Here is a 72089-nt window from a genome sequence, read left to right on the forward strand (position 1 = left end):
TCCCTCCAGCTCCCCCTCAATTTGCTTTTAACGATTATCTTTTCAGGTTTCCTAGGTGGCTGTCATTTTGTGTCTGTTGCATGTTTTTTAGCTACATAAACTTTCAAAGGCTGTTACATTTGGTCTACTAAGAGGCCCAACATATGGACCAGCGGCTGCGTGTCAGATGGGGATTATAGTTAATTGTAATTTATGACAACACTGCTGACTTCATTAAGACTAATTAGAGGGGTAGAATTGGGAATCAACTTTCATATATACCCTTCTAATTGTTTTAGATGTTTTTATTTTACATAAAATATAGGACCTTTTTAGTAGCTGTAAAAAGGAATACGAATGGAATTATATCATAGTACAGTCTTGTATCCTCCTTTTTTCATTCAGTGGTATATCATGAGCATTCTCTCTTGTTACATTTATTTAAAACCCTTTTTTAATGGCCACATAATACTCATATCATGTGGCTGTATCATAACCTATTTGGCAATTTCTATAAATATGAATATTCAGGCTGTTTCCATTTTGTCATTATTCTAAACAACATTGCAACTAATATGTTTATATAAATCTGACTCCTCAAATTATTTTCTTGTCGGTATATCTCCATCAGTATAATCATCTGACCAAAGGTTATGAATCTTTAAAGCTCTTGGTATATACTGCTGAATCTCTTTCCGGAAAAGTTATACTATCAAAGTATAGTTTGCAAATATCTGGACATTTAGATTTAACTTAAAATGTCAAGAATCTCCATGTTTTTATATTTTTCTCTATGTAAATATTGGTGGCATTAGTAATATTTGAAAAATTGTCCTATGGCTTAGCACTTCTATCATTTATTCATTTGACAAACATATTGGGCTCTGTGTTCTAGGCACCATGCCATACCCCAAGGAGTACTTTTGGCTACTTTCAGATATTTCTTTTTTTTTTTTTAATTAATTTATTTATTTATTTTGGCTGCACTGGATCTTAGTTGCGGCACCCGGGATCTTTAGTCACGGCATGCAGACTTCTTAGTTGCAGCCTGCGAACTCTTAGCTGCGGCACGCATGAGGTATCTCGTTCCCCAACCAGGGATCAAACCCGGGCCCCCTGCATTGGGAGCGTGGAGCCTTACCCACTAGACTACCAGGGAAGTCCCTCAAATATTTATTCTTCTTTTTTTCTTTTCTTTTCTTTTTTCTTTAAACATTTTTTTTAACATCTTTGTTGGGGTATAATTGCTTTACCATGGTGTGTTAGTTGTTGCTGTATAACAAAGTGAATCAGTTATACATATACATATATCCCCATATCCCTTCCCTCTTGCGTCTCCCTCCCCCCCTCCCTATCCCACCCCTCTAGGTGGTCACAAAGCACCGAGCTGATCTCCCTGTGCTATGCAGCTGCTTCCCACTAGCTATTTTACATTGGGTAGTGTATATATGTCCATGCCACTCTCTCACTTCGCCCCAGCTCACCCTTCCCCCTCCCGTGTCCTCAAGTCCATTCTCTATGTGTGCATCTTTATTCCTGTCCTGCCCCTAGGTTCATCAGAACCTTTTTTTTTTAGATTCCATGTATATGTGTTAGCATACAGTGTTTGTTTTTCTCTTTCTGACTTACTTCACTCTGTGTGACAAACTCTAGGTCCATCCACCTCACTACAAATAACTCAATTTCGTTTCTTCTTATGGCTGAATAATATTCCATTGTATGTATGTGCCACATCTTCTTTATCCATTCATCTGTCGATGGGCACTTAGGTTGCTTCCATGTCCTGGCTATTGTAAATAGTGCTGCAGTGAACATTGTGGTACATGACTCTTTTTGAATTATGGTTTTCTCAGGGTATATGCCCAGGAGTGGGATTGCTGTGTCATATGGTAGTTCTATTTGTAGTTTTTTAAGGAACCTCATACTGTTCTCCATAGTGGCTGTATCAGTTTACATTCCCACCAACAGTGCAAGAGGGTTCCCTTTTCTCCACACCCTCTCCAGCATTTATTGTTTGTAGATTTTTTGATGATGGCCATTCCATCTGGTATGAGGTGATACCTCACTGTGGGTTTGATTTGCATTTCTCTAATGATTAGTGATGTTGAGCATCCTTTCATGTGTCTGTTGGCAGTCTGTATATCTTCTTTGGAGAAATGTCTATTTAGGTCTTCTGCCCATTTTTGGATTGGGTTGTTTGTTTTTTTGATATTGAGCTGCATGAGCTGCTTGTATATTTTGGAGATTAATCCTTTGTCTGTTGCTTCATTTGCAAATATTTTCTCCCTTTCTGAGGTTTGTCTTTTCATCTTATTTATGGTTTCCTTTGCTGTGCAAAAGCTTTGAAGTTTCATTAGGTCCCATTTATTTATTTTTGTCTTTATTTCCATTTCTCTAGGAGGTGGGTCAAAAAGGATCTTGCTATGATTTATGTCATAGAGTGTTCTGCCTATGTCTTCCTCTAATAGTTTTCTTTGTTGCTGCGTGCAGGCTTTCTCCATTTGTGGAGAAGTAGCAGGGGCTACTCTTCATTGCAGTGTACAGGCTTCTCATTGCCGTGGCTTCTCTTGTTGCAGAGTACGGGGTTTAAGTGCATGGACTTCAGTAGTTGTGGCACGTGGGCTCAGTAGTTGTGGCTTGCAGGCTCTGGAGCACAGGCTCAGTAGTTGTGGCTCACAGGCTTAGTTGTCCATGGCATGTGGGATCTTCCCAGACCAGGGATCGAACCCATGTCCCCTGCACTGGCAGGCAGATTCTTATCCACTGCGCCACCAGGGAAGTCCCAAATATTTATACTTAAAACAATCTTCCAGGCTGTTTCTTTGAACAATCATGACTTATATCAATAGGTTCAAACCATCTACATTAAGAATGCACCTTGCCATGACCATCCATTCATGTTTTAATTCAGACTATGATCAGAATCCAGTTTGGTAAGAGCAATAACATAAAGGCCAACAAATAATTGATACACAAAGATGACAGTACTGACCCATTTTCAGTAGAATGTAGAATTCTGAGTTGATTTTCTGGTATCGGGTATTGCACTGGCATTTACTCATCCACACTCTTGGTGGTGGTTTCCTTTTCCAGGCACAATATTCCTCCATAACTGGAATTAGGGACACAACCTACGGCCACAGACCCAAGCCAGCCTAAGGGACCCCTGTGGTCCTTGGCCTTGCTGCCCCCCTTCTTTGCTAATCTCAGAGGCAGATTGCCTGTTACCTGGTGATCAACCCAAGCCATATATTCAGATGCCATTCCTGTGAACGTTCCACAGCCATGGTACATTTCCTTAGCCAGGGGACGATGGGGGAAGACAGTATTTCAAGTGCAGATTTAATCTAAAAGGTGGGCATCTAATTAAGTAAATCATTTGCTTCCCAAACTTGGCAGCACATTGGAATCACCTGAAGATCTTTAAAACCTAGCTTGCTGGCTCCCATGCCAGTATTCTGATTTAACTGGTGTGAGGTGCGACCTGGCCATCAGGATTTTTTATTGTTCCCCATTCTAATATTCAGAAAAGTTTGAGGACCACTGAGGGAAGGCTTTTGTGGGGCATATTATAATGACCTGCCGTCAGTGTGTTCCATTCACTGATGCCCTTGCCTGGGCTTTTGCATTGATGTCCACACCAAGTCATAGACATCCATCTTCTTTACCTACTGTGATGAAAAGCTCGCCTTCATTCTTCTTAGTTATTTCTTTGGGGGCAGGAAAAGGGGAGAAAAGTGAGGAGGAAATTCATAGTCTAAAAGGAAGCAGAATAATGCAGGCATATTTTGGGGAGTAATATGTGAGTCCTAAGCAGAATTGCAGATTATAAAGGAGGCGGTTCTGGGAATCGTGACCTCTCTGCCCTCTCTACACTGAAGTATAGCACACAATTGGGTGTGCCTTGTCTGCAACTAAGGTAGTTCATATTCTCCACGCCCAGCTCTCCTCTTTGTTGTAGAGTTTGAGTATTGGTCCAATGCAAGAGGGGAAGAGCAGGGGGGAAGCAGAGAGATGGAACAATTCCCTCTTCTTTCCCACAGTCAGTCCCACAGTGAGTCTTTTCTCTGTAACCCAGTTCTAATGAAACTCAAGGCCGGATAACCACATTTCAGTGTGTCCTATTTGGAAGCCTCTGCCCAGATGTGCGTGCAGCTTCTCCTGCCGTCTGCAGTGCTGTCTGCAGTGCCGTCTGCACCGGGGAGCTTCGGGACAACCTTCTAACCATTTATGTCATGAGCCCTGAGTAAACGAGAGCAGAAACATGGTGGGGCAGATTTAGCTCTTCCCTGGAAATGGGATGGTTTCAATACTCTTATCCCAGACAAGACTTCCAGGGTATGCTTTGAAGGGAACCTTATGCCAACAGGCCTTTGAGCTTGCCCGGAAGACTGGGCTTGTGTTGTGTGCAGATTTGACTCCAGTGGGCCGGGGAAGGGGAAGCAGGGATGGCACAAGGGTGTAGAGGAAGGGAGGAGAACTGGCTGCTGGCTGTTCTCTTCACCATGAGTCAACCAGGAGTAGGCACGTAGAATCCCAGTGGTCAGTGAATTAGTGCGTCTGTGTGCATGTGTATCATTCTAAACCCACCGTATCTCTCAGTATCCTTTGGATTGCGTATATTAAGGGCAATATTATAGCCTAGCATATGATCTACTTCAGTCTAAAAAATTGATGAGGCCATTTTATTGTCCCTGTCTTCAAATCAGCTGAACAGTATTAAGGAACTACTATTTTCATTTATTGTTCTGCCTAGATAACGTGTGGCTACGTATCTTACTATTGTTTAAAAATTATTTGTGACTTTTAAGTTTGTATAAGAAGAGAAGAGATTAAAACTTTGTAACTCATTTCAGCCAGTATCTTTGTTTTCTTTTAATTTTTAATTTTTTAATTTTTTAATTTTTTTTTTTTTTTTTTTTTTGGCTGTGTTGGGTCTTGGTTGCTGTGCACGGACCTCCTCTAGTTGCGGCGAGTGGGGGCTGCTCTTCGTTGCGGTGCACGGGCTTCTCATTGTGGTGGCTTCTCTTGTTGTGGAGCACGGGCTCTAGGCGCACGGGCTCAGTAGTTGTGGCTCGGGTCCTAGAGCACAGGCTCAGTAGTTGTGGCACACGGACTTGGTTGCTCTGAGGCATGTGGGATCTTCCCGGATCAGGGATAAAACCCGTGTCCCCTGCATTAGCGGGAGGATTCTTAATCACTGTGCCTCCAGGGAGGTCCCTCAACCAGTATCTTTGTTAGGCCACCGTCAATCATTGTATACGGAGTCGCAGCCCCAGTGACCAATTGAGAAACGTGACCTGGCTCTTGAATTGACCCTGATGCAGGTCCTACTTCTTTGTCTGCATCCCTCAGGGCCAGGTGTGACTTAGACTTTGGAACTTCTGAGAATTTAGGGTGGTAATATTGATGCATATCCACCCAGTGAGGTGTTCTTATTCAAACATTAGTGTTTCTGCAGCAGAAAACAGCATGACATTTCACTAATTGAGGCAAAGACAACAGGCTGTCTTGGGTCAGCAGGGGTGGGGACCATGCAAGGGTTCGAGGGAGGGAAGGGCCATGGGCAGGCTGTGATTCAGAGCGATAATTCCAGTAGCAGTGATGTTGATGAAATCCTGGTGGAACCGGAAATGGAGAAAACAATGCAAAGACCATTGTAGTATCTTGGTGATGAGAGTGGATGCATGGTGGTAGGAATAAAAAAGTGAAACAACTTTCAATTTTCAGAGCTTTTTGGATTGGGGGCTGGCAGATAAGATACTGTAGGCCTTATACCAGTAACTAGACCAAAAGAAAATTACCCTCTCTGTCTGTGTCAGCCTTTTTCCCCTATGAAATTAAAAAGTTAGATAAGATCTCTAGGGACTGTAACTTTTCATGGACCAAATGCTCCTAAACTTCAGACTCAAATTACTAATTGCCCACAGCATTCTGTATAATAGTTTAAAAATATATTAGTGATGTAAGTTTGTTGATTAATAAAGCATGGTATGATATATGCACTTTGGAATACTTTATAGCAATTTAAAATGATGCAGACATGGGCAGATGTTTGCAGTAATAGGTGAAAAAAAGTGGGTTATAAGACTATTTACAATAGGATGTTATTTTAAAAATGATACTTGGATAAACTCAATCATCTACACCATAATGGTTAACAATAATTGTTTTGTTAGGGTTCACTTGGTAGCAAGGAATAATAAACCCACTTAAACTATCTCAGGTATAAAGCCTTTTGTTGAAGATTTACGATCGGGGCACAGCAGATAATCTCATGGCCATCTATCAGAAGCAAATGCAATAAAGCTGCTGTGATAGTGTATAAAATATTCATTTCTTTTTTTAATTTAGCCATGAGTACTGATTCCTTGTGTATTAAAATAAATGGGTAATTTATTTTTAAATGTAAGTTTTTTTAAATTTCTGAATACTTCCTTTATCACTTCTCAAATAGAACCTTAAGAAACATGTTGCTTCTGCTTTGAGTTCTGCTAGGAACGATTTGTTGTTAAATTCAATGAAGGCATCTCATAACTCTACCTCTACCTATGAAAAAAAGGACATATTTTTGTATGATACTCTCTTAACTAAGCATAGGTTGTTTTGTTTTGTTTTGTTTTGTTCGCGGTACACGGGCCTCTCACTGTTGTGGCCTCTCCCGTTGCGGAGCACAGGCTCTGGATGCGCAGGCTCAGCAGCCATGGCTCACGGGCCCAGCCACTCCACGGCATGTGGGATCTTCCCAGACCGGGGCACGAACCCATGTCCCCTGCATCGGCAGGCAGACTCTCAACCACTGCGCCACCAGGGAAGCCCGCTCAGCATAGGTTTTATAGTTTTGTATTATATAATAAATATCCTTTTACCTTTTAGATCAGAATGCTTATTTTATGGAGTCAATATTTCCAGTTTACTAATTATTAAAAATTATTTTTCATAGTTCAGAAGAAATGTGGACAATAAGAAAAAAATGAATAACGTTTTTAAATCGCAGCATCTTCTTGGTTATACTTTTCAGTATCAGCTGCTTCAAAACAATTTATTATCCCAAGTGCGGTGATTTAGAAGAATTCAGTTATGGGCTGATCACCCAGAAATGCTATTAACTCATCTCACTAAATAACTTGCTGGGTGTTTTTGTATTCTCTGTGCCCTCTGTAAACACACTGACTTTTTACTCTCATGCTTCTCTCATCAACCCCTCTCTAACATTCCTTGAGCATTTCTGCTCTGTATTTTCTGATTTGTATGCTTACCAAGAGATGCTTGTATGTGTTCCCAAACTTGATGATGCTAGTTGTAATTATGTAATTTAATTAAATATTATATAAACCAATGAAATATAAGTATTAAGACTTGGTTCCATTAAAACCAAGTAGAAATCTTTGGAAAGACTTGATAAATACTAGTTGAAAAAATTCCTATAATTGAAATAGATGTGGGTGAAACAATTATAAAATACTGGGGAGGGGGGATAAATCTAGGAGGATTTTTGCCCTCAGGTTTCTTGGACAGAAAGGCATTGAAGTATGAGAGGGTTTATGCAGGAAAGACACTGGGGACTTCAGAAGGAAGAGGTTCATTCTCAGACAGAGGCCTTGGCCCTGCATCAAAGACAGTAAAATTGACATTCATTGATCTATTATCAAATACAATGTTTAAGGTTAGTATTTATTGTTTTTTGTGAGTCTCTGGTTTAACTCTTTACATAATTTTTAAAAATTGGGGAGGCGCAAGATAGAGGTAGGAGGTTAAGGGGAACAAACTACTACGTATAAAATAAATAAGCTACAAGGATATATTGTGCAGTACAGGGAATATAACCAATATTTTATAATAACTATAAATGGAGTATAATCTTTAAAAATTGTGAGTCACTATGTTGCACACCTAAAACTTTTATAATATTGTAAATCAACCATACCTCAATTTTTAAAAATTGATAGAAAAAAATCTGATCCTAGTTGCATTGAATAAGAAACATCAGCTGTATTAACTAGCAACTAAATTGGGGAAAAAAAGTAATTTTGACCATCATAACAGAACTTGGTTTGAATTATCAATATCTCTTACTATATCAACAGATCTCATTTGCAAAATTTGTATAAAACAAAATTTTTATAAATTGAGCCATATTTTTAATGCAAGAACAATTTACAATTTAGAGGAGTCCTTCAGTGGCTTCCTTTCTCAAGCAAACTAATTTTCAAACACTCTTCACTTCCTACACTAAATTAGATTTCTAGAAGCTAAAGTAATATTCTAGCCATTCTTTTAGCTCTAGCTCTTCACCAGTTCTATATATTTTGAGACAATTGGATTTTTATTTCCAGTGATCTGTTTCTTTCAGAATAAAGACATAATACTTAGCAACAATGACTTCTTGGGAAATCCAAGAGACAAAAAAATCTTTATAAACCCTTATATTAACTATTAAATGTCCCTGGTTCTGATAAGTCTCTTCCTTGGCCCTCAGAGGCTATTGTGTTTGTTTTCCTGTAGGATTATCCCTGTTTTAAGACACTGAGAATTCTGTTACTGTCAGATGCTCATGCAGACTTCTAGTGGAAAGAAGACTATACTTTTAATCAAGTGTAGGCTTTCCCTTTTCAGGTGTAGTTGCAGAAAGCTTCTTTTTCCTTCATCGCCATGCTCCTATTCCAAAAGTCAAGGGAGTTGGTATAAGACTATGATAAAAATCACTAGGGGTAAAATCAAATTAAAGTATATAGAACTCCCGGGCTTCCCTGGTGGCGCAGTGGTTGAGAGTCCGCCTGCCGATGCAGAGGACACGGGTTCGTGCCCCGGTCCGGGAGGATCCCACATGCCGCGGAGCGGCTGGGCCCGTGAGCCATGGCCGCGCAGCCTGTGCGTCCGGAGCCTGTGCGTCCGGAGCCTGTGCTCCGCAACTGGAGAGGCCACAACAGTGAGAGGCCCGTGTACTGCAAAAAAAAAAAAAAAAAAAAAAAGTATATAGAACTCCAAATGTATGCTTGAAATCTTATGTGACACTAGTATTGAATAATAAGCAAAACATTGAAATTGTGCCACGTTTTTGGTGTACAGAGAAAAGATTTTACAACGATAGTGACAAAAAAATTAGAAATCGTAGTATTTTGTGTAATTTGGAAGTAATATTGACAGGACCTGGTGAGGTTGAGTGGTAAAGGAATGAAAGGTTCTAGGTGGTAGTGTTGTTTAGTGGACCTAGCTTGCGTGACTAGGTCGAAGGCAAAATCATAATTTCAACTTGAAATAGTCTACCCCTCACTGATCCCTTTTAAATTAAGATGGCACACAAGTATTTTGTGTAGAAGCATTCAGGAAATTGGATGGTGTTGAGTATGTTTACATCAATCTTCCTTTTAAAAAACACATAAGATGGGACTTCCCTGATGGCGCAGTGGTTAAGAATCTGCCTGCCAATGCAGGCGACATGGGTTCTAGCCCTGGTCCGGGAAGATCCCACATGCCACAGAGCAACTAAACCCGTGCGCCACAGCTACTGAGCCTGCACTCTAGAGCCCGGAAGCCACAACTAGTGAGCCCGCGAGCCATAACTACTGAAGCCCGTGCGCCTAGAGCCCGTGCTCCACAACAGGAGAAGCCACCACAATGAGAAGCCCGCGCACCTCAACGAAGAGTAGTCCCTGCTCGCTGCAGCTTAAGTCCACGCACAGCAAAGACCCAACACAGCCAAAAATAAATAAATAAAATTTTTAAAAAACCACACACAGAGAAGGGCTATTTACTTATTAGTAGGAAAAAACGAGGCCTTTGTGTCAGAAGCATTTAAAACTCTGTAACGCTGGAAAAACTAATCCTAATTAGATCCTTTAGGTCTAAATTAATATTATTTGAAGAAGGCATAATGCTTAATAAACTATAGTTGAAATGTAATGGTAATTTTAGACTGCATGTTTAAGACGTGGCAGTGTGTTTCCTACACACAATTGATTATATGCAAAATGGCTGCATAACTTATTTATCTTTGTTTTAAACTGCTTGCACATCCTAAAACAATTTTGCAATCAGGATTATCAGCCCACTAAGCAGCAAGGAGTTTGTTTTGTTAATTGCTCTTGTTAAACCTAATTACCATGGGGTGGAATGGCTGTGCAGGGGAGGAAGGCCCAGGGACTGGCAGGGGAGGATTTTAGGGAGACGTCCAGTGCTGTGTGAGTGCACAAAAGCAGACCCCACAAGGACTGGGTAAATCACTTAGGCCTGGGAAACTGTTACGTTTGTCTTTAGCTGGTGAAGTTATTTTCAAGCTCTGTTGTCAGAGGTAGGTTCCTCCCTTCTCCCATAAATATGCACATTTCCATGCCTGTGGCTTCTATCCAGAAACATTCTTTAAAGTTCCAGGAACAAGGGCTGAGCAGCAGTATATACCTTCTCTAGAAAAAGAGAAAGTATCTCCAGAGCCTATGGCAATGCCTCATTCACAGGTGGGACCCGAGAGCCATTTTTTATCCATTCATGCAGCGCACATTAGTCAACCATCCAACACACGCCAGGCACCATGCTGCGTGTTGGGTGCGCAAAGATGCCTGGGATTGCTCGCAGGCCAGTAGGTAGCAGACTGCAGAGACAGGTCCTCACTCAGTGCATAGATTCATTGGTAGAGCATGAGCAAAAAAGTGGTACTCACGAGGAAATGGAGCCTGGAGGCACAGCCCGGCCTGGAAGCCAGGTGTCCTGGCCATGCCTGGCACGGTTACCATCTTCCAGCAACTCTTTAGCAAAGCGTGTACTTCAATAACCCAATATCGTGTATTGACTCTCGTGCTGGCCTTTGCTGGTTGGGGCTTCTGAAATGAAAAATGTTTCACAGAACGTCTAAAATTATATGAATGAATGTGTATGTTTAATATGCATCACAATTTGAAGAATAGAAAAACACTGTGTTTTTATTTCTGATGGTATTTTGGAAAAAGTTCTCTCCTAAGGAACAGAGGGACATTATCACTGGAGAAATCTTTAGTCTGGCAGAACCTTTTTATATTAGTGTAAACTAGATGTTAATGAAATAGAGGTCAATAAGGAGATAAACCTTTGATTTGTTTAAATATATTCTGAGTAGAACATCAAGACGAATTGGTGTCACTTGTCTGATGAGTGAAAAGCTTCGGGAGAACATTGAGTTAAGCAGTGAGGTACTTGTGATTAGTCCTTTCTTGCTGGGTAAATGTGTTTACTTTTTCCACTGGTATTTATACTAGTTAATGTGTTGCACCAGATAAATCTACTTCCTGAGTCCATCTTTCAGCTTGTTCTCCTCCCTTTGGAGCTAACAAATGATTTGACTTTGACACAGTTTATCAGTTGAGCCCCTGCTGGGTGCTGCCAGCTGCTGGCTCAGAATACTGCAGAGAAAAAGTGAGTTATCTGCCATATTTTATTCCTGGTCCCTCTATCTGGAGGAGGGTGCATGACTCAGGGACCGATTCTGATGGCTATGAGTTGTTTTACCGCCTGTAGCATATATGTTTTCAGCCCAAGACGGGCTCTTAATCATTTCCTAGTGGGGTCACTGTAAAACAGCATCCAGTGAGGCACAATTTTCAATTTTATCAGAAGGGCGAAATTAAACATATTTGGTGACTGTTATACCTCTCATGCTGAAGGGCACTAAAGATGCCTTACATTTGCCAAACACTAAAAAAACTTGTCCCCCAAAATGACTGCAATCCCAGAGACTGCTTCTTTTCACAGGGGCAGGATAGCAAGTAGGTGCCTCCTTCATTTTGTATCAGTGCTTCTCAACGTGCATTCCCACTAACAAAAGGTGATAAACTTGAGTTCAACAGCATGGGTCAGTCAGGCAGAACTTTAAAGTTTTTTTTTCACCTTTTTAATATAAAATTTTGTTTACAATACTGAAGAACATGATATAATGCACCCTATGACCCAGTTCAACAATTATCAATTCAATACCTGGATTGTTTCATCTGTACCCCAACCTGAGGGGCTTTGAAGCAAATCCCAGAAAGCATGATTTCACCCATAAGTATTTCAGTACGTATATCTGAAATACAAGGATTTATTTTTAAAACAACCAAAAAATTATTGTATTTTTTAAGGACTGATCACAATGTACTCTTTTTTTTTTTTTTTTTTTGCTGTACGCGGGCCTCTCACTGTTGTGGCCTCTCCCGTTGCGGAGCACAGGCTCCGGACGCGCAGGCTCAGCGGCCATGGCTCACGGGCCCAGCCGCTTCACGACATGTGGGATCTTCCCGGACCGGGGCACAAACCCGTGTCCCCTGCATCGGCAGGCGGACTCTCAACCACTGCGCCACCAGGGAAGCCCACAACGTACTCTTTAGGACACTGACTGGGGAAGGAATAGATGGCTCTAATAAAGATTTTTCAACATAAAAAATAAACCGTAAGGCCAAAATTGTATTGCAAAGATAGTTTTGCTCCTTTCCTAAGTTTCTGGAAGGAGAGCACACACATGCAGGCAGGCACCAAACTGGCATTTGAAGCTCTGTTGCTGAGATAGAATTATGTGCTTTGGAGCGCTGGGTGAGAAATGAATGCTTTGCTCTGAGTAGCTGGTGGTGGCAGCATAATTAGTGAGATGTCAGCTACAAATAGAATCACCGAGGCATATGCTCAGCACACATGAGCACTTGCAGATTTGGCAGCCAGCAGTGATCTAACAGTTGGATCATCCGTGTGCCCCGTGCCACTCATTGAGTCTAATGCGAAGCGCAGTCTAGTCACTGGTGTGTCGGTGAGCATGATTAGCTGTTACTGATTAGTGAACTGTCTGAGGCCCCAGGGGTATTGATTTGGAGGCAGCCTTCTGTTCCGACACCCCCTCCCCACCAACACCCTTCCTTCTCCTCTCCTCAAGCTATGAGGAAGAGGAGAAAAATAGAAGAGAAAAAGGGGTCCAGATGGGGAGACAAGAATGCTGAAAAGATCCTGTAGGAAGTAGGTCAGGTACTTTGGAGATTAGAGTGACGTGCTTCATCCCTGAATGCTGGAACCAGGGACAAGTAGCATACAATTAGGAGGCATTAGAACAGCAACAAGTAGCTTGGATTTATCAGCTTTAATTGTCTATTGTCAGGACAGAGCTCTCCTCCCGAGGATCATGGTGGCAGTCTACATCCTAATACTTTTAATGGACCTCCATTGTGGGATTATCTCTCCTAAAGACGGTGCCTGTTCTTTTAAAAGGAGCTGCTGGGAAGCCAGCCTGACGAACACGAAGCCCTGGCTTTCCCTGTGATTGGTCCCATTCTAGGGTAATGCTGGGTTGCCCTTCTGTCCCCAGGGGCACACCTTAAGGGGGAAGATGCCTATTGAACATTAACCCCTCAGCCCCAGCTTCCCCTGTGTATTTGCAGGAAACAATGGGCTGTAGATGGAGATCAGATAAGCCAGGGCTGCCGGCTTCACAATTTTCACACTGTCTTCTTGTTGAAAGGTCTCCTGGCCTATTCTTAGTATTCTTCTGTCAACATCAGAGAGTTTTTCAAAAGATAAGATGTCTATTAAATTAGGTTTGTCATTGTATTGCCTTCCCTTTCCTCCATCACCTCTCAACTCAGGTGGAGAAGAAAGCATTTAAAGGACCAGTCACCAGTCTCCAAACCCAGGCACCGAATTAGGCAGGTTTAATTTTATTCCTGTCACCACCAGTTTAGCATTTAAAAGATTCTACAATAGGTGAGTCTCCTCCCTCCCCCTTTCCTAGCCCACCTGTACTTTAGGCCTCACAGGTGCTTAAGCATCCACGAGGATGAGGATTCGACACTCAACAGTGAGCCAAGTTCTGGTTTTGCCCTCTGCGGGAGCTGAGGCCTGCCCGGGGGCTGGCATCTGCCAGGTTCCCAGCTGTCTGTAAGATCCAAGTATGGAAGGAGGGCCGGGAGAGATGAGCTTTCTGCTTCCTGACCTCCGGCCCTCAGCTTCCTCCGCAGGAAAATAAGATGTTGGGCTGGGTCTATGGTCCTCATCGCCGTTGGCATATGAAATCCCCTTTGGAGCAGAACTGGGGGATGGGGGACATCTTTCTGTCTTGAAACAAATTACAAAGGTCCTACTTTCCCCCGCGCCCCCCCGCCCCCGCCCTGCTCTCTGTTTGGCGGGGAGTTCAAAGGATTTCACTATTATTTGTCTCTTCTCTCCTAACTCACCCTGGCACATAAAAATCAAGCCTCCGCAACCTGGAATCTTTGCTTAGAAAGGATGGGAAGAAACCGTCAGTCCCATTTTTAATAAGAAATCATTCTTCCCCGATCCTTTGTTGAACACTCTGGGGTTTCAGGGAAGCAGAGTGTGGCAGGCCCAGCCATGGGGCATTTTTCCTGGTCCGTGGGGACGGCCCCTGCCTGTGCGGGCTCTCCTGGCCTCACGGCTGCGCTTCCGGCTGCTGCTGCTTCTCCTGGCTCACCTTTGTGTTAAGACAACTCGCCCCTCTTTCATCTCTCTCTGCTAAAACATCCTCTCTACAGCCATCCTTTGTATTTCCACCTTGGATCCCTACTCCCCTCCATCCCTTCGGTGCGGTTTCTTCCTCCCACTGGAAGGTGCGAGAAGCAAACTTCTGCCCTGAGGTGTTCCTTCTCCTATGTGGCAGCTGCTCTTCCTCTTCCGTAAAGGAAGAGAAGAGGTAAGAGGAAGCCAAGTTTCAGGATGGGCACCTTTCCCGTTGCTCTCTTTCTCCCTTATTTACAGCCCATATTTTGTCTCCTGTTAGTTTGTTTTATTCCTTTGTCCCACCAAATGCAAGACTAGAAAATGTTTTCTGGATTCAGAAATGATCTTCCTTCCCGTGTCCTTGCCCATAGCCTTTTCAGACATTTAAATCCCTCTCTTGTCTGAATGTTGGATAAAATAGATACGTGATTAGGAAGAAACACCAACATTGGAAACCCACCTTGGTTTCCCCACAAATCACCTAGAAATGATTATAGTTGCTGCTGTTGTTTATTAAGTGGGTGGATGTCAAACTCAATGAATAAGTTTAAAATATGTAAATGATTCAATAAGAACATAAGTGTCTGTCTGAGGGGAAGGCTGACAAGACACTTAGGTATGATGAGACACAGGTGGTTCTGTAAATACTGAGACCTTGGACATTGTGTGGGTTTTATAAAGTCCTTTGGATGGCGCTTACCAGTTCTTTATTCCTAGGAAGGGGAGGGAGCTCGGCTTTGGTTTTTCAATTTACTTAATTTTTGTTTCCCTTATTTAAGAATTCAAAATACTGACCTCATTTCAAAACACCCACAGCCCCCTAGGATCACTGTCCCGAGGTTTAGGCCCTGAATACGTTTGTCCAAAGTGTTGGAGCCGTGAGCTGTGTCACGGGAAGGAAGCCTTGTGCTATTTTTAAACTGATGCAACCCATCATTGAAACATATCATACACATATCATACCAGTGACACACACGCTGCATTGTAACATGGCATGTGTCATACATACATTCTCTCTCACTCACACACATCCCTGCCCTTGTCCGGCTTTAAAAAAGGAAGGCAGCCAGCACACCGAGCACAGTGATTTGAGTTGAAAAGGCTGTTAAAGTGTAAAAACCAAGTGCCCCTCTAGTGCTCAGCATGGCTTTGAGACATGTGGGAGGGCTTCAAAGCCGCAGTGCCCCTCTTTTAGAGCTCAGGCTTGCAGTTGGTCCCCAAATGTTTACCAGCATGAAGATCCCTGACTTACAGGAAGTGGGAAGTGGGTGTTGGGGTGAGGGTGGGGAGTGGGGAGAGGAGGGTGGGGTGTTCTCTTGATGTGGTTAGTCTGTCATTGACCTTGTCTGGGTAGAGCAGGAGTTGAATTAGAAAATGAAAACACGTTTCCTCCTAGGCGCATTTCATCCCATTTTTTACTTTCCTCAGGAAAAAAAAAATTTTTTTTTTCCCAAGTGGAGTCAGGTCTCCAGATTTGGTACTCAATTTCCCTTCGTTCTGTAGTAGTCTTCGCCCACACTCATCTGACCACCTACATTGCAACTCCCGGGCCACCGAGGACTGGGCCGGCCCGGTAGCTGAGACTGTGTATTATAGGCTTGTCAAGCCGTTGTGATGACACCATCAAAGGGAATAGATGGGAGTTTCTGAGAGCTGAGCTGTTGGGATCATTCATAATTTGCTGCCATTGTGAACACTTGTAAGGAGAGAACTCTGCCTGAGAAATGCTGATTAATAAAGGTAACTGATGGGCTTCCCTGGTGGCGCAGTGGTTGAGAGTCCGCCTGCCGATGCAGGGGACACGGGTTCGTGCCCCAGTCCGGGAAGATCCCACATGCCGCGGAGTGGCTGGGCCCGTGAGCCATGGCCACTGAGCCTGCGCATCCGGAGCCTGTGCTCCACGACGGGAGAGGCCACAGCAGTGAGAGGCCCGCGTGCCGCAAAAAAAAAAAAAAAGGTAACTGAGGTTGGCTTTTTTTTTTTTTTTTTTTGGTGTTCTAACAGGGAAGGAAATAATATAGTGACTAAAAACGCACCAAGGTACTACTTAGAAACAAGCATTTTGAGACTTAAGATTCCAGACGGTGGTAGCCTCAGATAGCTCTGCACAGCTGTACCAGTACTGACATCTGCCTGCTTGTCAGCATTCTAAATGCCAAGCTCTGGCCTTCTAGAAGCGGGGAGTGAAGTTTGGAAGACCCCTTCTTCTTCCCCCTTAACACTTGTATGCTGGACGCACCTAGATATGACTGTGTGAACACGCTTTTCCTTACGATGGGGCCTGCTTCCTTCCTTTATTCCCTCCTTTTTTTGCAGCTTTCATGTTAAGTTATATTACGGCCTACCCTTGACTGCTATGATTGCAATAAAAATGGTTGGGTTTGGTGCTTTTGGTATCATTGGCAGGATCTTCTAGTCCAATTCTCTGTGTGTCTTTTTTCCTTAAAGCTCCACTCCTGGCCTTCTCCAGCTCAGCTGGAGCACCTGGAACTAATTTTAGGGCTGCCTGGCTGAGTCCCACACTGGTATTTGAAGTTTGCATCCTCCTTAGACTCAAGCCCATTTCACCACCTCTGAAGGTGAGTGAGTGCAGGCTGATATCAATTAACAGAGAGTTGATTCACTGGCATCTTCCAGTCATTAAAGTAAATATTTGGTTTAAAATAGCCTCTTCCCACCTCAACTCTCCAACTTTTCGCCCCTTCCCTTGCTCCACTGTGGTTGACTCACCAGCGCTTGCAGGGTGTATGTGGCCTAAGAACAGCGTTTGATTCTAAAAGGGAAGTGAAATACTCTTTAACATCTGCAGGCGAGACTGTTTGAACAGCAGGCCAGCCTTCAGTATGACTACATTGTTTTTTTGTCCATTGTGGCGCTGACTCAGCATCGGTTAATAAGCCCTCTCCAGAAGGCTGGATTTCTCTTGTTTAATTATCATCTTGGAGCTTTCTGAGAACACTTTAAGGAATTGTTCATTCAGTTTTATACCCCTAGCACATCTACCAACTCAAAGTCCTGTTTCCTCTGGGTGCTAGCGTCCCCTCTGGCATAACATGTAACCACAGGTCACCAGGCAGTGAGCGGGGAGTGTGTTACTTATGTCCCCTAGTGGGAATTTAATTGTTCTGTACTACAGAGATTGAGGAAGGACTTTAGACATAAATACCATTTCCTGGCAAGTAGTCTTTTACTTCCCACCTACCCCCCCAAAAAAAAAATTCTAGAAAAGTTTCCTAAAAGAGAGAAAAGAAATTTTAAAGATAAACAGACATATTTTTATGATCGAGTTGGGCTTTTTTTTTGCTTTGTTTTCTTTCTTCCTATAAACAAATACTCACATGTCCACTTCACTGTATGACTAAGTTGGTATCATTAGGTGGGGACTGGGTGTGTGTATGTCGGGGTGTGCATGTCTGTCGGGATGTGGGTGTGTAGGCACACGTGTATTTGAAATGTTAGAGAAAACATTGCAGCCTAAGGTTGAAGGAGAGAGATGATTTTAAAAACCACCACGTATAGAAGGCAAGCAGGAATAGTGGGAGACTTGTGTTACAGTGACCTAAACAGTCCTTGTAATGGGGTGTCTGCTCTAAATGGACCCTTTACATCATTGTTTCTCTGAATTAGACGATTCCTTGCTGAAGGCACAAGACCATTGAAGGAAGTAAAGCATCTGGTTTGTTTTGTAATGAGAAGCAGGAATGCAAGGTCCACGCTCTTAATAATAAACAAACAGGACATTGTATGCCATCATCACAGGATGTCCTTCCTTCAACAGAGGGCTGACTGGGGCTGGAGGAAAAGCCGGGCAGGGCTCCCAGCGTAGAGCGCCACTAATTACTGCCTTCGTCTGCCTTCCACTTGCAGCGATCAGTTCCACATTCCCTCTAACTAGGAAACAATTAATGCTCTACACTTTGCAAACACACTCCTCGGAAGTCTGCCTGTGGGTTTTGGGGAGGAGAGAAAAGGCAAAGAAATTTTAATCTGTAGGACTATACCTTTTCCTATTTCCGTATTTACTAAATAATTGAAAGAGGGAAGTCAGTTCTACCAAAGATGAGTTCCCTTTAGTTAGCAGGAGACATGGAAGCTTTCAAGTTTGCGGGGAGAAAACGTGTATTTCACAGGCAGTAGCTTGGGGACTAGACAGCTACATCTTATTCCATTCCATGCAAAAATAATTGCTCTTTTCACGTGATCTTTTCAAGTAAGTTTTGTATGTTCTGTAACTGGATCTGAGCCGAGGAACTCAAACGATTTTAGGTCATTTTTAGGTTTCCCTGAATTTAAGGAATGTGCGCCCCCTTATAAAGCCGCAGCAGGAAAGAGGGCGGTCTGGAGTCTTTAGAATACAATACAGCCCGAGTAAACGCTGAGGTTGTGCCCTCAAAGGGAAGTCAGAAGATTCCAAGTAAATGTTGAAATTCACATACGGAGGGAGGAAGCTCTGGGCGCTCGCGGGCTGGGGGAAAGCCCTGGGGTGAGCTCTGCACGGCTCGGCCAGGTGTGGCCACGCCCCCACTTCGGGCGGCTGGTAGGAGTGAATCACGAATGGGAAATCTGCGGCAGGGAGGAGGAAAGGGCCGAGCCGCCGGCCGGGTTAACACAGACTGAGCGTGCTGCCGTGACACTCGGCCCTCCAGTGTTGTGGAGAGGCAGGGCAGCACGGCACCTGTCTGCGCCGGGAGTCGGGACACGGGCGCCGGCCGCCGGAGCAGAGGGGCACCGCCGCGGTGCGCGCCAGCCCTCGGCCGGGAGGGGACGCGGAGCACATGCGGACTGTGTAGGCATGAGCGACACTTATCTCAGATGTTGGATATTTGCTTGGAAAAACGTGTGGGTACGACCTTGGTAAGGAACTTGATCTTGTTTTTCATTCTGAAATTGATCTGAAAACTTTTTTTTTTTTCTCTCTTGGCTAACGTAGTCGTAGTAGAAACCAGAAGGGCTTCTGCTTTAGGGCGCTTAGTACTGTCAAACATTTATAAGACTTTTTCCTTATGAATCATTAACCCTTTCAGTTCTAGGCATAATTGTCAGTTCACTGAAATTTCGGTAGTGGCTCCCGCCCACACCCGTCCAACAAAGTAACTATTCCGCGTTGGCTTAAGTTTAAATTTTGGTTTTATTTTAACACTTATTTGGCATCGTGACTGTACACGTTGCAGCTACGTAGAAATAAGCACGTTTGTTTAAATCGTGGCCGAGGGAAAGACAACTTAGCATCCGACTTTTTTTTTTTTTTTAAGAGCATCATATTTAGGGAAGAAATAAAAGAATGGAAAAGCCACCCTGAAGGACTTGGACGGTGTTATGTTTACATTCTAACAAGGACATGTTCTTACATGGAAATGATACCCACGTTCCTGCTGCTTCCCCAACCCGTCTGTATGCGAAAACACTGCAGACGTTGTTTACCTTTTTTTTTCCCCTCTCTCTTTGGAAAGCACTTTTCCTGCGTGTGAGGGGGGATTTGCGGGAATACCCTTATCAGTTTATAAGTGGAAGCAGAGCTTGTCTTCTGAGTCTTCTATATTTGTTATAACTTTAGTTACAGTAACTGCAGCCCATCAGTGACTTCTGGGAATTCGTACACTTTCAGATTTAAATGGAAAGTGCTATTTGTAGCTGAGGGCTCCTAAAGGAATTCTCCCCAGGGAATTCTATTGAACAGTTTTATGCTTTGTTTTTACTTTTTCAATTTGGCGTGAGATGCCCACGGTCAAAAGAAACTGCGGGGAGTTGCCCCCACTTCCGCCCCCGTCTTTCCTTCTCTTTTCCTATGGTCCAAAAGATCTCGGAAAAGCTGCAGCTCAGGGATGCTGGCAGGATGCAGCAGCCCTTCTCGGCCTTCCCTGTGAGAGGATGAAAGAGATCGCGCTGCAGAGGGCGGGGGGGAGCGAGTTGTTTTGAAAGTTGTTTTGAGTTGGGAGCTGGTGGGAAAGTTCAGTCTTCCCCATTTGGAAAAGGCAGGCTGGGTTCCGCTCCTGCACCACACGCGCTTTCCATTTTTAGCTTCATTCAGAGGCAGACAGAGCTCCTTCCTCTTCCTCTCCTTGTTTGTGACACTTTTCTGAGGCAGCTTTTCCACAGCGCTGAGGGTCTGGCGGCCATGACCCCAGGCGTCCTGGGACAGAGGACTAGGCGCCCCCAACATTTTTCTGCCGTGAGAGGTAAAGACAGGGATTGGAGGTGGTTCTTTTCCTTTTTTCTTTTTTTTAACTTTGTCCCCCAATGTGGTTGCCACACTTTTTTTTTTTTTTTTTTTTTGACTAAGGATAGCATTTAAAAACCTTGCTTCTCCAAGGCAATCTTTATACGGCTTTCTGGCTCTTACTCAACTGTACCAAGCACGCTGCATCTGCTTTTAAAGTCTTCAGACGACTGTATTAGTCATAGCCTCTCTCGGAGGAGCCACAGGACAATGGGGATTAAAGGCCTTTCCTTTCTCTTCCAGGCTGCCCCTAAGTGTAACTCCAGTGCTGTGAAGGTTCCAGGGTTGGCAGAGGGGACTGAGGGGACCATGAAAATGGACATGGAGGACGCGGACATGACTCTGTGGACAGAGGCTGAGTTTGAGGAGAAGTGTACATACATTGTGAACGACCACCCCTGGGATTCTGGCACCGAAGGAGGCACTTCGGTTCAGGCAGAGGCATCCTTACCGAGGAATCTGCTTTTCAAATATGCCACAAACAGCAAAGAGGTAAGCCTCTGGTTTCTTGTTGAAGAAGATTGGCACCTGACGCCAAATCTCCCTACTTGCCCTTGAGGCCTTGTATGTCTGTGAGAATCTGCAAGTATCAGTAAATAACTGATCACTTAATTCACTTCTTTCATTGCTTTCTCTTGCCCTAAGTCCATCCCTTCTTATTCCTCCAGCTCTCGACCATTCCATACGAATTAGTAAACAGTGAAATCTTTTGGCAAGTTGACATGTCTTGGAAAAGCCGAATCGCAGCATGGGGTGGGTGAAATTGTCAGCAGCTTTGAGAAAGTTTTCTGGCTTTTCTGGCCCTCGTCCCCCAGTATACTAGCTTTTGAGGGAGAGAAAATTTTCTTAGAAAAAATGTTTGACATGTTTCTTTTGTCTCTTTTTGGTCATCAGATGGCTTTATTTATTTACTTTTTTAACGAGCCAGCTTTATTAGCCGGGTTTCTAAAATTATTCTCAAAACCTTGACGTGTTTATGAACTGAAGTGATGGTATAAACGGAGAAGAGTTTCATGTAAAAGTGCCCTCTGTCCGGATGACTTCAGGCTAACCCCTGTTTATCTGCGGCAGCTCCTTTGCTCTGATCGGGCTGGCAGGCCAATTTCTTCTTGGCCTCTGAAGTGGGTACACCCTTTGTTGTTTCAGAGGGGCTGAAAACCCAAACTTGGAATGAGCAGAGGATTTGTGTTTACCCTTTTCTATAATGATTGTAGCTAGGCGTGATGTTTGGCTGTGAAATAACTTGCAGAACCACCTCTTGTTTTGAGAATTCAGCTACTGCAGCTGCTTTCATTGGTCTACTGCCTGCCGGGCTGAGCTGGAGGAATCCACCCGTCCACAGCCCTGCCATCACAACCATTCCCATAGGTCACCGTCTGTCCTATCACTGCCTTCAGAAAGTCACGAAAAGGGGGTCATTTGCTGTAGGAGCCCAGAATTCTATACTGGGACTATTCATTACAACCATGTCAAATCACTTTCCTCCTTCCCTAAGGAACAGCATTTGAAGGAGTTGAGAGCTGGTTTGGGAAATACTTTGTCTCTTTCCTGTTTGTGTATCTGAGTTCAGTGTTTTTGGTGAGGGGTGACACAGCTGTCTAAAATTAAATAGAGCAGCTCTGCTTCGGGTTTCATTAAAGCTCAACTTTTTTTTTTTTTTTTTTTTTTTTTTTTTTTTTTCCTGCTGGGAGAGAGGAGGCTGATTTCATAGAAAGCAAAATTTAAATTGTATTTTTATGTGAACATTACCAAAAATTTCACACCAGAGATTGGCCTTAATTACACCTCTTTCTGAAAGTAACACCCTTTTCTATAGAAGGTCTCTTAATATGTGGCCCATGGAATCAGTGTAGGATTTGTTTGGGTATTTAAGGTTTGGCTGTGGCTTTATAAGGTGTAGCATTTTTTCCCATATCAAATTTGATCAAATATTGATCTGTTCCCAGGTTTCAATTGTGCTGTGTTGCCCCATCCAGCCCCTTGGGATTGAAATCAAGACCTCCATTCTGTGGGTCATCCTTGCCTTTTAGTTCTGTAGTGTTCTTATCCTCGGTTCAGCTCTTAGCTTAAGTTTTTCAATTTTCATCATTCTATGTAAAATCATAGAATAATGCCCTTAGTTCAAGGTTCAGAAAGATAGTCACTTACTTAAGGTATATACTTAGAGCCAGAGCCAGGACTTGGAGCAAAGTTCTTCAGACTTCCCCAACCAGTGATACTTGATTGTGCTACACTGGCCCCTCTTGGTGTCACTGTGGTTTTATTTATCGTCTTAACATAACTTCAGGACGATCATTTATTAAACTTGTTTAGTGTTTTTTTCTCTAAATGTGTAACTCCCTATTTCATATATTCAGCACCCAAAAAGCATACAGTGCCTGTATTCCTAAGGAGGGTCCTTCAAAACGAACCTAATAAGAGATCAGGTTTCTCTTATTCTGTTTTCCCCTAGAAATGCTTGAAGAGAGCGGTATATCTGTAGTCCCTCCTCATAAAAGCAACCAGGAAACCAACTTAAATGTAATACTGTCTTAAGCTCTCTCTGGAATGTGTACCTGTTATTCTGTTTCTCTCTCCTTCCTTTTTGCACTTTGGGGAAGGAGAGCTCCCTCCAGGTGGTGAAAGAGAACCGTGGAATTGAGCCATTGAGAGTATGAGAGCTGCACACCAGTTCTAGAACAGAAATCTTCAGGATGGGTGAAATGTTTACATTATCATTATTCAGTTAGTTCTTTCAGTCCCACAAGCCGTGGAAAGAGGAAAAAAGCCTTTGTACGTGTAGTTTTCATCTGACTGATTTATCTTGCCCTTCTATAAATGTTTTCATTTAAGTAGCGAAGATGTTACATTATGTACTGATGTTCTGACATCCTGGGGATTTTTTTTTTAGCAAGACCATTTTTCATTATGAATTTGTGCTATGTGTCAGCACCTTTTTTTTTTTTTTTTTTTTTTGGCTTAAAAACAAAACATACAAACCATATTTCTGATCTTGACCCTCATTTCATTTTTAGATTTGGTTTAGAATCATTGTGCACCTTTAATGAGGCTGTTCTTACTTCCTATTTCCAGAACTCAAACCAAATATAGACATACTATTCAAAAACTTTTAAAACTTTTTAAACTGCTGGGTTATTCTTTTAGGGGGATTTTCCCCTTGACCTCCTGAAATAATTTTCTGTGAATACTTGAATACAGAAAGATCGATTTAAACACTTCTGTTCTGGAAGCAGTAGCCTGTACTGAGGTTGTTTGAGTTGAATTCAGAGGCTCTGTGGCTCCGAGCCTGACCTCCAGAATTGTGTGGCAGTGAAACATCAGGCCGAAGATGGGGACTCAGTGTCCATTTTGATTGAAGTCCATTATTAAGCCATCTCTAAAAAGCATCTTGCAGTAAGTGCAATTCCCTCTTCATACTGCCTTTTATTTTGGAGACCATGTACCCAGGCATTGCCACATTTCTTTTAATATGAAGATAATTAAGAAGGAAACTTTCCGAAAACATCGTTATCCACTCCACCCCGGTTTTTAAAAAATGGGGTGAAGTACAGGCTGAAGTACACTACAGAGCTCTAGTCATCTCAGTGCAACTATCCTTGTATTCAAAATAGAATTTTAATCGAATGAGTCATTTTTATGGAGGGAGAAGGGAAGAGGTAGCTAGTAATTTAAATGATTTTAATATAATTTGGGGCGAGGATGCTGATACCACAGTTAGACCTGAATGATGTTTCTGCTTGAAACTCACTGCGATGCGTGTGTATTCACATATTCTAAAGAGGGAATTTGCTTTCAAAAAAAAAAAAGCAAATTTATTCTCCTTACTATCAGACTTTCATTCAGCACCCCCAGTCCACCTATACTAAGTTGTGACATCTTCATCTTGTAAAATGGAAAACAAGCCCTGTTTTTTGTCTGCAAGCCATGGACTTCAGGGTATGTTCTGTAACTGAGGCCCCTGACAGATCTGAAGGGGTCAGCCCCACACATAACACACAGTGGGGAAGAGCGGGCAGGCGGGGAAGTGTTGAGGCCAGTGTCCTCTCGCTGGTAGGTTTATGGGAGGCACACAGCAGTCCGTTCCCAGCAGGGATGCTTTAGGACCCTGGTCAGTTCCAGTGAAGTTTCCTTCCTGAACTAGGTGAACACATTCTTAGTCTTTTTAGCTCTGGGAAATTCAAGGCACATACCAGGTTCCCCTGTATCATAGGCTAGCTCCAAGGATAGAACTTTGTTGGCTAAGATTCACATCTGGATCTTTCCAGGGCCAGAGGGAGAAGTATGACTTGGGTCTCCCACTTCCCACGAAAAACTACCCTGGTTCCGATCCCCACTCCGGTTACCTGGCTGAGCACTGGAATCTTAGGATTGGAATCTTAGAGTTGCAGCTCTTATGTGCTCTTTGAATAATGTCTCAGACATGGATTTGAGGTGAAGGTGCTGATTGTGAGATAGGGTGCTGGACTGGGAACGGATAGAGATGGTATATAAGCTACACTGTTCCTTCCAACCTTGAAATTCTGTGATTTTGTGTCTCTATTTATTCACATGTGTGAGTTTATATGTACCCAAAGCTCTGTGCATCACACAGCTTAAAATATTAGGGTTCAGGGCTTCCCTGGTGGCGCAGTGGTTGCGAGTCCGCCTGCCGATGCAGGGGACGTGGGTTCGTGCCCCGGTCTGGGAGGATCCCGCATGCCGCGGAGCGGCTGGGCCCGTGAGCCATGGCCGCTGAGCCTGCGCGTCCGGAGCCTGTGCTCCGCAACGGGAGAGGCCACAGCAGTGAGAAGCCCGCGTACCGCAAAAAAAAAAAAAAAAAAAAATATTAGGGTTCTGTCTCACTTGCAAAGATAATCTAATATTGAGGCTCTTTTTATTTGTTTGGGACTTGAGGATTTTCACAGACCTCCCTTTCCTAACAAATTATTCGCCTGTCTGGCCCGCTGCATTTCATTTGTAAGGTTATCGATGACAAGAGCTACTTCCAGTGCTGTCACACAGCTTCCCCAGTGACTTGCCTATAGCAGTGCTCAAAGGTGTCAGGTGGCTTATGTCTACTTCAGATTCCTTTGTGGGAACAAAATGCTAGTTGACTTCTTCTGGACCATAAGAAAATGGTGTATGTTTCTTAGTGTAAGATTGATAGCTGAATACCACAAAGCCCATTGGTTAAAAGAATGGCAATTCAGAAGAAAAACCCTGGCCTCAATGTCGTGCTACTTGTTGGTAATCAAGCTCTGACCCCCAAGACACTGTCTGCGAGAGACTATAATTTAAAACAAGGTTGATGAACCAGTTGAGTACCTTTTTTAAAATTACTGCTTTAAAGTGGATATGTTGAAAATATCAACTGCTAATTATTGGCTCACCAACAAATGACATTACTTGTTTTTCCTGTTTGTCATTTTAATATTATGGAATAATCACTCAGATATGAATGCCAAATGATTTGTGTCATAGAAGCCAATTCCATGCATTTTTCAAATTAATTATTTTCAATAATATATCATAAACAATGAGCCTCTGAATAAGTAAGTCTACTTAAGCTTTAGGATGTATTTTTATCTCAAGACTGTGCTGAAGTACTCCCGTCCCCCAGAGCTATACTGCCAACGTATACCAATAATGATGAGCTGTTATTGAAAGGGCAGATAGATGTAAATGAGGCAGAGGAGGAGGATGAAATGAACATCTGCTTTTTTCAGCTCTTGCCAGAAATTCATAATGGGCCAAAAATAACACTAGCTCACCAACCTTGTTTCAACTTGTGTTAGGTAAAGGAAATTTTCTTTTTTTCTGTCTTTCCAGTCTGGGTATGCTCCATTGGCTTGTATACTGAATACTAAATTTTTTAACATTAATTCTTTAAGTCACGTACATGAGAAAGCCTGGTCTGTCACAAGCATGTAGGTATGCTTATTCCATATTCATTTAAACAGAGACAAATTATTGATGAGATTAGTGAGGTGTCAGTGTATATCATAACCAGAATCTTAGATTCCACTGCAGACATTTATTGCTTCATGTATTGGGGCCTACCATGTCAGGTACACAATTATAAAGGAGCCACCAGGGATAATAAAACCTGGAAATAAATATGTTTTACCTCCCTTCTTGGTCCATATCGGTAAGGTATTCAGTACGTGATTTGTAGGCTGTTTGGAGCAAAAAGAAAATGAAAAGAGGAAAGTGAGTGAATAAAAACCAAAACGAAATGTACTGCAAAATGTCGTAAGGGACTATTACAGAGGAGAAGGAGTTCTTTTGAATAGTAATGAATTGCTTCCTGATTCCTGGTTGGTGACTTTTTTTTTCAACCCCCCCCCCCAAAGAAATTTACGACCCAGGAGGAACTGGTATAGTTAACATGTTTCTTTAGCAAGGCCCTACAAAGTCAAAATGTGTGATACATCCAAGTCTGAGAAGGTCATTTCCTCAGATCTTAGAACCCACAGCTCTCCTCCGTATAAATTCCACTTCAAAGGAAGACTCTTGACCACTGTTGAGCAGAAGATGCTAGAGAAGAACAAAGTTACTTGAAAGAATTCCCTTCTATTAAAGAGAACTTACAAGTTATAAGAAGAGAAAAAAAACCCTCATCTGGAATGAAAAAAAATATAATATATTTTGTTTCTGGTTCCTTAGGCCTTTGTGGAACAACCAAAGAACATTATTTTGGTTTCTGAGGTTAAAACTATTTTATTCCCCTTAAGCACACTGTTTATGGCTTGAGGGAGAAGAAGAAATAGGAAACTAGGAGCGGGCTGAAGTGGTCTAACCTTGACTGTCTAGTTCTTCAGTATCTGAAACTCGTTCTAAAATGGAATGGTTACCCTCTCCGTTCTCACATAAAAAGTATTAATAAAAAATAGAGGACACTCAGTCACCGGAGAATTAGACTGTTTTATACTTGGTTGTGTATTTATTTGCTTATGATCTGCGAGTTTAAAAGATGGTCTTCCCCAAAAGTCAAGCTCGTTGTTAATTATGTGGCACCATTGATGTCCGCTCTCCATAGTACAATTTCATCATTGTTGGTTATATTACCATTTGACGATTCAATTCATTGAACTGAAAAGATTGATTAATATTTTACAGTTGAACTCATTGTTTCATATGTTTTACCCCCTTTAGGTTATTGGAGTGGTGAGTAAAGAATACATACCAAAGGGGACACGTTTTGGACCTCTAATAGGTGAAATCTACACCAATGATACAGTTCCCAAGAACGCCAACAGGAAATATTTTTGGCGGGTAAGTAGGGAAATTTTTCCAGACTCATTAAGTATTAGGGGAAAAAATGAAACTAAAATTGCTGGGTCACTTCCTTTTTCAACCTGTCCTGGGGCTCCCCACAAGTATTCAGGGTCCCCAAGGACATAGGGAATTCTAAGCAATCGTGATGAACCTGGTTAAATGTTTGGCCTGGGAAACACAGCCTGTATGTAGGTGGTTAGGGATGGAGAGATGGTCTATATGTGAATCTTAATTTTTGCAATTCATTAGAGCTTTGTGATGAAAGGAAACAGTTTGCTGCTTGCTTCAAGGGTAAGTTCATTTGCATTTCTGTGCAAGGAAGTAGTAATGAGTCACCAAGCCTTAGATTTCACCCCTTGTTGATTTCTTGCTGACTTAACTTTAATTGAATGGACAAGTAATCATAAATGAATTACCTCAAAAATAAATGCCTTTAAGGAAGGATGGGTAGAAGATGGTACTAGGGGAATGGAGATGGACCACAAGACTCGTCCTGTTTCAACACACCTGTACCATGAAACTATTGGGTTTGACAGTACATAAGTTACTCCCATAGCGTAAAGGAAATGCTTATAATCATTCGGGATGATAAACTTTCCTTTAACATCCAAAGAGTCTGGCCAATCCAATTTCCTTTGGAATATCACACTTAGAAAGGATCTCACAGGACTTCCCTGGTGGCACAGTGGTTGAGAGTCCGCCTGCCGATGCAGGGGACATGGGTTCGTGCCCCAGCCTGGGAAGATCCCACATGCCGCGGAGTGGCTGGGCCCGTGAGCCATGGCCGCTGAGCCTGCGTGTCGGAGCCTGTGCTCCGCGACGGGAGAGGCCACAACAGTGAGAGGCCCAAGCACCGCAAAAAAAAAAAAAAAAAAAAAAAAATCCGCCTGCCTATGCAGGAGACACGGGTTCGAGCCCTGATCTGGGAAGATCCCACATGCCGCGGAGCAACTAAGCCCGTGCACCACAACTACTGAGCCTATGCTCTGTAGAGCCCGTGTGCCATGACTACCGAAGCCCGCACGCCTAGAGCCCATGCTCCGTAACGAAGAGAAGCCACTGCAATGAGAATCCCGCACACCGCAACGAAGAGTAGCCCCTGCTCGCCGCAACTAGAGAAAGCGCACACAGCAAGGAAGATCCAGCACAGCCAAAAATAAAAAATTAATTAATTAATTAAAAAAATAAAAAAGGACCTGACAGGTGAACTAATTAGATGGAATCTTTGAGTAAAAGACCCTGGATTAGGATGAACAGAGAAAAAATTGGACGACTTTCCATTTTCCCATAGATCTCTCTGGGATACTTGGTTTCCTCAATTAGAAAATAAAGCTACGTTTACTAAATTTAAAAGCAATTTTTTATATATATACTTGCATAAAATGTACATGATTACTGGGAAACTGTTACTAAAATTCTTTTAAGAAACAGCTACATGGTAGCAACAAAAATTGTATTATACTTACTCTGGCCAGATTTACCTAGAATGCTTATATCATTTGGACAAGTATATTTATAAAAGATTTCTATTTGGGGATCACTCAGAAGCTGTTCCTAAGAAACAAGATTTTTTTTTTTTTTTTTTAATCTGGGAAGTTTTGTGTTTTAAGAAATGTATTTTACTATTTTCCAAACAAAAGAGATCACTGAGAATTTTTCACTCTGAGTTGTGTGCTCACAATTTTTATTTAATAATTAGTCATGCTTAAAATATATTTAATACCTGACTAATAATGGGCAAAATGTAAGCGAGTTCATTTTTCCCTTTACTGCCAATAAGGTCTTCTCAGAAATGAGCCACAGACACGTGTAGTTCTTGGAGTTGAAGGTCGGAATTAAGAAAATCCAGCCTAAGTCTTGTTAATTCATGATCCTTTTGAAAAATACGACAAGAAATATTTAAGAACCTCCTATCTCTGTCCCAGTTCCCTGCTTCATTGAAGATTCACTCTAAGTAGCTGAAATGCTTTCCTTGGGAGGATTTATTGAAATCGGTCCTTCACATGCAAAGGATATTGTAGGAGATAACTTCCCACATGTTGTTAAAAGCATCCTGATTTTGCTGGCAGGAATATGAACATCTGTTGTGAGGAAAGAAAAAGTTTCATGCAAATTACACAGTCAAAGAAGAGAAGGGATGTTCAAGTTGAGAAACCAGTGACATTTCTTGTAACTGTGCTATGAGTCAGCACGTTTTTAATCTTCTTGATAATATATGGAAATGTAGAGAGGGTGATAGGGAGCAGTGTGCATCTGACGTATCCTTATTTTATTTTCGTGTGTGTGTGTGTGTGTGTGTGTGTGTGTGTGTGTGTGTGGAGTGACTTCATGGCATCGACATTTCTGTTTTTAAATGAGGATACAGTAAATTGTAGTCCGTGGAAGGCTGACTGGAATCAACATACCCGTAGCTTTAGAAAGCAGTTTCCGCCCGCCCAGCGAAGAGTGCAACAGCGATGGAACCCCGTGTTCCTGGAAGTTTGCACATCAGAGTAAACAAACTTGAAAACCCCTCTTGATAGCAGAATTCACCCGGCCTTGTTCCATTTTCTCTTAACAAAACACACCGCAAAAGCTCTCACAAGCTGCTTTGATGAAGCCACATGTATTTCCCCCTTCACAATTTACAGGAAGTTACTCTTAAAAGAAAGTGATTCTGGTGTTTACTGCCCGTGTTAAAGGGACAGAGTTCCTTTTTGTCTGATAACACTTGAGCAGAATACAGAAACACTTCAGAGGCTAACATAGCATGTGACTAAGAAGAAAGCAATAACCTGCTGTCCGCTTAGAGCAAAACTTCTGCTATGAACCAGGCCCTATGACTTGGAACCTCTAAGTTGCAGATTACCAGGTATTTCTTATATATGTGTTAAGGATCTCTTAAGTCTGAAGATGAGTTGGGTACATCTTAAAAAGAGGGAAAGAGAGAAACTTACTGTGGAAGGGCAAGGAGTTTGTTTATAAAGTTGTTTATAAAGTTTCAGTAAGAATGTATACTTCAATTTTTCCTATTTTTACCTCTACCTTTTTACCGAGTGGCCTGAGGGCATCTGTTAACCAAAAGCAGCATGACTCTAGGGCAGGCTTTGAATTCTTCATTTTGCATTGCCTTTAAAGAACAACATGGTTTCTTTCTGTTCTTTTACCAAAAACACGAACCCTGCGGCTCTGTGAGTGGTGTTTTAGCCCAACCACCTCACGGGTAAGAGGGTTCCCTCTCCCCGCCTCTGCCTTGAAAGAAAAGTGCAAGGCCGGACTCGTTTGTCAAGAGGAAAAGTGGCTTCTCAGTAGACTGTCTGTCTGATGCTGGCTTCTGTCCCAGTGTTCACTTTGTTATGGCAGGTGAAGTTCACCTTGGCCTCACCCAGCGTTTCCCCAAAAAGGCAAGCTTCCAAGTATTCATATGAACAAGTGTTTCTGCTGGACTTGGAGGCTTGGGGGTGGAGGATGTTTGCATAGTTTAAGCCTCGGGCGGGGGTGTAGGAAACGGCAAGTACAGAGGCCATAGAAAAAGTTGAGAGACTCGGTTTGACGTACTCATTCGGGTTGGTCTAATACCCAGTGACTCAAAGCATTAAAAGTCTGCATGATCGGAACTCAAGTTAGTAGCACTGCCTGTGTGCCATTCACTGTGGTAGCAGAAACAGTACTCGGTGGTTGTTGAGTCCTTCTGAGGCAGCTCCTTAAATGAAATCTTGTGTTTCACTCTTCTGTTACTTTTCCCCCCAAAAGTGACAAGACACTAAAACTGAAATGGAAAAGGTAACTGACAAAGTGTGCCTTCCCTGTTAATGCCCTTATTTCTGCTGATTCAAGACAACTCCGGCTAAACTGATTTCCTTTTCTAACCAGGCAATAAGGGACCAGAAATCAAACCCGGTATTTGCTGGGTTTATTCTCAGAGGTGCCAGGGAAGCTTTCCCTTGCTTTGGGGCTGTCTTTTCCATGTCTGTCTTCTCTTTTGGGCAGATCTATTCCCGAGGGGAGCTTCACCACTTCATCGATGGCTTTAATGAGGAGAAGAGCAACTGGCTGCGCTACGTGAACCCAGCGCACTCTGCCAGGGAGCAGAACCTGGCCGCCTGTCAGAACGGCATGAACATCTACTTCTACACCATTAAGCCCATCCCCGCCAACCAGGAGCTTCTTGTGTGGTATTGCCGGGACTTTGCGGAAAGGCTTCACTACCCTTATCCTGGAGAGCTGACAATGATGAATCTCAGTAAGTGGATTACAGAACAAAAAAATTAGAAATGCCAGTAATGTCAGTTCTGCCCCTTTGCGCTAATAACATGTTGTTTAATTACATGGCTTCATCGGATGGGCCAAGGAGGTGGCTTAAACTAGGGACTGGGAACAGGAAAACAGCTTTTTTTAGTCTCTATTCCCTATAATGAAACTGGATCATTTAAAAAATACTAAGAACTACTTTGAATGTTCAGAAAGTTACAGGAAGAAATATATGTTCAATGCTAATCTATCCAAAAGGGGGCAGGTAGGATTATAATATAATAGAGATTGGTTCTGACATGCCAAGAATGCAAGGTATATAGTTCCTTGTTTGTGGTAATTTGTCAGTGCTTAACATGTACATTGAAATATTGCAGAGATGCACATTTGGTTATCAAGTTATGGTCTGATGTGAAACATAAAAGGTTTCTAGAAAAACTCGGAGCTATAATTTTTCAGATCTTATTTGAATATGGATAACCCTAAAGATTTTATATCTTAGCTTCCTTCCTAATGGTAAAAACCTAATCATCTGATCTCCTGATGAGTTTACAGTAACCACCTATCACTTTATCTTAACAAATCCTCAGTTCCTTAGGTTTGCAAGCTTTTACTTTTTTATTTGGTTAACGTTGGCTATCATGACCTCTCTGCAAAACCCTACTTCATTTTAGTCGTTCTCAAGTGATCTCTATGAATGATTTAAGATTTACCATAAAATTCCAACCTGTTGTAACTATGGTTGTATATTCTCAGACTGCTAAGTTTTAAAGCAGTTTTTTAAATCAGCTCCTTCTGGTTTAAAAGTTTTGGCCTCTAAATGCTGAAATTTTTGTAACCTTTTGTTTTGATCTCATTTCCAACCTAAGGAGAAGTTGTAAGAACAGTACAAAGAATTCCCAGAGACCCTTTAACCAGATTCATCAGTAGTCCATATGCTGTCCCACTTGCTTTTATCTGGAGGCTAAATTGTTTTAGTTCACACTTTGTCCTTTGAGATGAATGTTAATATTAACATAAATTAGAATTTGACTTAAACTTTAGGACCAATTATTTATCCTAGTCAGGTATAATCCAATTGTGTAGCTATTTGGTACTCATCCCACACTGTCTAGTTTACTTTTGCTCTCCCTGTGATCCCAAGACTATATTTGCAGTTTTCTGAAAAGCTGGGGCTATAAAAGCTTAAGGACCTCCACCATAAGATCATCTTTAAATTTGTGTTTGTGGTCCTTACATACACACATATTGTGCACCTTGAGCTTCAGGAAGAAGTCTTAGAATAGTTGGAACAAATTGGCTTTCAGCTTGAGCATGGTGGGTATAATCAGGTCCTGGCCAATGGTGGTGGTTCTTTTCCCTTATCTCTCTTTAGCGCTTCCAAGAGTCTCCGTCATGTCACTAATGCCAAGCATCCCAGGAGCCCTTCCGCTATTTTACCACCTGTAGGTGCCAGGCCCAGTGGTGAAAGGCAACTTATATTCCGGCAGGACATCTCCCGAGAAGATGTGCTGCTTCCTCCTGACTTTCTCAGCATAGCCGGTCACTTCCTCTTGAGGGTCTCTTCCCATTCCTTGAGCTTCATCATTCACGGATTCAGAAAAAGACTTTTTTTTTTTTTTTGAACAGTAACTCCATTTGAGATGACCCACCCTGGTGACTTTGCTCCAACCACAAAGAAGTTTTTTCACATACATCCCTTACCTCCTGCCAGTCAAAGAAAGGTCTTAAAAGGCCTTGCATTTATTCAAATGCTTATTCTTTGTATTCAGAAGCAACTGTCATGTATACTATGAAATGACACCTTTGTTCCCTCAAATATCCCTTTTTGTTTACGCAGAATTTTTTCTGAATGGTGGTTTAACATTTTTAGGTACCCATTCATTGTCCAGTATTCGTAGTAAAGAATGAGAGTTAACAATAGCCAGTCACAATAAGCCAAGACTCCAGTTGCCTTGTGAAACCAGTTGTCTTAGGTGTGGTAACTGATGATTGAGATGCTGATCAGGAAAATTTCCACTGTTTCATCAGGCCTAATAGGTAGATTGCGTCTTCACAAGAGTTGTGTTGGGTTCCATGCTTCAAGCACAATAGAGGCTTGTGTCAGAATCTCCGTGAGGGCTTTAAAATGGCAGTGATAGTTCAACTGGTAGAGTTTTGAGGAGAAGAGATTTGAAGAAAACTGAGGTAAAGAAAAATAAGTAGCCAGAAATCATAAGTAGGCATTTTTTAAAAACCAAAGAAAAGGAGTAGGAACTATCAGGTTTAACTCTTACCCCTCCCAAGTTTTTTTGGTAGTTTTTTTCAATCTATCTAACTAACCCATCTAGAAAACAGTTGACCAGATTATAGACTTCTAAATGTTAATCTGCTTTCTCAGTTTCAGTTGAAAACAGGCTTTGTTTTGCCTACTGCAGAACTTCTAGGTTCTTGTAGTCTTGGGGGTTCTTATTATAGATCGAAAATGTGAGTCGGCATAATTAAGCCATTCAGAGCCTTCAGAAGCAGTTCACTCTTGAAATGACTCCATCCGCCTACAGCCATTTAAGATTTAAGAACAAAAACAGATCTTGATTTTCTTTTTCATGTTAACTCAAGCTGCTGCTGAGTGGGAGAGTCAGAAATGACACCAGCTCCACTGATTACTCAGCTGCTGAAGGATGGTTTTTTTAAATGTACCTTTTCACATAGACTCCATGATCGCCACCTTAGAACACCTGAGGGGGGCTGACGTTGCCCTCCGGATATTGTTTTGTAATAAGAAATAAATGTATTTTTATGAAGGCATAAGAGATATCGAACATATATCATGGATTTACTATAAGCTAGGCACACCGTGCTCAGTGTTTTGCACAGAAAATTATAAATTCTGACTTTCTGGTTTGTTGGCCCAATCGTTAGCTTTTTTTAAAGTTTTTTTAAAAATTAATTAATTAATTTTTATTTTGGCTGCACCAGGTGTTAGTTGCAGCATGCGGACTCTTAGTTGTGGCATGTGGACTCTTAGCTGCGGCATGCATGAGGGATCTAGTTCCCCGACCAGGGATCGAACCGGGGCCCTCTGCATTGGGAGGGTGGAGTCTTTCCCGCTGGACCACCAGGGAAGTCCCCAGTCGTTAGCTTTGTGGTAGTTCAATAATCGGATTATGGAGGTGCTCAGTAAGAACACCAGACTAAATAAATAGTAGGGACAGTGCTACGGACAGACTTAAACTTTTTGCTTATGGCTTTGATTTATTGAATTTTAGAACCAAGACAGTGTTGAAGCCACTGAAGAAAATTAGGAGACTTAGATGTTACTTGCCACATAAAAATGGCAGAAAGTTATGATGGTGAAGTTTCTGTATTTTCATTTTTTTTAGGGTGACATCTTTCTGTGGATGACTCCAAATCATTCTTTTTCACCTCAGAATTCCCTCCTGTGGGTGTGAGATGCCTTGCCTATCAGCTTTCCAACTTAGTTGTCTCTCTTCCTTTACCATTTCAGCTTTAAAAAACAAAAGTGACAATTTGAACTTCCTGCCTGCTGAGCCTCACTGAAAGACTGATATTGGCCTGATAAGGGGCTATTTATTTTGGTTTAGTGGCTTCAGAAATCCCTCTCCCTCAACAAGCTTTCCATCACTGCCCCCATCAGCATCTTCCCTGATAGTGTCTGGGCTGTGTTTATTCTGGGGCTGCTGGCTCACCCAGGAGTAACTGATAACAGCCAGCAGAGATAACATTCTCTGAGGGGCTCTCAAACTGGAATCGAATCCCTCAAGCTTGTCAGTCTAGAGAATAGATTTGAAGAATTCAGACTCTGGAGTTCCACAGAGTTCATTTCTAGACCTATCAGGTATCAAGCCTGGAGTTCCTCCTCCGTTAAGTCGAACAGGGACTTTTTTAAAGACAGTGAATGATACTTTTACAGAGGCTTCAGCCCGGTCCCCCAAGCCTGTCCTCTTCTGAGGCTAAGGCCACGAGGTCCCTGCCTCTCCTGGCATCTACACAAACCAACAGCTGATGCCTACGCCTACGGCAGGTGTGCAGGCTGGAGGGGTTGCCCTCCAACAACCAGAGCTCCGACTAAGCAGCATGTATTTTACTTTTGGTTTCCAGGGAAGGCTGAGCAGCGAGTGTTTGGTTTTCCCTGCTCTGGCTGGTGTCTTCCCGAAGGCATCGTTTGTTCTGTGTGTTAGGAGGGGCAGTGCTGGCGATGGCCTGGAGAGCCTGTCCTCTCGTTGCTGCTGTTCCTAAACAGTCTATTTACCAAGTAATAATATGCCGTCTTTTGGAATACATGCTTTCATCTTTGCTGCCTGTTTTCTTTGGTGCTCTAAGTAATTGAACTGGCTCAGGAAGTGCCAGTTGTGGTTTGGCAGAGATGCCTATGTCATGCCTTGTGATTCCAGGGGACAGCATTACTGGGAGCCTGGTTAGACCAGAGCCTCAGTGAAATTCTGGTGTTGTCAGCAAATCGAGGGGAAGGGGTGGCATCACATTGCTAATCTGTCTGTTTGGGAGAGGCAGTTTGAACAGGGTTTTATCAAATTCGTATTAAACAAGAATGGAGGCGAAAATTGATGACTGCTTATTACTTGAAATGAGTCTTAATCTTGCACATCTAGTTTGCAGGGTGTGCTGATTTCCTTTAGGTAAACCGTGAACATGAGAATGACTTTCATTAACCTGCTGACACCCCGTGCCGGGATTTCTCCACGCCGTTTTCATGGAGGCTCTCCTACGCTAGGTCGAACAGGACTTGTCCTATCATGAGGTTTTTACCATTGGAAACAAAATAATACAAACGGTGCTATTCGTTTTATCGATGCCACCAGTGACCTGGTTTTGCTGAGAAGGAACTGGAGTGGCGAGAGCCTTCTAGAATGAGTGGGCGTTGAGATGCCAGGTGTCCCTCTTGGGGCAGCTGGGGCTCAGGTTTGCTCAAGGAGAGAGCAACTCGCTCCGATTTTCTGTCTCCCTCTGAGTAATCCCCCTTTCTTTATTTCAGCGCAAACCCAGAGCCATCCAAAGCAGCAGAGCACTGAGAAACATGAACTTTGCCCAAAGAATGTCCCGAAGAGAGAGTACAGCGTGAACGAAATACTAAAATTGGACTCCTGCCCCTCCAAAGGGAAGGACTTATACCGCTCCGACATTTCACCCCTCACTTTGGAAAAGGACGCGGATGACTTCCGGAAACATGGGAGCCCCGACTTCCGGAAACATGGGAGCCCCGACTGCCGGAAAAATGGGAGCCCCGAGATGCCCTTCTACCCGCGGGTGGTGTACCCGATCCGGGCCCCTCTCCCGGAAGACTTTCTGAAAGCTTCCCTGGCCTACGGGATGGAGCGGCCGCCCTACATCGCGCACTCCCCCATCCCGTCCTCCACGACGCCCAGCCCCTCGGCGCGCAGCAGCCCGGACCGGAGCCTGCACAGCAGCCCGGGGAACACCGTGTCGCCGCGGGCCCCCGTCTCCCAGGAGCACCGGGACCCTTACGCCTACTTGAACGCTCCGTACGCCGCCGCCGCCGCCGAGGGGCTGGGCTCCTACCCCGGCTACGCACCGCCCCCGCACCTGCCGCCCGCCTTCATCCCTTCCTACAACGCGCACTACCCCAAGTTCCTGCTGCCCCCCTACGGCATGAACTGCAACGGCCTGGGCGCCGTGGGCAACATCAACGGCCTCGGCAGCTTCGGCCTCTTCCCGAGGCTGTACCCCGTGTACGGCGGCCTCCTGGGCGGGGGCGGCCTGCCTCCCCCGATGCTGGCGCCCGCCTCCCTCCCCAGCTCGCTGCCCTCGGAGGGGGCGCGCCGCCTGCTGCAGCCCGAGCACCCTCGGGAGGTGCTGGTGCCCCCGCCGCACAGTGCCTTCTCCCTGCCCGGGGCGGCCGCCAGCCTGAAGGACAAGGCCTGCAGCCCCACCAGCGGGTCCCCGACGGCCGGCACCGCCGCCACGGCCGAGCACGTGGTGCAGCCCAAAGCTACCTCAGCGGCCGCGGCGGCCCCCGGCGGCGGCGGCGGCGGCGGCGGCGGCAGCGACGAGGCCGTGAATCTCATCAAGAACAAAAGGAACATGACCGGCTACAAGACGCTCCCCTACCCCCTGAAGAAGCAGAACGGCAAGATCAAGTACGAGTGCAACGTCTGCGCCAAGACTTTCGGCCAGCTCTCAAACCTGAAGGTAGGCCTGGCGTGGGGTCTGTCCCCTGGAGTGCACGACGCGCGTGGGTCTTTAGTTCACCTCCCGCAGGTTATAAATTGCCATTTCCACAGTGTGAGACCTGGGCTGGGCACCGTCGATGCGGCTTTGCTTTTGCCTTTGCTGCTCTGGCTGCGCCGCTTGGGACACGTTGCTTCCCCTCTCCTGAGTGTCTTCTGAATGATAAACACGTGGGGTTTGCGCCAGAACATCAGTTTCAAGTCCCCGCTTAGCCTATGACTTTTGTTCCTTTAGCTCCAACACAACAGAGTTCTGAAAATCACATCGGGGTTTGATTGGTTTTAAGACTTCACCTTGATGCTTTTTTTAAGAGGTTTGCATCCTAAATGCCCGAGTCCTTGCACGGGAATGTTCAATTTTGCAGCCAAGTGACAGCCGAACTAACGTGTGTGGCTTCTTCCCAGGTCCACCTCAGAGTGCACAGCGGAGAACGGCCTTTCAAATGCCAGACTTGCAACAAGGGCTTCACTCAGCTCGCCCACCTGCAGAAACACTACCTGGTACACACGGGAGAGAAGCCACATGAATGCCAGGTGGGCAGTGTTTTCTGGGTAGAACTTTCGACCTTTGTAGACAGTGTCTCAGGAGTCGTCCTCCCATCATCCCATAGCCCATAGTTTAAACCAGCACAAGAATTCTGCCTTCTTTGGGCTGCTGATGAGCTGAGATGATGACACACCAGCTTCCAGTGGTTGGACAGTGGTCTGGAAGGGAAACACCACCCCATGGGTGGTGCGTTCCCATCGCTCTATTTGCCTAACGCTGCTGGGAGTTTTTTCACCTCCCAGGTTGCTGGGTGTGGGTGGGCAGCGTGCCCCTCCGCTTGGCGGCTCTTAACCTTCTGGTCTCCCACCTCCCTTCCCTGCCCCCTTCCCCACGCTGCAGGTTTGCCACAAGCGATTCAGCAGCACCAGCAATCTCAAGACCCACCTGCGACTCCACTCCGGAGAGAAACCTTACCAGTGCAAGGTGTGCCCCGCCAAGTTCACCCAGTTTGTGCACCTGAAACTCCACAAGCGCCTACACACCCGGGAGCGGCCCCACAAGTGTGCCCACTGCCACAAGAGCTACATCCATCTCTGCAGCCTCAAGGTCCACCTGAAGGGGTATTGTCCTGTGGCCCCAGCCACGGGGCTGCCTCTGGAGGACCTGACCAGAATCAACGAAGAAATCGAGAAGTTTGACATCAGTGATAATGCCGACCGGCTGGAGGACATGGAGGACAACGTTGACATGACCTCTGTGGTGGAGAAGGAGATTCTGGCCGTGGTCAGAAAAGAGAAAGAAGAAACTGGCCTGAAAGTGTCTTTGCAAAGAAACATGGGGAATGGACTGCTCTCAGGATGTAGCCTCTACGAGTCAACAGACCCGTCCTTCCTGAAGTTGCCTCACAGCAACCCACTACCTCTGGGACCTGTAAAGGTCAAACAAGAAACAGTCGAACCAATGGATCCTTAAGATTTGCAGAAAACAAAAGGTGTTTTGTCTTTTTTCTTAACGTATGACTTGGCGAGTCAGGGTGCCTGTAGCAAATGCTTGTACATGATTCCAGTTCTGCAAAGCTCTCCTGACGGCAGGTGGTTTCCCCTCACCTCTCTGGAATTAAAGAAGGATCCCCAAAGTTACTGAAATCTCAGGGCATAAATGAGGGAAAGACAATATATATACATATTATATATACTTATTTACACCCCCATCTATATATTTGAACCTGTGTATTTTGAATATTTGTGTGGATATGTTTGCATAGCCCTCCCATTGCTAAGACTATGGCCTAGTCATAATTATTTTTTCAGTGATAATCCTTCATAATTTATTATACAATTTACCATTCAAAAAGCAATAATTAAAAAAAGTTTACAATGACTGGAAGAATTCCTTGTAATTTGAGTTGTTATATTTTTGTCTGGTGGCTGTTCTTTGTAGATAATTTCTGCACATCTGTTTTAAGTACCTAAGATTTAGTAAACAAATACATTACGTCAGCCGACCTCCCTCTGTAATAATGGTTTGAAAATGAGGTTTTGGTATTGCCAAAGTTAGGCAATTGATGTGTTCATTCATAGGATTGTATCATTTTGAACAGCACTGTATAACTTGGGGGTATGTGTGCAGAATTACCCAGTAATAACTCTGGTAGAAGAAATAAGAAAGAGAGAATCTTGTATGTTTCTGTAGATATTCAGCATTTTCCCCCCATTCACAGATTTACCAGAAAGGCGACAAGAAGGCTTTGCTAATCTGTCTCCCTCTCCGAAAAACAGGGTCGCCCCACCCCCAAAGTCATGTGACCATTCGGAGTGGCCACGAGACTTTGGCATCCCAATGTATTATCTGAAAATGTGAAGAAGACAAAATGCCATGTTTAAAACCACTGCAAAACATTCCCAAAGCACAGGTGGTTTTGTATGGGTGAGGTGAGGGAGCATGAGTCTGGGTGTTTTTGTTGTGGGTCTTTTTTGTTGTTTTGTCAAAATTGCACAAACGTGGTGCTCTACCAGGAAGGAGTTGAGTTAGATAGGCTCAGGCCACAATTTAAAAACCAAAAACCGGAAAACGGGTATTCTTGTTGTCTTAGGGTCAAAGCGGGTAATGAACATTCCTATCCCCAACACATCAATTGTATTTCTTTTCTGTACAACTCAGACTTTTCTCAGTATTTGTGTTTTTACATTTTATGGTTAATTTAATTGAAGAAGAAAGGGCATTGCAGAGTTGTTCAACAGTTACCTCATTGAGTGTGTCCAGTAGTGCAGGAAGTGATGGCTTCTCTAATGATTTGCTACTCAAGAGGAGAGAGCCAGCGTGCACCAGAAAGCTGGAATGCGTCGCATTCTGTCTCCTCTTCTGCTAAACCCAAAGATGACACGTTGGCATTTGAGGTGTAGCGGAGAATGATGTATATTTATAAATCTATTTATACCACTATACCATGTGTATATATAATATATTTATAACCACTTAAATTGTGAGCCAAACCATGTAAAAGATCCTTCTTTTCCTAATGGCATTAAAAAAAAAAAATCAAACTCTTTCTGAGACTTTGCTTAATTAGCACTCGATGGCCTCACAGTCATATTGGTGCGCTTGGGCACCCCCTTGGTATTGTAAGTGACCCTAAAACCTTGGTGCAAAGGTGGGGACTGCGTAACAACCAGGGAGAAAGAGACATACTTTTTTACTATTAAGGACAATCTAAGATGGGGTTTTTTTTGTTTGTTTTGCCACATTCTGATGATGTGGTCACACCCAAGCCCCAGAAATAAAAATCCCATCGACCACTGCAACTTTTCTCTCTCTTCCTCTCCCTCCTTCCTAAATAACTGATGTATCACTCATCAATCTGGTTTATATATTCAGTATTTTGGTCCATGGCAACTAATGTCAACCTGCAGAAGAGAACGACAAATTTAGGATAATGCAGAGAAACCTAAGAGCCTTACTGATCTGTTCCTTTAAGTAACGAAACTGACAGTTCTTTATGGTATTTTTTAATCAGTGTTTGACAAACACAGTCCTTAATTGTAGGTAAACCAAAGCATCACATTCTGACGTTGATACCAAATACTTCCTATTCCCAATTACTCATTTGTTCTTTTTTTCCCCTTTCATGCTTTCTCATTAATGGGAATTTTTCCTGAGACCTGCACAGTGGCTTGAGACTTCTTGATTCTCTTTACCTTCTGACTTTCCCTGAGGCCTCTTACATGTGAATGTTGAGCCCACAATCAACAGTGGTTTTTTTTTTTTTCTTCTACTCAAAGTTAAAACCAACCAAAGTTATTGGCTTTTTACTTTGCTAGAACAACAAACTATCTTATGTTTACGTACTGGTTTACATTGTTATTTATGTGCAAATTGTCAAAATGTAAATTAAATATAAATGTTCATGCTTTACCAATGCTTGTCTAGTGTCTTGAGTGAAGGGTGAGTGAACGACACCTTAACCATACTGCAAGGGTGGCCCCAAAACAAATTCTGAACATGACACAATTTGCCTCTATCCTGCACACATCCCCACCCCGACCCTTCATCCCCCCCAGAGATGATTCCCTAATTTCACCTCCTCTATCGGCGACTGCTCTAACAGGGTTGGTCTCTTGCTTCTCTCATAACTCAAAGATTTTTCTCTTTAATTATGAGCTATAGAAGTGCCCTCTAAGGAAATCATTTCAAGCATTAGCCAGTAAGTAGGGGAAGATTTGTTTGCTTTTGTTGGACTTTTTTGTTTTACTTTGTTGATGGACGTGGGGTGGTGGCAAGGTGAGGAAGACTTGAGATCAAGTCCAGAAATGCCGTCCTAGCCTTGATCCAGCGTGTATGTGTGTGGACCCAGCCAGCTGCTGGGTGAGGGGCATTTTGCCCATTGGTGGTATCATTTTTGCTTCAGTAGCCAGCCTTGAGCACCCCCATGGGGAATCAGCGCTTTTGTGCTTCTGCATAGTCTTCCTGCCCTACATCCCATCGTATCTTTGTCCTTCACATCTTAACTCGGGAAGCAGATTTGCCACTTGTGCATTTAAAGCAAATTTCAAGAAAGCTGTTGTTTGACCAGCCTCTGGGCATTGTTAGTCTGAAGCCCAGGGATCATGGTGGCTTGGCCATGTGGTCCCAAGGGTCGTATGTTGGGAGTGAGTCTACTTGCTCATCCATTGATGCTCCAGTAACTAACCTTTCTCCAGTCACAAACAAAAAGGCACAAATTATTTTGAGTCTCACTTGGTAGATGTGAATAAGAGAGATGCCTGTATAAAAGTGCTACTGCCCTCAATGAAACAAACAAAAAAAAATCTAAAAGCCCTTTTCAAATGGTTTTCATGCTTGCCGTTTCATCCACTACCAAGTTCATGGTACCACGCCCATGCTAACTGCATGTTAAGAAAATAATGCTCCCTACATTTAGACACTCAAAACTGCCCACTTTTTTTTTAATGCTTCTTCTTTATATTCACTTAAACATCTGTGCCAAGAATTTGAAATGCTGCCAACATTTAACCATGGAGTTAAGAAAACCAGAACCCTATTGTCATAAACGGGCCAAACGGTGCTGGTTGCACTACTAAATTCTACAGAACCATTGTGGTAATAATTTTTCAAAACAAAGCCCAAAAGGAGTCAGAGTATAACAGTTACTACCATAAATCATAGTTCTTTACTTGGCAAAGCATGCCTTTTTTTCTTGAGAGTTACCTATCTCGGGAACACTTGTGGACTTAGCTGTTTAACGAAACATTACATGAGAAGATAATATTCACTAGTAGTTCAAGTCTCGCCGGCCGACATCCACCCTGTTGAACTGAGACTTTGGGCAGCTGTTTGTAGAGCAAGGCAAAAATGAAGAAGCCACCTTTTTGAATCTTTCCTTAAACTAAAAGCCCTGTTCAGAAATGATGCATTCAATTCTTCACCAGAAGAAAACATATAGAATATACAGTTCCACGGGAGTTTATGGGCACACATCTCAAATTTTTTCTCTTGAGAGGCAGGAAACCAATTTAGGACCCATAAGTTTGTATAAGTGAACTTATTTCTCTGTGTGTGTGTGTGTGTGTGTGTGTGTGTGGAGCCTTCTTTAAAAGAAGATAATGGGGAAAGGCCAGAGCAGAGAAATGAAAGTAATTAGAGGCACATGGAGGACTTCTAATGTAAAACCAGGCCTCTGGGATAATCTGGTCTACAAAGGAAGGCTGTACCACAGAGGTTGGCAGCTAAAAACATTAATGCATAGAAGAGAAGTTACATAGAATGGGATCATTGAACCAATTGAAAAGACATTTCTATTTCCTTTATGAGACCATAGAGTTCTTTCTCCATAACATGTCTGTTTCATTATCAGTGTCTGGCCAGGAGAAATCAGATCATCCTGAGCACTGGCTACCTCTTTGGAGTCCACTTCTGGGCCTACAGCAGCTGCAAGAAATGTTTCAGGACTCAGGAATAAGCCTCCCATCACATCCTTTTTTAAGCTTCAAGTCCTCAGGACCCCCAAGTCCATTTGCTCAAAGTGCTACTGACAGCTGCTCCTTCAATAAGTGAGAAGTGATTTTAATCTCAGTATAGCTTTAATCATGTAATTTAGGCCAAAAACAGAGCAAGATTCCAAAAAGTTATTTTTAACCTGATTTATGCAAATACTCCCCATGCCCAGTTTCACAGAATACGATAAACTAACAAACCCTCTCCTGGTTTGCTCTTCCTTCCAGGTTTGATAAATAACAAACCGGAGTTGGTCATGTACACATTCCTTCTCTCTGAATTTAAGATAGAAGCTTTTACTTAGCATAAATGTGAACACAGTCACCGTGTAGTTTTCTCCTACTCCCATCAAGAAAGAAAGAGGAAGTGAGAGGTAAATGCCAGTGGGTAGTTTTGGTAAGAAATTCTTCAGCGTGTTAACAAAAGGGGGTTGTTCTCATGGAATCGGGGTACAACTTCCCATCTTTAGGTATCTGAAGAATTCATCTGTGGGCTATGGCAGCCAGGGTGAGGAGTGGAGCGAAAGAAATGAAGTTAAATCATGAGCAGAAGGGACTTTGGTTTAAATGACAAAAAATAACACCCACCTTTAGGGTCGGTAACACAATGGGTTCCTTTCCACGGGAGGGAGGAAGTAGTCTCCTTGCTGGGAGGGCTTAGAGAGGAGCCAGCTTGTTTGAAAGCACAGGATAAGCAAGATGCCTGGCAAGTCCTTCCCACGTCTGTAATTCAAAGGTTTCTCTCAGCCTTACAAACGATGGTGCACCTGGAGACAAGACAAAGCTAAGGCTCTGGTAGAGAACTTAAGTTTCCTTAATGTTCCTGAGGCCTCCTAGGAAACTATTTCTATAAATCTATATGGAAGACAAATCTGAAGAGCTTGTCTAATTCTGAGGAAGAGTCCATGACACCACGAAATGAACTGTGCTGTATATTTTGTAAAATATTTGGAAACGTATTCCCCGTTTGAGTTCTTCCCAGGGATTCTGAAAGGGGGTGGAAAATGAGACGTGGTACCACTCTCACCTGGCACCCAGCACTCTGCAGAGCAATGTCCAGGCTAGCAGCCTGTCAGTGTAGTTACGCCTTGGGAAGAGAAGGGACCGTCTCCACCCTCCCTCCTTCCATAGCAAGGCTGCCCTTTAGCACTATTTCCCATCCACACAGGCAAAGGAAGTGGGATGCACCCTCATCCCTTTGTGTGGAACGCTTTCTTGCCTCCCCAGTTTTAGAACAATTAACGCGAGGGTCATTTGCTGTGAGACTAACCATCTAAAGATCATGAATGGGGTGATTTAAGTCCTTCTTCTGTGCTCCCCAGGCCAGAGTCTAAATATACACCCAAGGTGGGAACTGAGATTATGTGCTCCTACTCTGCAGGAAAGAGTGAACTAGGGGTTTAGTTCTAGTCCTGGTTCAACCCCTAGTTACCTGTGTGCTCTCAAGAAAGTCCTGGAACTTCTTGGGCCTCAGTTTCCTGATCCATAAAATGAAGGAGTCATTTCTAGGTTGTCTTTGCCTCTTTCAGAAGTATTACATCTCTTAATATGCTAAAAGTCCATCGTTTTCTCTTATTTCCTTTTGGTTTGTTTTCCTTGGAAGTCTGATTGTTGCTATAGGCAGATATTTGTAATTTAGAGAGCAGATGTCAGAGGGAAATGGAAATGAGGGGCAGGCTTATATGGAAAAAACTATTGTGGCTTCTTTTGGCAAGAGACTGGGCTCGCAAAGGTCCTGCTAATTTGTGAGAACCGTGAAATTTCCCTAGGAATTAATATGCTCATCTGAAAGGAATCAAGATTCTTTTAATGGAAATAATGAGTTGTGTGTAAATCAAACCTCTGCTCAAGTACCATGAATTCTAGGCTGTTTAGCGGCTTTTTGTTTTTTCTTATACGTCTTTTTTCTTTCTTTCTTTTTATGCAAAGGCTTACTTGTATGAAGACTGAGAAATATTTAATTTTGTTGCCACAAAAAGGAAAGGGGGTCGAAAATATGAGAGTTAAAGAAGAGAAGGCGAGGCCGACCGAGAGGACCCAAGAAGACGTTGAAAGAAACATTCTGGTCAGCAGAGCAATGGAGGCCTCGATGCTGCTCTAACGGTTCAAGGTTTAAAAAGGGGAATAAAGAAAAATGAAGCAGCGAGAGGGAGGAGGAGAGGGAAAGGTTAAGCCAAGACAGAAACTGTGAGTAGATAGATGTGAAAGGGGCTGAAAATAAGTGAAAAGTGAAAAATTGCTTTATGAATAAACCGTTAAAAAATAGTGAGTGAAAAAGCGATCGTGCTTCCAGTTATTACTGAATCACCAGCTCGTGGCAGCCAGAGGCTGACCTGAGCTGCGACTCCAGGCTTAACCTATATGCAGCAGTTGGTGCAGGGCTGCTCCTGTGGGCGGACTCCGTTTTCTACTTGAGTGTCAGTTTCACTGTGATTACTCGCCATCACAGACTCATGTGGCCCATTTTACCGCCTTGAACACAGAAAACATGACTTGGTCCAACCTGCTGACACTACAAGGCAGGCGATAGCTTCTCCGTACATACAGGACACAGGCAAGGCAAGGAGCGAGGGCCGAGGGCCGGGGACGGTGAGCAGATCTTCTAAGAGAAGCTGACGCAGCCCGGACGCTCAGCCTGCCTCTGCCATTTTCTGAAAATGAGGCTGTGAGTTCATACTCAGTGATCCTTTTCATTCCTCGTGGTGTGTCAGGGCAGGGACACAGTGGCCGTCCCACAATGTCTTCTGTGCCAAGAGCTGACAGAATATCCTCTCCGGAGCACATCAGGGCCAGCAAAGAAAATGCCAATCATAGCAGAACTGCCTCTGTCCCCGCCTACTTGAAGAAGCATCGGGAGCCCTAGGAAGTGAACCGGTTCCACCGGTTGACCCCACCCTCCGAGCCTCCCGGAAGCGTGAGGACCGGAAGTGCTCGCACCCACCGGAAGACGGGTCAAGCATCACGAGGAAGCATCACGCTGGTACAAACAGTACAAGCCATCTCCAGTGCTGCAGGGTCGGCCCCCTGCTCCTTCCAAGTGTAGAACATACTTCTCTATCGGAGCTGCCTGCGTGCAGCTAACTTTTGATTCTGTTTCAACAGAAAGGAGGTGGAAGATGGGTGGTCACAAATCCTGAGATAATTTGCTTGCGAGGGCTTCACTGGTTGTCTCCAGTGGACTCCAGGGAGGTGGGTGGCCCGCCAGGGTTCAGGGTTCAAATGTCCAGGGAACATTTGACCCAAGTGACCCATGGAGCAGTGAGCCGATGCACACAGCTAGCTGTAAAATCAAAGAATGAGGCCCAATTTTAATGAATCCATTTCATTTTTAAGAACCAAGGTAAGACTGTAGTTCTGTACATCTGGCCAGTGGGGCTGAGGTTTCCCTCAGAGCCTCACACAGATCTTAGTATCTGCTCTTGCTGTTGCTGCAAGAAGTACCTGGCCTTGTGCTGGTGGAAGGTTTTAAGGCTTTCGTCCTTGAATGTTTTCACGAAGGAGGAAGGTAGGGATGGGCTTTGAGCATCTCCATCTTAGAAATGGGACTGTCAAAGCATGGAAGGTCAGGAGAGAGGCCCAAGCCACCTGACAAGTTCCTGCTGGACCTGGAAACCAAATCCCAGCTTCCTGATTCTGCTTCCCAAGTTAGCAGCTTACACAACACGGCTATTGCCTAGCGGGGCAGGGCCACAGGAGTCACTGATGCTGTTTTTACTTAGGGCAGACTTGCCAAAACAGCAGGGTTTTACAGCATTAAGTTACTGTCTTTTGCCTTGTCCGGAGCTTGACTCTTAACGAGTTCTGCAGACATTTCAGGAAAGCAAGGTGGAGACAGCAAGCCTTGGAGAACCGTGGCCAACTACGGCCCAAAGTTATTCTGAATCCATCCCAGCTCAACACAATTATTAACATCTCTGAAACCAAGCTCCCTCCAGATGCCCCTTTTCTGAAAGGCTTTCATCACTCTGGGGGTAGCCAGTTCCCTTCAAAGAGCCAGATTGAGTTGGCAGTTCCACGTGCATTAACAGAGGGTGGGTGTCAGGCTTCAGTGGTTCCGGGTCAGCCTCAGGTCAGCAGTGCTCCAAAGAGGCAACTGAGGCAGAGAGCTCCTCATTCCCTGTCAGGACATGCCTCAGGGACCTGACAACTACAGCTGAAGGGCACAGTGATGCTCAGACAGAAGGCACTGCGCACTTGCAAAAATTCAGCTGCTATTTTGGATAAAGTGGATAAGCTCATTCCACTTTAAAAGCATGGAGGGTCTGTGTTTTCTACAAAGGAGAGGAAACACATAAATGGACATCTTGTCTGCTTCGAGTACACATAAAAATTTTTTTGTTGCTTCTGAGTTTAAGGAGGTATGTTCTCTGTTTTAAATATTGCCCATATATAGTTAACCAACATACCTGGAGACAGAGATGAAAGTTGAGAAAGAGCAGTCTGTTCTACCTTTTTGTTCCCAGGCAATGTAATCCCAAAAGGCACGATTTCACTAAGAATTATCTGAAGACTTGCAATATACCCACCTGTTATACAGCTTTTGCAACCAACAGAAACCCTGTAGATTTATAGTCATGTTGCTTCAAACTGGTAGTTTTTGTCTTCTCTAGTTTTGACCTGCACATGGATTCCAGACTGAAATTACATTTATCTGTAGCAAACCATTCAGCCCATCTTAGATAGGTTACAGCTGTTTCAACCATCCCTCCAACTTTAGTGTAATAACATCATATATTACAGTTCATCTATAGCCTGAAGAATTAGGTGTTCTTAAGAGGACTGGCAGGAAAGAAAGAAAGGAAGGAAGAGAAGAAAGGAATCTTTTAAGACTAGCTATATAACTTAGACATGAGAGAAGCATCTCTTGAATTCAGGTCCAAATCTTATTCACATCAGAGGAATGAGTTAGAACGTGATCAGGTGGAGATGAGCATTGGCTGGCAGGGATGCTGAACCCCAGCTCACCATAAGTTCTGCTGAGGGCCACTGGGCTTCTCCAAAAGAGAAGCATCTATTTCTTATAAACAAAAACCAGAAAAAGGCAGGGCAAAGTCTGTGCTGAAGGTGCACAGACTTCCTTCCTTCCTTCCGTATTTGCGTTTTTCTCCCTTCTAAGGGGTGTTTGAAAGTTTTTCCTGTGCTTCTGAGCAGAAACCACATCATGTCTTTTGTCACCGTCTCTGCTCACCACTGGAGACCCTGGTGGTTAGAGAGGGAAAGTCCCTTTCGATGGGGGTAGAGGGTGTTGGGGGCCAGGAAGGGGGGTGGTAGGGAGAGGGGAGAGGAGGGATCAATAAGGTTTCCTCCTGGCCTCTACAGTGTACCCACCCCAGCCGGTCTCTCCAATCCTCCGAGCTACAAAGCATGTCTTTTAATGCCCCTGATCACCTTGGGGTGATGGAGGAAGAGATCATTCAACGAAGGAAAGAACATCCACTTCTAGAGCTCTGTGGTTCTGGGAAGCCAGAAGAGTGGCCACGGGGACCTCTGTGTAGCCTGAGGATAGCTTATACCTGACTCCTTAGCACCTGTCCCGATGGACAGGTGACATATTGGGAGGACAAGGGGAGAGAGGCTGGGGCACAGCTATATATTTGGTTTGAGCTGTTTTAGGGCAGTCTCTATAGTGACATTTCTTCTCTCTCTTTTTTTAAATCATGGTAAAAAAATGTACACACAAAATTTACCACCTTCACTGTTTTTAAGTGTACAGTTCAGTAGTGTTCACTCTCATCACATTGTTGTGCAAAGGTCTCTAGAACATTTGCATCTTGCAAAGCTGAAACTCTAAGCCCGTGAAACAATAGCGCCCCTTTGGCCTCCCCCTGAGCCCCTGTGCACTGACATGTCTTGATCATGAGTGCTTTTTTTTCAGTTAAATCTATAAACTTGATTTCTGTGCCAAGACCTGTTGCAAGTTCATGCACCAGCCTCCCTGTCTAGTGAGCAGTTCAGATTCACTCGGCCATGAATATTCATCACTCACTGGGGATCACGTTCCCAAATGCTTGTCCTCAGCACTCCGGCTGGGCTTCAGCAGTTTATGGACTTGTTACTGACACCACCAAACTGGTCAGGAATGAAAATAACAATCAACTCCTTAAATGTTTACAAGCTTCCTGGGCTATTGCACATGTAATTTCAAGCTGCCATCTTGTCTCCTCTCGCTCAGTAGAATGGAATGTCCTCTCCAGCAGCTTGGTGGCTGCTGGACCCTGGGGAGGACAAGGACCCTTGCTCCAGTTTTCTAATGGAGCCTGGGCTGCAGTCCTCTTGGTGGCGGGTTGTTTGGGCACTTGTTGCTCCGCACCACTTCCTCATACAAGTTACGTCTAAACAAATCCTCCCAGTAGGTTGTCCTTGGAGTCAGAGCAGGAGGCAGGTAAGTACTCTCACTCAATCAGCACGATCAGTTTGTCATTCCCTGAAAATAGAGTCGTCCCTCCAGTCTGTCCAGTCTCCCACCCCCAGCACTTGGTGGCGGGGATGGCGAGGAGGGCGCGCCTTGGAGCAAAGCCACATTCCAGGGGGAGGGTTCCTCCCACTCACCGCACTGGACAGGCGTGTTGTGCCTCGTGCCTGTAGCCACCCTTGAAGTGTTGTTGTTACACAACAGTCATGAACTCTGGAATGTCTCTGGTCATTTACAGTGTGACTGGGTCACTCCATAAATGACATGGTCAAGCTTCAAGGCCCAGAATGAGGTTGGCTTGTTTTTCAGTAGACCATTTTCTCCCGCCCAGAACAAAGCTTCCAGGCTTTTACGATGTACTTCTTACTCTGAGACTCCTGAGAATGGAAATTCAGGGGAAAGAAAATATGGAAATAGATTACAAATCACACTCCAGTAGTCCCACGGATGCTTTCAAAACACTCTGAACAATTTGACCATGCTATTTGCAGATAAGAAGCTTTCTAGAAATTAGCTGGGCACTTCTTAGAGTAACTTTTCATCTTCTCTCACTCCTGTCTTGACTTTTTCCTTCTTTGGTTCATTTCCTTCATGAGATAAATGAAGAGAGCAACAGATTAAGGTTCCAAAGAACATAGGATTTATGAGTCATGCCTATTTTTTTCTCTACTGTATTCATTTTAAATGGCATTGTTCCAGTAGAAGAAACAGAAAGTAAAATATGTACCTTAAATACTGATTTTGGTGCTTCTGTAGTACAATAATCATTATGAAAATAATGCCTCATTTGATTTATACTGTATACGTTACTAGGATCTGCCACTGCCATTTTCTCATTTTATCCTCATGAATACCCTTTTTTTTTCTTTTTTTCTTTTTTCTTTTTTTTTTTTTGTGGTACGTGGGCCTCTCACTGTTGTGGCCTCTCCCGTTGCGGAGCACAGGCTCCGGACGCGCAGGCTCAGCAGCCATGGCTCACGGGCCCAGCCGCTCCGCGGCATGTGGGATCTTCCCGGACCGGGGCACGAGCCCGTGTCCCCTACATCGGCAGGCGGACTCTCAACCACTGTGCCACCAGGGAAGCCCCCTCATGAATACCCTTTGAGATGGGTTCTATTATACATACAAGGAAACAGAGGCCCAGAGAGATCAAATAAATTAGGTGATGCAGGGAAAAAAGCCCTTAACCCAATTCACATTGAAAGTACTCCAAAACAGTAACTGTTCTTAAGTAACTTGCTTAATATCACGCCACTAGTAACTATGACCAAAACCTTCCTAAACCATGGCCACTAACTTCTCTCTCCACCTCAGCATAGCAATCTTAGTCCATGAAATACAAGAGATTTAGTTTTAAACATTTTCTGGAACTTCCACTTTATTATGTATTAGCTATAGAATTCGTTTGTTGAGGAGTCACTAAATGTAATTCATACAACCTTGTGGTTTTTTAACCCATTTCCCCCAAGGGGGAAAAAACAAAACAAAACGCTGGGAAAATCCTCTCTACTGCTCCTCTTATTTTTAAATCATTTTATCAGAATGACTGAGTTTGGGGTGCGGGGGGCATGTTTTAAATTGTGAGGCTTTCAACCTAATAATGAAAGGTAAATCCAGCATTTTGACTCATGTATTCAATCATTTGTTCATTCAACAATATTTATTGCCTGCCTATTATACTTGAAATATTGGGCCAGGCTAAAGTATCCCAGCTGGCCAAACCAGGAATAAACCCAGGAGCAGGTACGAATAAGACCAAGACCTTGATGTCAAAGAGTTTCCTGCCTCCGGAGAGAGAGAGCTGTGTACAATTTGATTGATGTTAAATAAATTAGTTCTATTAATAACTGCTAAGAGGGATCAAATTGAATTAGAAACACAAATTCCTAGCTTTCATTTGAAGCATTTAGTTTTATAGGTATTTTGTGTATCTTCTGCATATAATTCACCTTTGGCTCAAAAACAATAATTTAAGTAAGAACAGTGTACATCCTGACTATATTTGGGTTTGGATGTCTAACAGAGAATTCCATGTCCACTTTTTACATTTGTACTAGCCTCCACGGGGCAGTGCTAGAGCTGAATATCAGCAAAACACATTGTTAAATCTGGCTATGCCTGCAAGGAATTTTTTTTTTTTTTTTTTTTTTTTTGCGGTACGCGGGCCTCTCACTGTTGTGGCCTCTCCCGTTGCGGAGCACAGGCTCCAGACGTGCAGGCTCAGCGGCCATGGCTCATGGGCCCAGCCGCTTCGTGGCATGTGGGATCTTCCCGGACTGGGGCATGAACCCGTGTCCCCTGGATCGGCAGGCGGACTCTCAATCACTGTGCCACCAGGGAAGCCCAGAATATTTAATTAAAAATTTTTGTTATGCGCTTCCCTGGTGGCGCAGTGGTTAAGAATCCGCCTGCCGATGCAGGGGACACGGGTTCGAGTCCTGGTCTGGGAAGATCCCACATGCCGCGGAGCAACTGGGCCCGTGAGCCACAGCTACTGAGCCTGCGCGTCTGGAGCCTGTGCTTGGCAACAAGAGAGGCCGCGACAGTGAAAGGCCCACGCACCGCGATGAAGAGTGGCCCCCGCTTGCTGCAACTAGAGAAAGCCCTCGCACAGAAACGAAGACCCAACACAGCCAAAAATAAATAAATAAATAAAAAATTTTAAAAATGTTGTTATAAATCAGTGATAATTTAGGAGTAGGTGGTCACAGGACTACAGTATCATTTCTACCTTCAGAAATGTGAGTTTCTGGATGAGATCATAAACAAAGAGAGCTCTAACTTGTTTGTTCTTAATATTATATAAAACACACTATGCTGAGATGTGCTAGGTTTAACTTTAACTATCCAAGCATCTCATAAGGATTCATAAAATCATGTCAGGTCATTTTTTTCTTTCAAAAAGATGTATTCCCAGAAAAACAGCAATAATGGTGGGGGGTCTTGAAATGGAAGGGGCGCTATACTGGGGGGAGTTGTGGGGTATGGGGACAGGTAATCAGGACACCTGGGTTTATTCCTGGTATGGCCAGCTGGGCTACTTCAGCAAGAGGTGTAGCTTCTCCAAGTCTGTTTCCACATCTGTAAAATGCAGTAGTTAAACGTCTAAGTCCATTTCTACAAATCAATGGATGTAAAAGCTTGTTGCTCATTTTAGTAAAGCTGTATTAACATGAAAAGATCTCAGGGAAACCTCACTCAGCTGGTGGCCTCCCTTCTAGCCATTCTGTGTTTTAGCCAAACACGGTGTTTTGGTCAGGGTGGCAAAGGAAAACAGGATGGCGTTGCCCTGCAGCTCTTGGCTCAGAGCTTTGGGAGGTATTGATGACTCAGCACGTGGCTCTCTGCCCTGTGGTCAGGGCTGCAGGTGCCCAGGAGGGCCTTGTTAGGAGCGAGCTGCCAGCACTTCGGGGTGAGGCAGGAACTTGAAATGCAGACCATTCATAAGCACTCAGATTCCAGGATACCTTACTCAAGCTTAGGAGTGTCAACCTCCGTCCCTTCATCAAACTGCCACCTTGGATAATTATGCTTCTCACATTAGTCTTGCATTTCAGTGCCATGTGGCATCCACACTTACTCTTCCCTGGTGTTGTGCAGTTTGCTTGTTGTCATCTAACCCATAAACCTGATGACAAGGCTTTTATTGCTTGGGGGTGGGAATAAGGGTGAATTGGGATATTTTTCTTAGACCCAATGAATCTGCTCTTTCAGGTCACTAAAGAGAAAAGAGAAAAAGAGAGAGAGAGAAAAAAAAGAAATCCAACACTCTTCCCAATTTGAGGACAAAGGAAACTTACCACCTCAAAAACATTGGTGTCAATACTAGAGTCACCCTTGGTAGACAGGGGTCTTGGAAATCCTGGAAACATTTTGTAAAGATTAATACAACACTTATTTGTATGGAAAACTATTTTTTAAGTGGGTAATAAGTTGTGAAACTACAAGGCTGTATAATCTTTAAGCTATGAGATGTCGACATAATTGTTTTGAGATCAACCAATCAGACCACACATTTCGTGCTACCAGGTTACAATGAGTGGTCATTAAACATCATGATAACAGCACCCTCCTTCTTTGCTAACAGAGGGGCATTCTCTTCATGTATCACTGATGACACGTGATGTGGCACAATTAAAGTCATCTACTCATTCCCTTTCTTCCTGATTTCTTTCAGAGCTGTCAAATGGTCAGAGAACATTTTTTCTCCTCCTGATTTTTCCTCCTTCCTCTTTCCTTCCTTCTCCTTTTTTACTTTCCTCTGGGTTGAACTAGGGTTCCTCATGTGAGGAAATGTCTCCCTCCTGACCAGTCAGGCACTTTGGGCAATGCTTGACTTTTCCAGGTCACTGGGACACTGTTGGGTGAACTGCAGTCAACATTTATGGAGTGAAATTCCAATAGCTGGAGACATCTACCCACCTCCCAATACGACCAGTTTTTCCAGAGGAGTTATTTACTCACCTTGCAGAGCTAGACAATGGAGTGAACTCTTCTATGTGTGCATGTAAATCTGGAAAAATAGCCTACTTTGGGAATATTCTAAATATCTGCTTTTATTTGCATCTATTTTAATTTATTGGTGTTTCCTATGCCTGACGGGTTCTCTGTGATTTTAGGCAAGTCGTTGAACCTTTGATTTACCATTTACTTATCTCTGAAGTATCATTGGTACAAATGAGGGGCTTTAATTCTTTCATCCAATGTTTAGGAAACCCAAACTTTTGTGCATGATGCTGCATTTTGTGTTTTCGGAGACACAGGACAGAACAGTGTCTGCTGCTGTTCCCTGGAATTTACAATCTAATTGGAAAGATGGACATGTACACATAAAAATAACACCAACAGAGCAAGGCCATATGTGATTATGCCCAGTAAGACAAATGTTGTAGGTACAAGGATATTCACTGCAGCATTGTTTGTTATAACAACATTTGGGGAAACGTCTAAATGTCCATTAATACAGAAGACTGGTTAAACAAAACATGATCATCTATACAGTGGAATACTATGTAGCTAGTAAAAAAGAATGGGCTGGCTCTCCATCTACTACAATGGAAGCGCTCCAAAATATACCTTTAAGAGAAAAAAGCAAGTGTGTAATAGTGTGTCCTGTGCTACCATTTGTGAAAAAGAAAAAAATAGGCATAGATGCAAAGTCTTATGTATGCATTGGATATCTTTGAACAGATATACAGGAATCTGGAAAAAGCAAATGGCTCTTGGGAAGAGATGGGAGGCTAAGGAATGGGGAAGGAGGAAGAGTCACCTTAGCTTTAGCATCCTCTTGTCACTTGTGAATTTTCCGACCTGGTACATATATTATCAAATTTTTAAATAAAAATAATAATATTTAAGATGTGCCCTAATCCCTAACTGGAAGACCTACTGCTCTGTTCCCTTCAAGTCCATTCCCATCTGATGCTTCTAACATGTAGAGCAGGACAGAAGGGGTTTCTATAACCTAACATTCCATTAAACTTGGAGTTTTAGGGAACTGATTCAACATGATAATTCAAAAGGATGTGGGACATTGTTGAGGGAAGGGATTTGGGGAACACAGGAGAGCCAGCCAGATGTGCCCTGAGTAGAAGGTTCTTTCTTCCCTGAGAACCTCTGCTGACTCTGTCACACTTGTGGGTGTCCTTTGTCACCTGGACACCTGTGGCCAAGAAGGGGACTGACAGCCCTGGCTCCTGTCATAAGGAGGGTCATGTCTTCTTGGTTCTAAGCTCTTCCTGGCACATTCCCAGAGGGTATGGCAGCTTATCAGAACTTTGTTACCATTGGCAATAACATCTCCTAGACCAGTAGAATCTCAGAGGCAGGAAGGACTCTGGAAACTCTCCTCACCGCCCTCATCTTACAGTCAGGCCCTGGGGAAGACTGACCCGCCCATGGACACATCAGGCATAAGGTGCAGAGCTGGGATGGTGCCCTTGCTCTTCAAATCCTGAGTCCAGTGCTCTTTCTATGACACTACATAAAGTCACGGTCTCCTTGGATTTTCAGTTGGGGCGATTCTAAGGCCATGACAGCTGTTCCTCCAAAATGGATTGAACACTGTGAGGGCAAACTCGACAAGTCAGAGTCAGGGCTTCCCTAAGGCCAGGCTACTGAGACAGGTTTCAGGGTGGGAATAAGGGGACCAGGAGATTCCCTCTTCCTGCTGGAGAGAAGGTGGGTGATCACACAGACTCCCAGCCAACAGCCAGACAGGTAGTCTTCAGGATATATACCCACCACTCCCCCCATGGATCAAGTCCAACCTAGAAGCTTCAGCATGAAAAAATCTTCACCCCAAGATGTAACATACCAATTTTGATCAGTGATGGGTTATATAAAACTTCCTACAGTCTCAGGTCTGGAAACCATACTATAGGAGCAAAGCAGTAAGGAAAATAGACAAATGTGTCCTTTTTTTTTCTGTTGGAAAAAGAAAACAATAAAACCTCAGTTCTTGGACTAACTTTAAAAAACATAATAAGGGCTAAATGTGCTCCTCCATTTGATACCACTTCTCTTTTTGCTATTTGTATGAGTCCCCTGTGTTTATGGGATCAAGCTAAGTCTCTGGGCATCAGAGTCCACTGGGTTGGGTTGGCAAATGGCTCATCACTCCTGGGCGCTGACCTCTAACCCTACTGAGAGTCTCACCTGTGCAGCTCTGACAGCTTTTACTTTCTATTTACTAAAATAAATTTCCACCTTTATGATGACTTCAGAAAATGGACTCTGGACTTGGAGTTTATAAAGACAAGAACCAGCTTATCTCCGTCCTGGCTATGAATCACTGCCTCTTCCCACCCATTTCCACAGACACCTGAGTTAATTTAGTCTCATCTAATTCCTCCTGCTGTTCTCAGCGGGACTTCCGCCACCTCGGCAGCATGAGTCAAAACGGATCATCCGACTGCTTAACGAATGAAGGTATTTGTTTGGAACTGAATGTTTACAATGAAAACCACCAACTATCTTGTTTTTTCGTGTTGGGACAGCCCGGAAGCTGAGCTCCAGGGAGAGAGCCTCTCCATTCCTGCCTAGAAGATGGGGGTCCTCTGATTTCTTGGCTTGTTTGGCTTTCGTTGAAAGGTTTGAAAGTTCTACCCTATGTCCAGTGTCTCAGGTCTCGATGAATAAAAAAGTGTCAGCACCTAAGTTAATCTTTATTCTTCATTTCCAGCCACAGCTCAAGGGTTTTGGTGTCTGCCTTTGGAAATGACTCAACTAACAAAAGGGGGGGTGGCGGGAACTGCACCACTGAATTAATTATGCTGCAACTTCAGGCTTTGTCCTGATTCATTTACTGAATCGTGTTTAATTAACAACTCAAGACGGCACTTCCTTGCAGTTGAGTGTGCGTTTCATGAGATCATAAAATTAAAGAAAAAGTCTGCCACACTCATTGCTCACCAGCCCTTGGCCCTTGCCTGACCCCAGCTGCATTTATTCCTGAGTTCTCTCTGGCACTCCACCGTCTAACTAGGAAAGTCTCCCAGTAGGGGCAGTGAGTGCTTGCCACTTCAGAAGTCACCTTTGGAGCACTGTCCTTGTCGCTTCTGCTCCCATGACTTTTTCCACTCTCTCTCTCTTCGTCTTCTCTGCATTTTTATTTGCCAGATACTGGTGGATCGTTAGGCTGCCATCACTATTTACATACCGTTCTGTTTTAGCTAATGGTCATTTTACGAATAGACACAAATAGTCACAAAGTACCTCCATGGCCTCTCTCCTTCGCCGCCATTTTTACCATCCCCTTTTCTCTTTTTTTCCTTTGTCTGAAGCAGGAAGAAGGTAGGGGAGAGGGAATTTACTCTTGTACTAACCTAGAACCAGTCTTCAGCCCTGGCTCATTTCTTTCACTGACTAAAAATATAAGTTCAAGTTTACCAAATACTTTACCAATACCAACTCATATAACTCCCAACAACTGTGTGCTTGTCCCCATTTTTCCATGGAGGCGGTCTGGTTCTTAACACTGTGCTCACCCTGCCTCTCACCACCTATGTGCTGCCCAATCACCTCTTGGCCAATTAAACACACACACACACACACACACACACACACACACACACTCACACACACTTAAATTTAAAAATAATTCCTCTGATGTAATTTGGATCCATGGATATTAACTCCCTTCAATAAGCTGACATCTTTGAGCCTAGGCATTGTCTACAGGGGTGAAGTCTGGAGTGCAAAACACTAAAATGTTGATAAGGGGGCGGGGGAGAAACAACATAAAGCTCAAAATATAAGACAGAAATGTTATATTTACCAACACCATGTAAGTTATTTTGATGATAAGACCTTATCCATTGAGAATACTGGCCTCTGATACACCAGAAAGGGTCTCATAAAAGTTCAGTGCTAAAATCCAGCCCTCGGCTTATTAGCTGAGCCCCTCCTCTAGAGTCATTCACATTCTACTCACTCTTACTTTCTACACAATTCTGAAGGGGCCAGGGATCTTCTTACCAGTCCACAGTAGAAGACTAGAGACCGCAAATCAAAAGGCAAAGCCAGAGGGAAAGACGCTAGAAACCTGCTTCTTAGAGCGGGCAGAAGAGGTGGCCGATACCTGAATAGGAGGAAGAGGTGCTTTACAAAGGAGCACACGTAGACCATTTAGTGTAGGAGGTGAGAGCTCCGCCCGCAGCTACCCTGACATCCAGAAACAGAGTAACTGTTCATCATCACATCCCTAAGTCACCAAGACAAGGACCGACCACGACCAGTTATAACATGATGAAGAGGTTCACGACTTTTGTCAAGGAATCCCTATACATAATGGTTAGAGTTTTACTGCCTGAAGGATATCAGTAACACCAAGATAGCAAAAATGACTCACTCCCCAAGATTTCTGGTTGGCCAAGTTTTACTTTGTGTGTTTACATGCAAGTTATCCCAGAGATAAGCCACAGTGTCACTCTTAAACTAGTTTCTGATGACCATATTTTTATATCATCCAGTGACAAGTTCTCAGATTATGCAACAATAATTACCCTTAATGCCATGAGTGTCCAAAGCATGTCTGACTATTTCAAGAGACTCTGCATTTCTGTTAGTACAGGTTTCATGAATGATTCTGGCAAGAGCTGGAGTCAGCCCGGACTGTGGTTATTTTGCATACATGAAAAGTCTGGTCATCTCTTTGAAGGGCCTGGACTGTGTCCAAAGATCCCTTCCTTTTTGCATAATGGGGCTTTACTTCCTGGATTACAAAAATATTATTTTACTAAAGAGAAAAGAACTGGACTTGTGGCATACTTTTGTGCAATCATTTAACTTAATTCCCCGTGTTCAAAATGCACCTGTCAGTTACGAGCTGACTAAACGAAATAATATATTTCAAAATCAACAGAATATTTTTATTCGCTCTTCCAACCTACATAGAGTCAAAAGTCCAACATCATCACCACCACAGTTTCTGGTTAAAGAGCATTCTAAGCCTTTCTATTATGGAAATTTCCAAGCATCTATAAAAGTAGAGACAATGGTATAATGAACCTCCATGTACCCATTATCCAGCTTTAACTTTTGTCAGTTTTTTGTCGGTCTTAAAGAGTACACATTAGGACTTCCCTGGTGGCACAGTGGTTAAGAATCTGCCTGCCAATGCAGGGGACACGGGTTTAAGCCCTGGTCCAGGAAGATCCCACATGCCATGGAGCAACTAAGCCCGTGTGCCACAACTACTGAGCCTGTGCTCTAGAGCCCGCAAGCCACAACTACTGAGCCCACGTGACACAACTACTGAAGCCCGCACACCTAGAGCCTGTGCTCCGTCCACAATAGGAGAAGCCACCACAATGGGAAGCCCGCACACCGCAACAACGAGTAGTCCCTGCTCGCTGCAACTAGAGAAAGCCCGCGAACAGCAATGAAGACGCAAAGTGGCCAAAAATAAAAAAAAATTTAAAAAAAAAAAGAGTACACCTTAGTTTCACCTTCGTGAAACTCCTTCTATTTTCATTTTCCAGCAGGCTGGAAATATTCGGGGTTGGCCTCCAGCAGGGCAGAGCAGCCAGGCATCCAACTACAAGGGTGATTGTGAGCATGTCAAAGGCTCTTTACCCACCAGATGATGACTGCCATCATTGGTGCTAACATTCCTGGTGCTAACCATTGTACCATTGTGCTTCCTGCTCTCTCTCTCTCTCTCTCTCTCTCTAAAGTTCTGTTTCAAAATGCCCTCCTGCTGGGAAATTCCTAAAAATCTTGTTAATAATTGGTTTTATCAAAGTAAGTTGGTTTTTATCAAATGATTTTTTTCTAGAAGAGAAGACTTGGAGAGACAGTCTAACATCCCTGTAGTCTGGAGATACACAGGGCCCTGAAATGGTGAAAGAAAATAGAATAATGTGAGGTAAGAAAGACAAATTCACAGTGCCGCCCAGGATTAGCCCTGGTAGTATTTCCTTTAAGAGAATGCCTTGGAAAAAATTCATAATTGAAACATTTTTATGACCAATAATCAGGGTTTGGGAGTAGTAAAGAGGATAGTCCTTTTGTCACTTAAAAAAAATAGCTTAAAGCCACACCATTTAAAAATACTTTTTAGTGAAGGTGAAATGACATTCAAAAGTTTCCAGCCACCTCTATTTTGAGCAGCTGTGACAACTGGCTGGTCACCATAGGAAGAATCATTTTGGTGGTCCTTTTCACTTATGTACTGCGAGAAACGGTTAGTAGGACTTTCTGTGTGTGTGTGTGTGTGTGTGTGTGTGTGTGGCTTGACAAAAGTGGTCCCTCTTTGGGAATTCCCTGACGGTCCAGTGGTTAGGACTCAGCACTTTCACTGCTGAGGGCCCGAGTTCAATCCCTGGTTAGGGAACTAAGATCCTGAAAGCCACACGGGGTGGCCAAAGGAAAAAATAAAGTGGTCCCTCTTTATATATGTTTTAGGACATTCCTGCAGCAGGGGGTGGACACATTGTCAGGGCTGCCAGAGGAAAGAGAATGAGTTCTTGGTTGTTCTTTGAGGTTCAGTATCATAAGAACATTTCTGATGGATTGATGTAGCCTGGATTGAGGTCAGCTGGTGAGGAAGGATCCTAGCATTCCACCCTGTGCCTGCCCGTACCTGGCCTTGCGAACTCAGCGGGTGTGATGAAGAGTTTGAACTGGTGACCCAGGCTTGGGTCTGTCTTGTTCAGGAGAAAGTGGGTCTGGGAGCAACCACACAGCCTGACAGCTCTGCATCCAGCAGCAAGACCAGTAAGCCTTCTGGTTCTTAAAATTATCACAGGAAGAGACAGACTTATAGGCGGGAAGGAAAGACAGACTCATAGGCAGGATGGGGGCTCAAATCTCATCAATTTTAATGTTAAAAGAACTGTGATTATTTTGTAGCTCAAACTGGTAAAGCAGAGCATAAGTTTCTAGGAAAAAGATTCTAGGGAAGTTTATTCATGGGTTAATTATTTTATCTATAGTGTGAGTTTGTAGTATATTTTTGTTTTCTTCCTTATTCTTTTTTTTGTTCTGTTAAAGTCCACCTTTTCCACAATAAAAGTGCATTGTTTTCTATTTAGGAAATATAAGGACAGTAGGAGTTTTTGTTTTTTCACCCAATTATCTTGCTAGGGTGGAATCTGCCTCTCCCACTGGGTCACCTGTCTCCCCCTCCTCCTCCCCTCTCCTTTCCTTCCCTCTGGAACACAAGAGAGCCTCCCCTAGAGGTGGGCACTCACTACCAAAAAACAACTCTAGAAAGTTCCAGAGGACAGCAGGATGGGCAGTTTGGCTAGCAGACAATAAGCTTTGAAGAACAGGGATAGCAGAACACCATCTCCAGGAAGATGAGGGGGCGGACTGACAGCCGGGGGAAGCGAGAGATGGGGGTTGAGGGAAGGGTCAGGGAGGTCACTCTCCACAGCGGTTCGCAAATGTCCCCAGGGGCACTCAGGCACAGTGCAGATTTCTGGGTCTCACCCCAGCCCCAGACCTGGTTTGGAAGGTTCGGGGTGAGGCCCAGGAATCCCCAGGTGATTCTGGCCTGAAAGTAGCCTGAGGGACTCTCTTTAAAATCTGCAGCAAGAGAGGGAGGAGATACGGGCATGTATGTATATGCAGAGCTGATTCACTTTGTTGTAAAGCAGAAACTAACACACCATTGTAAAGCAATTCTACTCCAATAAAGATGTTAAAAATAAATAAATCAATAAATATAAAATAAAATCTGCAGCAAGGCTGGCAAGTCCACCTGAAGAGGAAACCAAGCTGGGGTTTCATAAGATGGTGCTCACTGTAACTCAGGAAGCGCCTCCCAGCAGCGAGCAAGAAACTCACTGGTTCTGGTTCCACAGAAACTCCCCGTGGACTTGGATGACGTAATGGGGTGATGACGACAGTGTCACGCTGGTTCCTGCTCCACACGCTCCTGGCTGACAACCTGAGGGCAGGACACCGTGACTTTGACAGGCATCACCCACCAAACTCCCCTGGTGATATGCTCACTTTCCTGATGCCTTCCGGGTGGAGTCTGAGCCACGCAAAGGGGAGGAACCATCACTTCACCTTCAGTGATTGTCACCCTCCCCTTTGGGGGCAGGGTCTTGCTAGAAGGTCTAAAATACATAATATTTTAAATTTATTTTAATAAATTTATTTATTTATTTTTGGCTGCATTGGGTCTTCGTTGCTGCGCATGGGCTTTTCTCTAGCTGTGGCGAGCGGGGGCTACTCTTTGTTGTGGTCCGTGGGCTGCTCATTGTGGTGGCTTCTCTTGTGGAGCACAGGCTCTAGGTGTTCTGGGCTTCAGTAGTTGTGGCATGTGGGTTCAGTAGTTGTGGCTCGTGGGCTCTAGAGCACAGGCTCAGTAGTTGTAATGCACGGGCTTAGTTGCTCCGTGGCATGTGGGATCTTCCCGGACCAGGACTCAAATCCGTGTCCCCTGCATTGGCAGGCGGATTCTACACATATGTGTAGGGAAGTCCTACACATAGTTTTTAGTGTGTTGCTCCTCAAAGTGCTCTACTGAGTACAATCATATCTACAGTATTGACAAGAATTCACAGGAAGTGTCCTACCGTTGACGCTTTGCACAAAGCCTGGCAGGGGTCCCTGGACTCTCTCTTGCTGCTCTGCCAGGCATTTCTGAATCCTGAACCACTGAGCACAGACACAGAAAAGCACCGAGTCCATGGCTGGAAAGAGCCTGACTGCCCCTGATATTTTGTCATCAATAAGCTCTGCCTGGAATTCCCTGAGCACCGACTCCTGCTCAGCCATGTGGCGGGGTGGGGGGCACTTCCTGGGGAGGTAACCACGTGACTGTCCTCCGGGAGCCTCCACTGGAGGTGGAGATCAAAGGCTTAAGGAGAGCTGAGATAGGCTTCTCCAGCCTCTGTACTTGACCTTCATAGTTTCCAGGAAAACCATGATTTGTGTAATTATTTCCTCACTAGACAGCAGACTCCAGGGGGTAGGAATGGAGTCTGTCTGTATCTTCAAAGCCTAGGAGAACTCAAGGCACGTCCTCAGCCTTCAGTCTCTGGCTGAGGAATGAACAAATGACCCACCAGCTGGCGGAACCGTTTGCGGAGTGCTGGGAAGGGAAGTGACAGGCGGAACCAGGGACCAGAGTGGGGGACTTAGACAACAGAAGCTCATGGAAAGTTTCTGAGCACAGGATCACATGCAGCCTTCCATGTTTCAGGAGGATGAACATGGGGCGAGGCTGATGGACAGGAGAAGGGAGGGCGTGCAGGAGGCCAACCCAGGAGGAAAGCATCGCCCTCGACCTCCTGCGTCCCCCTCCCCAGGAACTGTCACAGAATCGGGAGTCCCATAGGTGGGTGTTCAACCACTACTGCATTAGAAGGGATAACACCACTGGAGCTGGTTTTTGTTTGTTTGTTTGTTTTTGCGGTACGCGGGCTTCTCACTGTTGTGGCCTCTCCTGTTGTGGAGCACAGGCTCCGGAGGCGCAGGCGAAGCCCTGGAGCTGTTGTTAATACACCAAAGAAATGGGGTTGCATGGACGCCATCTATGGCGATTTTGAGAGCCGTACCTGTCCAGCGGGGTTAAGGAAGCATGGCTTGGCGATACATGCCTTTGCAATGAACTCTGTCAGGACTTCAAGTATCCTTTAGTTCCTAGAAGAGCTCATTTTCCAAACACACACTCCAGTGCCCTGAGTTAAAGGGTGTACATCTCACTCTCGTGGAATATTTTACTCACTCCGGCTGAACAGATGATTATTATGGCTATTATTAATATTGGGCCTAATACTAGTCACAGTAATAAACATGTTTCTTGGGGGCCACTGCATGGATAGCAATTGAGGCCTTGAAGAACATATAGTCTCCAGGGACCTACAATACAAGCTAATCAGGCAGTTAGGGAGGATTTTTTTTTTTAACTTTTCCCCTTAATCCCATCTTCACTGTGTGGGTGGAAATCACCCCTTGAGGGGTCAGCCTTAAGGCCACATTCTCGAGCTATTTCAAAAGGGCTAAGGGGTGGCATTGTGGGCCCAGGAGCCCTGTGAAGTAATGGCTGGTGCCTGAGATAGTTTCTTTTCGAGAGGATTTGGGTGGAGGTGGCTCTTCTACCAAAACACTGCTTTGTCGCTGCCGTTACTGTTTCTTACTCCATAATTTGTGGCAATCCTGCCACTGGGGGAGGCTGGAAAAAGACAAAAGAAAAGGGGAAATGTGTGTGGGAACGTGGTAGTGAGTGAATGGAGGAACAAGAGGTTAAAATAGGAAGGCAAAGAGCAAGGGGAAATGGAAAGGATAAAGAAAATATAGGGCTTCCCTGGTGGCGCAGTGGTTGGGAGTCCGCCTGCCAATGCAGGGGACACGGGTTCGTGCCCCGGTCCGGGAAGATCCCACGTGCCGCGGAGCAACTGGGCCCGTGAGCCATGGCCACTGAGCCTGCGCGTCCAGGGCCTGTGCTCCGCAACGGGAGAGGCCACAGCAGTGAGAGGCCCGCGTACCACACACACACAAAATAATAAAAATAACCAGAAAAGTTGGTAAACAAATAGTAGCAGCGTAAATAGAATCATGGCATATGGTAGCCAGCCCAGACCAGTGTTACCCAATAGAAATGCAATGCGAGCCACAGGTGTAATTTAAAATTTTCTAGTAGCCACTTTTAAAAGGTAAAAAGAAACAGGCTAAAGAATTTTAGTATTTTCTTTAACCTAATGTATCCAAAATATCATTTCAACATATAATCAATCTAAAAATTATTAATGAGATATTTGAGGGTTTTTTTTGCTGTTGTTGCTCTAAGTCTTAGAAGTCTGCTGTTTTACCCTTACAGCATGTTTCTCTTCGAACGAGCCACGTTGCCAGGGTAGCTACTGGCTGCCATAGTAGACATCACAAATGAAGCCCCTCTGGGAAGATGCTGGTGTGTCACCAGGCTGCGGACACTGTGGGTAGCTACATGAGGAGGCCCCTCTCGGGCACTAACCACAGGAATTTAGTACTGGGCGCCAAAGTAAGGGACAATGTCCAATGCTTGCCCCTCCCGGTGCCAGCTGAGCGGAATAAATGCTCTTCCGGTTGAGAAGGGTCAGTGATGGAAGAAATGTTGGGGCAGAGGGAGGTGAAAGCCTCTATCGGTTCAGAGATTCTGAGATTTTGTAAATCTACGTCATGCTGTTAGGAGTCTGGGCGGTCAGGGAAGAGAATGACAGGCCCAGGCAGAACCAAGAGAGGAAGAGGAAATGAGGCCGGGTGAGAAGGGATTTGCTACACCAGAATCTAGCGGGGAGGGATTGCTGACTTTGGGGCTTCCTTAGAGATGATCCAGTCTACCTTGGGCTGGAGAGCTTGCCAAGGAAGGAAGGAGCCACCAACCGCACCAGAGAGACTTATCCTTAGGGATGAAAGGAATGTCACTCAACAACCCAAGGGGAAGTGCAGACTAGCGGGCCTCCTTCGGCACAAAGACCCAGCTGGGCCACATGGCCAGTGCCCTGTCTCTAGCCACGAGGCCTTGGGGAGCTGGGGGTGTCCACTCTCCCCTCCAGCTTACGTAAATAGAATTTGAAATAACACATTGTAAAACGATCCAAATTATGTCAGATGACTCTAAGTGATTAAATTCGAAGCGACAGAGAGGTGGGTAATGGGCAGTGGCTGCCTGCCTCCCCCACTGTCTGTATCACTGAAATGAATCAACCTCGAGACTGAGTAATGCAGGGCAGGGCCGCCCCACTTGGGCTGCTGCTGCCTATAGAGAACTGGGATATTTCCCACATTTCACAGGTTCAGCCAGGGGATCCGCCACAGGTAAAAGTGCTGCTTCACACCCTGCAACCACAAGATCTGCCTTCTGCTGCTTGGAAGGAATTTTCTGTTACAGGCCACAGTGTGAAGTGATGCTTTAGAATTAGGCCTTTTAAAATGAACATAGAGTTCCAGGGTCACAGGACATTGACCACTGTGACAGAGAGACTTTGGGTCAAGTGTCAGCCTATAAGCTGTGAAGATGGCACACGGTGTGGGCCTGGCAGCGCATGACCCCCTGGGTTCCTCCAGGGCCAGGGGTCCATTAGCACATTCAGACAGCTGGTACGTTTAGGCAGCTGTTGGGTTTCAGGACAATTTCTAAAGAAATTATACATATTTAGGCTTTGGGGGTTGGAAAATGACCATTTGACTGACTTCTTGAGAGCCCAAGGGAGACTTTGCAGTCTTGCAGTGTGGGGCAGTGCCACCCAGAGGCCCACCCCAGCCATGTTAGCGATGTACCCATTCCACGCCAGCTTGCTTGAAAGCCACACATCTGGCAAACAAACAGGAGGGAAATATGTTCATTCTGGGTTGGCTCCACTCGTTTCTCTCCCATAGAGGAAATGGCCCACTCCCAGAGTTCAAAGCTTCCCGGCTGCTTGGGAGCTGGGACGATGTGTATCAGCTTACTGGGCTCTCTCTGCTCCGATTCTGAAAGCCCGGACACCGAGGACAGGTATCTGCTAAGTGACGGTAAAGAATGAAGTCTGAGGCTGGCAACGAAGGAGTAAGGCAGGGGAAGTCTTGCTCCAGGGAGGCTGGCCAACCCAACAATTATTTTTTATTTTATGACATGGCATATATTATGTTGATGGTTTCATTTCTGGTTATTACCTTCTATTAAAAAGCATCTTGAGTAAGATGATTATGGGGGCATCTTATTCCCACCTCAGGAATCTACTCTCAAATTTTCAGTGAACAGTTGTTTTTCCTGGACATATTATCATGATTGTTCTTGTTATGGTTGTGATTATGGAAACTGCTAGTTGTCAAAGGGCTCTTTTTATTAGCCATTGCTCACAAACCCATTGCTTTGAGGTAAACAGGGCATGGAGAGGTTAAGTACTCCAGGAAGTTCTCTCCTGGCCAGGGCCCACTCCTAGACTAGAGGGCCAGCATTTCGCCGGGGCCAGGGATGCCAGAGGGGGTCCCTCTCCTGCCCTCCCCAACCGCCCTGCCAGGAGCAGTCTTGGGAACTGTGAACAAATGAAGAATATGCCCAGAGCGGTGTCACTCCTCCTCATTCTGGGTCCAGCTCCGGTGCCACGCTGGTGCTGGAGATTTGCCATGGATCTCCTGAGCTTTCAACTTGAGTGGCTAGCCTAGTGGCAGACAGGATGGCCTAGGTTGGCCTCATTCCAAAATGAAGAGTCAGAGCTTGGAACCACAAATGTCCCTGAATCCTGAATTAGAACTAAAACACTATGGGCCGGCCTTCCCTGGTGGCGCAGTGGTTAAGAATCCGCCTGCCAATGCGGGGGACACGGGTTTGAGCCCTGGTCCGGGAAGATCCCACATGCCGCGGAGCAACTAAGCCCATGAGCCACAACTACTGAAGCCTGCGCACCTAGAGCCCACGGTCCACAACAAGAGAAGCCACTGCAATGAGAAGCCCACGCGCCGCAACGAAGAGTAGCCCCTACTCACCACAACTAGAGAAAGCCTGCGTGCAGCAACAAAGACCCAACGCAGCCAAAATAAATAAATAAAATAAAAATTTAAGAAAACCAAAACACTATATGGGCCGTTGTCACCTGGCTATCCCATCAGCGCCTCAATCAATGGGTCTAAATTGGATGTATTATCTTACCCCCAAGCCAAAACTTAGCATCTCCTGAATTCTGTCAGTGGCATCTCTCAGTTACCCAGGAGAAAAAGACTTAGATTTCTAAATAATCTAACTTTTTAAATTATAAAATTATACACTTATTGCAAAACAAATGCACAAGCTTATAAAACAACTAAAAATACGCCCTGCAGCCCCAACTCCCCATCCCGCTCCTCCCAAGTACCAGTGTGTGTGTCACTCAACATTTTGTTCTCCACAACCAAAACCAAGTTTCTTTTGTTGTGGCCACCATCTTTGACCCTACCCTTGCCTGCATCAACTCCCCCTAGTTTTTCCTTTATGTTTCTCATATCTTTCCATCCAAATTCCTACTGACCTGCGCTCAGAGTATCAGTGTTCCACAGGGAAATGAGAGAGGGCTTCGGAACCGAAAGACTTAGGTCTCCATTTCTCCACTTGAACCACTGACTTTCCTTCTCCAAGTTTCAGTTTCTTTATCTGCTCAAAGGGAACAATAATATCTGCCTTTTGAGGCTGATAAAAACGGATAAAGTTGTAAAGTGCTAGGACATAGTAGGTGCTTAATAAACGTCTACAATTAATATTCTCTTCTGAGTGGCCTTGCTGAACACTCATTTCAGTTCCCTCCAAGTTCGCCTGCATAGCATGGTTGGATTCATCTTTCTTAAAACACTCCTTTTACTTTGAAAGTCTCTTGCTGAAACCCTTTAAAAGGCTTCCCACTGTTTATAGCGCTGGTGACAAATAGTCTTTAACTCACACCTCAGTTCTAGTTGATTAGTAGTGTCTGCTTGAGAGGTTGCCCCTGGGCCTGGTGGGAGAGAGTGCCGGGTTAGATTAGCAATATCTGCTCCGAGAGCAAAGGCAGGGAGTAGCAGGCAGCCCTGACCTGCAGAATAAAGTCCGACCTTACTTCATGTCCTCCACCCCCTGGAGGATTCCCTCCTTACAGGCGTCATTCCTCCCTCTGGGCTGGTCTCCTGATGTGCCACACATACCGTAGATCCTCTGCCAGTGAAATCTCCCCCCGCAGACCTTGCTGCAGCTGGCTGACTTCCCATCACCTGAGCTCACGTGCTATCTCCCCAGAGAGGCCGAGTGCTCTTTATAACACTGCCATTGGTTTTCTTCGTAGCACTTCATCTCTGTCGGAAGCAGTCCTCTTGATTTGTTTTCATGTTTATTGTCTGTCTCCCCCACAAAAATCTGAGCAGCTGAAGGCAGGGACTTTCTCTTATTCACTGTGTGTCCCAAAAGCCTAGACCTGGTCTGGTACCAGTGGGAGATCAGCGCTGGGCGCTCATTGAGCCCAGGGCTCCTTCCATGACCGAATCCTGTCTTCGCAAGCAGATTGTAACTGGAGGCCAAGGAGTGGGTCTGATTTTTCTTGGTGCCCGCCACATGTTGTCCAGCCTGCCATATTAAATGTGCTCAATAAATCCTGGATTGGCTGATGGCTATGGCCTTCAGGGGGAATTTTACTAAGGCATGTGCACCCATGAACTGCATCAGATTCTCTGCTCAAAGGCTGTAGGTCGCACCTGTGGCCAATCTGCCTTATACAGGCCACTTTGCACGCATGCTGGCAATTTCTCTCTGGACTTTCTCCTTGGTAGTTTTCACAAAATCACTTGTTGCTGAGTTTCCTGTTTCCCAGAGACACCTGATAATGTGCTGGTTACCTGCGCCATTTACATCTTGACTCTTCTGGTTTTCTACTTTCTGTCTAACATCGTGTGTCTGCAGGAATGAAAACATCCAAAGGGCTTAGAATATTAAAATCCATCCTGCAGAGGAATAGCACGGACCTTAGAGAATGCTGCAGAACAGAAATGATGGGTGACATGGAATGCACAATCTTTTTTTGCCAATGTGAGCTAACTTCCAAAGGACAAATGATGAAAGATTATTAAGTCCCCTGTGTTTAAATATATTTTCATTGGTCATTTTTCTACTCCCGGTCATATTGTTTTAATTGAAGTTTTTTTTTCTCCAGTTTATGTCTGAGATCACATAACATCAACTCTGAAGAGCACATTCTGAAGGAGAAATGTTTTCATATTCTGCCACCCTAACAACTGTTTTCATTTTTCTCGTTTCCTCCCAATCTTTCTGCATATGCGTATTTTTTCATGTAGTTATAATCAGACATTTTTGAGAAAGAGAAACGTTTTACTGCTAAAGCCAATAATAATAAATGTAAGAAAGCACCAAGTAGTTTTACTTTCTATAATAATATGCTCATTTTTTCCCCAAAAGTCTAGGTTTTTCATTGTTGGCCTTGAACATAGTCCAGAGGTAGAAAATATCAAGGAAGAAAATAATGGAAATGTCTGGTAAAGGATGCCCATACCTATACCGAAAGACATTTTACTTGTTCCTGGATTAGACACATTCCTACGGGTTGCGAAAGATAAAACACTTCACCCTGCCCCAGTTACCACAGAATTGGCTTCCACGGGTTGAATGCCTGGAGACGATATAAGTCAATCCTTATTATTTGCAGAGTCTGTATTTGCAAATTCATCTACTTGTTAAGATTTATTTGTAATCCCAGGATCAATACTCTTGGTGCTTTTGTAGTCATCTGCGGACACACACTTGTGCAGTGCAGCAAAAATTTTGAGTCACCCAATACGCACACTTCAGCTAAAGTTGAACAAGGCAACATTGTCTCCTTGTTTTGGCCCTGACACTGTAAACAAGCGACTTTTCGCAGCCTATTTAATTCCATGTTATGTGCCTCTTGTACTTTTTGTTAGTGATTTCACTGTTTAAAAAGGCCCCAGGCCCAGTGCTGAAGAGCTGCCTAGTGTTCCTAAGTGCAAGAAGGCTGTGATGTTCCTTACAGAGAAAATATGTGTGTTACAGAAGCTTCATTCAGGCATGAGTTACAGTGCTGGAGTGCTGGCTGTGAGTTCAATGTTAATCAATTTCTATTAAATCAGGTTCTTTAGACAGAACCACACATAACACAAAATTATGTATTGATCAGTTGATGAAAATGTTGTGACCAGAGGCTGGCAGGACCCTAACTCTATATCTTCCCTAGGGGCCATGGTTCCATACTCATGAATTCAGTATTCCTAGCAGTCACAGAACATAACCACCACAAGTAACAAGAATTGACTGTAAACTTTTGTGTGCATTGGCATTTTTTTGAGAGGGAGAGGACTATGACTTTTATCAAATTCCCAAGGGGGCATTCAAAAAGGTTTAGTCATTGCATCAGATCTTCTATTAGAAGAGAAATAATGCTGGTCCTCTTGAAAAACCATGGGAGTGTTTTCAGATGAC

General features: G+C 44.2%; 1 protein-coding gene across 1 annotated transcript; it reads left to right on the forward strand.

The window, feature by feature from the left end:
* Positions 1–19236: 19236 nt before the first annotated feature.
* Positions 19237–39917, forward strand: PRDM1 (PR/SET domain 1; the record flags this gene model as incomplete). The annotated part of the gene is made up of 7 exons (XM_079716168.1): positions 19237–19278; positions 20885–21133; positions 27776–27895; positions 31868–32120; positions 37122–38296; positions 38740–38868; positions 39221–39917. 7 exons carry the CDS (start codon positions 19237–19239, stop codon positions 39791–39793), a joined length of 2541 nt encoding a protein of 846 aa, XP_079572294.1. The 3' UTR covers positions 39794–39917.
* Positions 39918–72089: the final 32172 nt, after the last annotated feature.

The sequence above is a fragment of the Hyperoodon ampullatus genome (assembly GCF_949752795.1).
Source record: "Hyperoodon ampullatus genome assembly, chromosome: 12".
NCBI lineage: Eukaryota > Metazoa > Chordata > Mammalia > Artiodactyla > Ziphiidae > Hyperoodon > Hyperoodon ampullatus.